At 46.6% G+C, this 70721-nt stretch overlaps 2 protein-coding genes across 5 annotated transcripts in view; one reads left to right on the top strand and one right to left on the bottom strand.

The window, feature by feature from the left end:
• The first annotated feature begins 15138 nt into the window (after positions 1 to 15138).
• SGPL1 (sphingosine-1-phosphate lyase 1) lies at positions 15139 to 67692 on the top strand. Of its 2 annotated transcripts, XM_080822671.1 has the most exons (15): positions 15139 to 15144; positions 15917 to 15978; positions 36633 to 36798; positions 42464 to 42531; positions 45566 to 45713; positions 48213 to 48289; positions 49711 to 49839; positions 57080 to 57168; positions 58564 to 58669; positions 60058 to 60156; positions 60694 to 60843; positions 62072 to 62310; positions 63424 to 63570; positions 64494 to 64614; positions 65113 to 67692. In XM_080822671.1, exons 2-15 carry the CDS (start codon positions 15952 to 15954, stop codon positions 65251 to 65253), a joined length of 1707 nt encoding a protein of 568 aa, XP_080678797.1. In that variant the 5' UTR covers positions 15139 to 15144; positions 15917 to 15951; the 3' UTR covers positions 65254 to 67692. The 2 variants fall into 2 exon arrangements, with proteins under 2 accessions (XP_080678797.1, XP_080678798.1); XM_080822672.1 differs by lacking the exon at positions 15139 to 15144 and having other exon boundaries at positions 15860 to 15978; positions 36636 to 36798.
• Positions 67693 to 69833: 2141 nt separating this feature from the next.
• PCBD1 (pterin-4 alpha-carbinolamine dehydratase 1) overlaps positions 69834 to 70721 on the bottom strand; it is a 4488-nt gene continuing 3600 nt past the window's right edge. For all 3 annotated transcript variants that reach the window (XM_080822709.1, XM_080822710.1, XM_080822711.1), the window contains exon 4: positions 69834 to 70377. In XM_080822709.1, coding sequence (XP_080678835.1) covers positions 70279 to 70377 — 99 coding nt within the window. In that variant the 3' untranslated portion in view covers positions 69834 to 70278. The remainder of the gene's footprint in view (positions 70378 to 70721) is intronic.

The raw sequence follows: 70721 nt of genomic DNA, 5'->3' as shown, positions 1-70721 counted from the left end.
ACTCACCGAGGCGAGTGCCTGCTACGGTCCGTGTATGAGACGTCCCCGCTGCCTGAGCAGAAAGGAGCGAGAGGACACATCAATAGGCAGGCGGGCTCGCTGGTTCTGTGGGCAAGCCTGTCGGCTTTGTGACCACGTAAGCCACTGGTTGCTAGGCTACCGCTGCCCCACAACTCCAGAACCACTCCCTAGCACCCCTCTCCTCACCACCACCCCCCAGCTCCTCTGACCCCTCCAGGTTCCTTCCAAGTTCCCTCTCCACCTGGCACTCGGCATTTTCAGTGGGGGCCGAGGGAGACAATGAGAGTCGGGGCCCGGTTTCAGCCAGCAAGCGGCAGACAGAGAGAGAAACTGGCAAAGAAGGTTGGTGGAGCTTGGTCCCAGCTTTGCCAGCCCGACCAGGCTTGATGCCACTCTAGAGAGCTCTGCTTCCCACACATCCTGTTTCTGGGGGTTGATTGGCAAGACAGCTGTCTCTTAGCTGGAGAGAAGGAGGCTGCCCAAGTGACCCAGAGCCTCCCTCCAGCCCTCCTCCAGGCAGGATAACAGGGTGGGAAGACTCTGGTTTTTAGCTGGGCAGGGGTTTCAATCTGACTGGGACACTTCCTAGATGTGGCACCTTGGGGAAGTCACCTGTGCTGCCAGAAACATGGAATAGTAGTAAGAAGGCTTGGTTTGAACACCAGTTCTGCTACTTGCGAGCTGTGTGACCTCAGACAGATTACCTGATGTCTCTGAACTTCAGTTATCACATCTCAGAAATGAACATGCTCATGGGATTGTTGGGAAGACAGAGTGACTTCATGCACATTGAAGTGTTTAGAACAATGCCAGACACTCAGTATGATCTCCTACCGTTATTGCCTTCTCTGAGCCTGTCTGACGGGGCAGCCTCCTCTACCCCTGGTGTTCTTGTGAAGGACGAATGAGCTCAGGGAATTCAGCTACCTAATCTTTTACCTGGCACACACGAGATGCTCAAAAATGGTAATAACAATGCTCATTAGTATAGGTATGTGGATGGAGGTAGGATTTTATACTATATATAGGCATATGGGTGGGATGAGTCCTAGTCTGAGAACTCCCTTGGGTAATTCACTTGATTGCTCGGAGGCTCAACTTGGGACACCTGTAAAATGAAGTGGGTCTCCTTTTGTCCACAGGGTACGATGAGATCAGGCACTGTGAGGGGTGCCAACTGGTTCTATGAACTAAGGGAGTGTGCTTGATGCTGTGTCTTCAGCTAGGAAGGAAGGAAAGGAAGAAGGAAAGCTAGAGGCAAACCCAATTCCTTCAGGAGTTCTGCTCATCCCAGCAGAGGGTGGGGATTCCAACAATGGTGGAGACCCACTGTGGGGTAGTGCCTGATCTTGGCCTGGCCCCCAATGCTCCTTCATCCAGATAGGTCAGCATGGTCCCCATGTAAGTGTAGCTTTCCCCGGGCCTGTCTCTGGGGGAATAAGGGGACCCCTTTGAACCCATTCTGCAAAATCCTTCTTCTATGCTTCTGGGGTTCTGGCTACCATTAGGATAAACAGTACTGTGTTTGAAAGAAGAGAAAGCTTTCCTCCTTCCTGCCCAGTCCCTCCCTGTTGCTTTCAACCCACTTTGGGGGGTTTCCCACCAGGTGAGTTGAGGCAGCTGAAACTAAAGCCCACCTTCCCTTTCCGATTGTACATCTTATGCTTCCATTGTATTCTTCAGAACCCAACAGCGGGGTCTGCATGTAGATTGAGCTGCGGGGGTGAAGGGAGTACCTTAGGGAATGCCTTCAACACTGGTTTGTAAGGCTGATAACATAATTGTTAAGCAAACCCTCCTGACATCTTCTTTATGCAGCATCCAAGGCAGGAGGGTCAGTCTGCCTGGAAATGCTCTGCAGCTTGGTCCTTCTGCTCGGACGTCTCAGTTATGAGAGGAGAAGCATTACATTTTATGGAGCACTTTCTATGTGCCAGGCACTGTGCTAATCCTTTTAGACCTCTTATCTCATAACCCTAGAGTTGAGGAGATTAATGATCAGAGAAATCCTGGGTTACAGGCGTTGCAATTATTTCTAAAATTTCCATTTGGTTCGTTATAGCTTCTATTACTTCGCTAAAACTTTCTATTTTCTTTTCCATCACTTATCTCCAGTGTGTTTCTCATTGCTCATTAGAACATTTTTTTAAAATCATGGCTTCTGTAAAATCTTCCTCAGATAATTCTAACATCACTGTCCTTTTGGCATTGGCATCATTGGGTATTTTGAAGAATTTCTCCAGAACATCAACATTTTCAATTGTATCGCATAGGTCATATCTTTGTATTGTTTCTAGGAACTATAGTGATACCCATAGTTTCATTCCAGACACTGGACTGGATTTGATCTCTCTCTCTCTCTCTCTTCCTTGATAAATCCTGCCAAAGATTATTCCTTTTTTTTTTTTTTATCATTTTTTTCCCCTCAAAGAACCAATGTTTAGGTTTTCGGTCCTCTTTATTTAATTTCTTCTACTTTCTTGGGGTCTACTTTGTGTTCTTTTTATAATTTCTTGATAGGGATACTTAGCTCATTGACTTTCTGCTTTCTTCTTTTCAAATATAGTCTACATTTAAGGCCATCATAGCTGCATCCCACGTAGCCTTCCAGTTTGTAGGGGATCAATGCCACTTTAATTTGCATTTCTTCAGTCAGATTGAGCATCTTTTTTCCTATGCTTAAGAACTACTTGTGTATATTTCTTGCTATTCCCGTTCATACCTCTTACCCACTTTTTCTATTTGTTTGTTGTCCTTCTTACATGAATATATGTATATTAGAGTCATTATCCCTTTGTAACATGAGTCAGAAGACATTTTTTCTTGTTCATTATTTTTCTTTGACTTTGCATATGCTGTGAACTCAGTTTGAGATCCCCTCTCCGGCTCAATGGCCAGTCTGCTGAGGGCTTACTCAACTACTTTTGGAGTTCACACAGGAGAGCCCATTTTGACCCGTTCTGCTTTGGTGGGCTTTCATTTATCCCCACAAAAGGTCAACAGAACGGAGGCCAGAAGCACAGGCTCTGGAGACCCTTGGGCCTGCCATTCCCTACCTATTTGATCTCAGATAAGTTTTGACAATTTCTGGGCCTCTGTTTCCTCTTCTGTAAAGCAAGGATAATAATTCTGCCCCTATGGGGCTGTTTGATGCTTAGGGAAGATAATGTGTATATAATCACCCCAGCACAGTGCCTGGCCCATAGCAAAGGCTTTGAGGCATGGCATTTTTCTTTTATTATTACCATTGTTTACCCAAATCATGCAAACATTTCGTGAATAGCTGCGTGTTATCCTAGTGCTGTCCCCCATCAGGGCAGGAGAAAGTCCTGTGATCACATGCCTCTTGGCTCACCTGCTATGTCTTTTCTGCTTTGGACACGGAGTTCTGGATTGTGGCCAGTACCACTGGTGCTTTGATGGCTGTTCTGAAAGTGGAGAGTCTGCCAGGCTCTGGGGGTTCACCCACCATGGGATTGCTGGTACCTCTATTGTCCCAAACTCGGTGTGACTAGCCTTCTGGTGGTCTTTTAGAGACAAGGGAAGGAAAGAAATGGCATGACTAAAGACCACACGTGGCTCCCCTGAAATGATCAAAGTTACTGGGTTACCTGTCAGCTGAGCAGAACTCACAGTTCTGGAACTGACATGACAGGCAGAGACTGGTCTAAGCCAGCCTTCAGGGAGGTTGCCCAACTGGAAGAGCAGGCATCACAGAAGAGAGAAGAATCCTGAGTTCTCTAGAAAGATCTAAGGTCATGGAATCCCACAAGCTTCCTATAGTCATCCTTGTTCAAGTTTAATATCTCTCTGGCTCCCACCCCTAGTCGTCCCCTCACACGATTGTGTGTATCTCTTCTGCAAACCTAGAAGCTCCAACAGCTCCAAATCTGCCTCATGCATCAGCCAGCATACGCCCTTGCTTTGCCTGGTGGTTACATGGGTGTGTCCGCACTGTGCTAATTCATTGAGCTTCTGGTGCAATGCCGGGTGCTCAGTAAATATTCATTGAATGAATGAATGGATGAATCACGGAGTATAAGGTAGTGTATCCAGGCCATTCACCCACTACATGCCCTAATCCTTCCCTCAAAATTCCTACTATAGGCTAGTATTTGTCAACAAAACAGCCCTAGTGGCAGGGAGCTCTCTACTGTTCAAAGCTGCCTACTGGTTTTGTGTAGTCCTGCTGGCTAGAAAGTTCTTCTTAATATTGAGCTGAAATATATCTCCTTGAGGCTTCCCGTTAGTATTCTTGTTCTTCCCTTGTGGTCTCATAAGTCAAGTTTAGGTCCTCTTTGTGATCCCAGCCCTTTAGATGACGGAAGCTAGTGGACACAGCTACCTCTTCTACTCTCCAGGCTTCTTCAAACTACCTTCAAACTACCTTCCTCTAACTCACAGGCTAATTGCAAAATCATTGATTACACACGTGTTGAGTACCTACAACATGGAATAGACTAGAGAACACAATGATGAAAAGATACAATACCTGTCCTCAAGAGGTTACAGGTCTTGTGGGGAGCCAGGGAAATGGAGACAGAATGTGGTATATGCTGGGGACAGTGAAGACACAGGGGAAGGAGAGCCCAAGCCCACCTATGAGTCTGGAGGAAGGCTCCACGGAAGAGTGGACTATAGAATGTGCTCCAAGTAGACCAGAAGAGGAGAGCAAAAGTCTGGGGATTCAAGAGCCCATGACATGTTATGGGAGCTCTAAGTAGCTCCACATGGCTAAGGAGACCAGAAGTCCCAGATTGGGTAAAACAGTCCTGGTTACACCTTTTGTCCCGGGAAACTGAAAAGGTCTGTCTCAAAAGCATCTCATTTTGGATGATAAACTATATGGTCGCTCTATGCCTGGGAAATAAGGTCTAGGTGTGAGATAGACATGTGGGAGGTGAAGGCAGAGAGAGGCAGAAGCTAATCAGAAGGGGCCTGTGGGCCAAGTTCAAGAAGAGCCTTCTGTTAACTGAACTTTGTATGGTGTCTTCCCTTGGAGGTCATCCTCTCCAGAAGTAATCTAATTCACAGATAGATCAGCACATCTACTGTAAGATGATTATTGCTGTGGGTTGCCATTTATGGACAAGTTAACCAGGTAAGTGCTTTCTACATAGTCTGCGGTATGGCCCAGACTACCTCTGCTGACCCTTGTTCATGCATATTCTATAACCGATTCTCAGCCAGTAGACCTCAGTGTTGACTTGTTTTTATGGTTGTGAGGTTGTGTCCTGAGACAACATTGGGCAATCCCCACAGGGCCTTCTGTTCCCAACTAGAAACTTTATAAGGCTTCCCTGGAGGGGGCTAGCCCGGGTGGGGAGTAGGCCTATTAGCTATAAACAACTTGCTTTAAAGGAGGGGAGTGATTTGTGTATTGGAGAGGCTTGTAAGAATCTTCAAACGAAATGAGTTTAATTGGGTCTATAATGATGCAATAACCAGGGAGCCTTGAGTTAGATGTTTGAATGGGAAGCCAATGGAAAGAGTTTACATATTTGCAATTCTTGAAATACATGAAAAATGAATGGTAAGGGAGGGCATTTGAACTATGTCTGGGTGAGTGGTTTCTTTGGCAGTGGTTCCTGCAGCATTCCAAGGTGGCAGGTCCAAAACTAAATGTAGTGGTCACCTCAAGGATTAGCTTCAGGATTAGCCCTGGTCCCCGGGGTGCTGGGGGCTCTCGCACTCCAGTCATTGCTCGGACACCTGGCTCAAGGGGACACGAGGCTCCTCGGAATGGACAGTTCACCCTGCCTCTCCCATTCCTCCTGTGTCAACCTACTGAAGGTTGGAATGAGTTTGGGAATCTCAACATATGAATTTACCAGAGCTGTTGTAAGAAAGGGCCATAAACTGGGTGGCTTCAACAACAGAAATGTATTATCTCACAGTTTTGGAGACTAGAAACCTGAGATCAAGCTGTCAGTGGGACTGATTCCTTCTGAGTGCCGTGAGGGAGAACCTGTCCCACGTCTGTCCCCTAGAGGCCATCTTTGGTGTTCTTTGGCTTGGAAAAGCATCATCTCAACTTCTGTCTTTATCTTCTCAGGGCACTCTCCCTGTGTGCATGTCCATGTGCAAATCTCCCCTTTCTGAAGGACCTCGGTTATATTGGCTGAGGGGCGCACCCTACTCCAGAATGACCTCATCTGTCCAGGTATGAGTCTTCCCAGCTGATGCCATTGATCTTTCCTAGAACCAGCACTCTCCACTTTTCACCTAGAGGAGTGCAAAAGCCTTGTAGCTAGTCTGCATCTAGCCACTCTCCTTAGTAGCAGGGGGAGTGTTTGAAGACCCAAATATGGTACAATTAAAATGACTTCAATGGCTGCTGGCTGATATTTGGATTAAGATAAAAATATTATATCCTACAGGGCCCTGTGGTCTCAGACAGGAAGCTTAACATTTGCAGCCAGTCTCAGTTGCTTTAATTAAAAAAAAAAAACAAACACAAAACTGAATTGGCAATCCTTCCTTCTTCCTTCCTTCCCCCATTCCTTTCTTCCCCTTCCTTTCTCTCTCTCTCTCTCTCTTTCCTTCTTTCCTTCCTTCTTTCTTTCAAAAGATTTTATTTTTAAATAATCTGCACACCCAGCTTGGGGCTCAAACTCACAACCCTGAGATCAAGAGTCACATACTCCACCAGCTGAGCCAGCCCAGCACCCAGAAATGCTCTGTGTTTTTTTTTTTAATTTATTTGACAGAGAAAAAGAGATCACAAGTAAGCAGAGAGGCAGGCAGAGAGAGAGGAGGGGAAGCAGGCTCCCTGCTGAGCAGACAACCTGATGCGGGGCTTGATCCCAGGACCCTGAGATCATGACCCGAGCTGAAGGCAGAGGCTTAACCCACTGAGCCACCCAGGTGCCCCTGCTTGTGTTTTGATATGGGTGGTAAACACTGATGTTCACTCCCTGAAGATTCATCAACCTTAGTCTTCAATTTGTGGACTTACCTGTACATAGGGTATATTTCAATTGAGAGACAAAACTTCAAAACAATTGAGTAAGTTGCCCAAAGCTCTGGGATTTCTTTGGTCGCATTCCCCTTTATGACCTTTTCAATCTCTTGACAGTCACCATACAACTATAGATTTTTTTTTTCTCTCTCTCTTGGGGGTAAGGGGGGGAGATGGAATGAACAAACAGGGGCAATTCAGTAAGTTACATCATGGTCACAAGATGAATTATGGAAATTGTGACAAGAAAACAACATAGTCCTACAACATTTTTGAGCTCTTTTTGTCCAGAATTCGTGCTGGCTTGCTGTTTCCTGTTGCTAAGAATAAAGAGTGATCTGTATGTTCCATCTGTCTCCCAGCGCCCAGAGGAGATCAGGAGTGTGTTTGCCTGTCAGTATAGAACATTGTTCGCCTCTGGAGGGACCGTCTGCCCAACAGAGCTGGGGCAAGAGGCTGGCTGTGGGCAGCTCCTCTGTGTCTGCCCCAAGAAAAAGGGAGTTCAGAATAGCTTGGGCATCTGAAAAAAAGGAAAAGCTTTCCACACATGGCTGAAAGCATCACTGGTGGTCTCTGGATGTCACTGCTTTGGGGCAGTGACAAGCTCTTTGAGTGGGATCTGTCTCTTGGGGTGCTGAGCCTGTTGGCATTGTTCGACACAAAGCACTAAAGTAGTCCTAGCCAAGAGAAGAGCACAATCGCTGATGTCAGCAGGCTTCTAGGACATCGCAATGTTAACACTGAGAGATTTTACCAAAAAGTCTGGATTTATAACTTTCCTTGTGAAATTGAAATGTTGGGCCTACTCTACCATTCTGTTTGCAATTATGGCACTCAGGACACCCTGCCCTGAGCCCCACACTTTCTATTTCCCATAATCAAAGTTTTTTTTCCCATAGTCCTTGGCACTTTCTGGACTACCATATAGTTTACTTATTGTGTTTATTTGTCTGACTCTTTCCACTAGAGTACAAGTTGTACTGGAGAAGGGTTTTTGTTTTGGTCAATGATCCACCCCTTGCCTGGGATACTGCCACTTAGCATTCAATGAATGAATGAATGAATTAATGAGCCCGAGGCAGTCACGTCACCTGCTTGGGCTCCTGAAGGCATGTGCCCTGCACAACTATCCCTACTGACCTACACTGCTTTCTGCACCTGCCGCTGGGCCTTGGCACATACAGCGCCCTCAGCCAGAACATTCTGCCTGCCCCTCTCTGTTTGCTTAACTCCTGTTCATCCTCTGCGCTCAGCTCAAGCTGTCCTTGATCCCTCAGCCGGGTCAACTCTCCTGACATGGGAATGACTGTCCTTAGTTTTTATAAAACCTACTAGAGAAAATTACTTTAACTCAATTTTTAAAGACCAAGGTTTTCAGTTGCTTGTGCAGATGGATGCTCTCTCCTCCTCCCCTGACCCCTGAGCTCAGGATACATCTAAAACTCACCTGAGTGAGTCAGTCTGGGAACTGGTTCTGCAGGACCAGGCAAGGAGTAACCACAGGCCAAGGTTCATAATTACCCCCTTGGTCCTCTGTTTACACAGGACTTATATTACCCAGGCTTCTTCATTGCATCCCATCTGTGTCCACACTGGTGGGGGAGGAGAAGGGGGGCCTGGCTTCCCTGGGCATTTGGGCCATGCCACTCACCCTCAGAACAGGACTGGAACAAACACCTTCCCTAATCAAGTAACTTTGTGATTTAGGGCCTTTCCCGGGAACCTGGGGACAGGGAAGTGGAGTTTCCAAACAGAGGCTTTGGGGAAGTGTTAACCCAAGTGAGGTATCGAGAATTCTAGACTGATAGAATTGGAGAGCTGCTTCCTCTCTCTATCCAATTTTGAGATGAGGAAATTGAGACCCAGAGAGGGTCAATGGTTCACCCAAGGCCACACAGCATGTGAATCCCAAAGCTGGCATAAGAACCCACAGATTTCACTACAGTTCCTGAACCTGGGCTTCTGGAGCTGGAATGTCAAGAATTCTTGGTTTCATCTCCACTAGCTGTGGGACCAAGGCATAGAAACTGATGAGAATGGATAGAACTTAGCAGCTTTTACCTGGGTGTGCCCAAAATACAGATGTCTGGGGCCCACCCCTCATCCATTGGGTCTGCAAGGAAAGCCCTGACATGCAGATTTTGAAAACGTTCTTGGAAATTCTGACACTTGATGATACCTCGGAAGTTTGGGCCTGGTCGGTGCTCAGGTCCCTTCTAGCTTGACAGGTACTCAGCTGTAGATACTAAAGTGAGGCTCATGCTCAAGTACATTCCTGTTATCCAGCCATGGTGACAGGCCTCAGTGGGACGGCTCCGAGCCTGAGGAGGCATCCTGAAAATTTAAAAAGTTGCCATTGTCACGTGATGAGGTTGGTTCCCTGGCATTCGGTGATCTTGCCCTGCAGACTGTGAGGACAGCTCCTCACAGTGAAGAATTGCCCCTGAGTCCTGCACACCTTTTTAAAAAAATTAATTAATTAATTAATTTGACAAAGAGAGAGAGGGAGATCACAAGTAGGCAGGGAGGCAGGCAGAGAGAGGGGGAAGCAGGCTACCCGCTGAGCAGAGAACCCGATGCGGGGCTCAATCCCAGGACCCTGAGATCATGACCTGAGCTGAAGGCAGAGGCTTAACCTACTGAGCCACCCAGGTGCCCCCTGCACACCTTTTAATAACATCTTACCAGAACATTCATGTAGGTAAAAAACCAGATCATAGTCACATGAACCAAAAATTTGACTTTCTTAAAAAAAAAAATTTATTTATTATTTTGGGGGGGGAAGGGGGAGCAGAGAGAGGGTAGGGGTAGGGCAGAGGGAGAGACAATCTGAGGCAGACTCCACAGTGAGCGTGGAGCCCGCTGTGTGGGGCTGGATCTCACAACGCTGAGATCCCGACCTGAGCCGAAGCCAAGAGTCAGATGCTTAACCAACCGTGCCACCCAGGCGTCCCCCAATTTGACTTTCATGCAAAAAGTGCATTTTTTTAAAAACATGGTTTTACTATATGCACTGCCTGGAGGGGAATTATTATGCAGAGAATTGCACGTAAGTTGCCTCACCTTGTTTGAAACTTGGCAACTCTTAATCCAACAACCTTTCAGAAAAATCACATCACCTAGGACGACGCGGTTTACACAGCCAATGAGTCACCAGACGATACCTCCACACTGGTCTGCAGCTGTAGCTTTCCAGTTCATAACGATTGTACATCATTATAGCAAGATCCAAATTTGGCCTTTTTTTCAATTGTCAATTATAAAGGACAAAGGGACAACCACACTCAAATAATAATTGTTTTCTCTTAAAAACGTAGTTCACCCATTGTAAGTTCACGCATGTGCCAACTTCATGTGTGATTTTATTACCCTGGCTTTCACTTTTAAAGTTAGGACAGTGTTCTGCTCTGTAAGAATTCTACGTAGAGGCAGCTACACCCTCTGTTTATAACAGATTTTGTAACTCATATAAACAGAGTGTTGGGTCTGGTTGGTCTGAAACACACCCATCGATAAACAAAACCTGTAGGAAGACTATAGAGAGATCTGAGGCTTTTGGACAGGCCTTGAAAAGGCCCTGGGTTCCCTCTGCGGCCAAGGTCAGGTTGGAAAGACTGACCGACTGTCAGGATCAGGTCCTGACGGGGAATGAAGCCAGACCTGGAGGTCTGGTCAAGGTCAGGGGGCGGGGCTTGGTTTAGCCGGTCCCAGAGCACAGCCTGGAATCCTACCTGAACTCCTAGACACCCGTGGAGTGGATCTGACTAATGCTCTGGAGGGGCCTGGCCCATGGCTGCATACATGTGTCTGTCTCCTGAGGTGCCGCCACCGCCCTTGGTAGAGGCTATTAACCTTTGTTCTACAACCGAGGAAGCCCAGGCTCAGACCATGAGACCCACTTGTCCGAGGCCAATGCAGTGATCTCTGGGGAGAGGCCAATGTGCTTGCCTTCAAAGCAGTTCTGTCACCACAGGCCCCAGCTGGTTTCCTTCTGCCCAAGGAAGGGTGTATTTATTTGGCTTCTGATAAGCAGTCACTTGGGGTGTGAGGCTTTGCTAGAAGTGATCCCGTAGCCCAGACAGCGATGGGTGGCTTCCTCAGGAAAAGCCGGCTTCCTTGGGAAATGACTTATTTCTTGGGGGGTTTTGGCCATTCTGACTTTTGGCTGAACTGGCACCTGGGACATGGAGCTCAGTGACCCAGTGGACCTTCCTGTCTATCCCAGGATGGCACAATCTGGGCACCTGCTCCCTATGTCAGTTGCCCCCTGTGTCTGGCCGGCCCTTAGCTTACCTTCTCAAGGCCGGTCTTGTTGTGTCATTCCAACCTGCTGCTGGTGGCTGGTTTCCCACCTCTCCATGGGGAGGGCATTTTAGGCTCCGTGATCAGAGGTCCTGCATGGGGGCTTTCCTGCAGGCCACTCCTTTCCAGGAGGGGTTCAGAAGCTGCAAGGACATCTGCCCATAGCCCTATCTTGAGGTGAGCTTCCACAGAAGGCCCCCAGTTGGGTGGGGAGGTGTCAGGGACAAGAACGGAGGTGTGGGTAGTATGTTCCTGCTTTTTAGAGTGGGGCGTGTGTGCTCCTGAATGGGGGGAGGGGTGTCACTAACTTGGCCATGGAGAGCTGCCATTTTAAGCAAAGCCCAATTTGCTGGCACGAATTGTTTTAAAAGAAGCCATGTAGGCGGGGCACCTGGGTGGCTCAGTGGGTTAAAGCCTCTGCCTTCGGCTCAGGTCATGGTCCCAGGGTCCTGGGATGGATCCGCGTATCCGTATCCGGCTGTCTGCTCAGCAGGGACCCTGCTTCCTCCTCTCTCTCTCTGGCTTTCTGCCTGCTTGTGATCTCTGTCTGTTAAATAAAAATAAAATCTTGAAAAAAAAATTAAAAAAATAAAAAAGACGACGACGCCATGTAGGGAAAAAAAAAAAATCCCAGACTATATTTCTTCTCATTGTGGCCCCTGCTACCCCAAGCCCTCTGTCATCAGCACAAATTCCAGTCCCTCACTGGTTCCCCATGGGTATTTCCAATCGCTCCCAGTACTTTTGTTATCCGGGAAGGCACCATGATGCCACCGACGGCTGACTTGGGAGCATTAGTTCCCCTTGCCCCCCAAATATTCATCGATCTCCCCACACCATCCCAAACAAACACTGTGTTTCCTCTGCAAGCAGGGTGTCCAGGAAATACCTGTCAGACTTTAGGGTGCATGTCTGTTACCCTGGGGGGCTTGTTGAAATGTAGATTCAGATTCATCATCTGGAGTGGGGCTCCAAGAACCTGCATTTCTAGCAAGCGTCCCAGTGACGCCAGTGGTGCTCCTGGGGAAACCACACTCTGGGTTCGGAAGCTCCAGGGAACTCCACCTCTGCCTCCCACCAGCCAGCTCAACCCGTGCTTCTGAAGCCCCCACTGTGAGAGAGTCTGATGGGGGGAGAGGGGAAGGAGATTTGCTTGTATCCTCTCCTTAGCCAATGCTTCTTGCTTTTCCATATCCCTCTTCCCTCTGCACTGCATTATAATTCTCTCTTTTCTATCTCCTTTGTTCTCTCTCTAGCTTTCTCCCAAGGGCCCACTGATATAGCTAGGACACATAAGACCGAGAGGCTGTGGGGATTTTGTTCTGTTTTAGTATAATGTGATTCCCCTGTGAAAGCTGAAATTATCTCCCTTAATCCCCATGCTCCTTTTATCCCTGGCCACTGTCTACTTGATGCTTCTCATGTAATCCCTGATGTTATTCTGTTGTTAGGGGGCGAGGGAACGTGGGGCAGAGGAGCCGGGGGCCTTGAGTGTCTCTCTGTCTCTGTCTCTGAATCTCTCTCCCTGTCTCTCTCTCATGCACACACACACATACACACAAACTCTGGGCTCTGCCAGGAACAGCCAAGAGTCATGTTCCTTTCTGGGCCTTGGTTTACTCACACATCTGCAGTGGGGTTGAGCTGGCCAAGAGTGGAAGTTTCCTCCACCTCAAACCTTTGAATTTAATAAATCAACCAGCATATTTTAGGCTCTCCCTCCAAAATCTAAAGCCTTAGCTTTCTATCCAAAAACTCTATCCCCTTCTTCTGTGTGTCTTTGGAGTGATCATTCACCTTCTCTGGGCCTTGGTGTCCTAATCTGCAAGTTGGGAGGTAATGAGAGTCAGCTGATCTGGGCAAGTCAGGACCTAAAGAGAGTCTTGGTTGTAAAGGTACCTAGTTTAGTTCTTGGCAAAGTTAGTTACTTAGTCAGCTCGGGCTGTCACAACAAAATATAAGATAAAGGTGTTGGCAGGTTTGGGTTTCGGTGAGGATCCTCTTTTCTGTCCTGCAAAGGGCCACTTCATTGCGCGTGCTCACATGACTTCCTTTTTGTGCGTGACTGGAGAGAGAGAGCCAGAGAGGGCTTCGGCCTCTTCCTTTTCTGGTACGGACACTAATCCTATTATGGGAGCTCTGCCCTCAGGATCTCATCAAAACCCAATGACTTTCCAGAGACCCCACCACCACATTGGGGGTTAGGGCTTCAACATATGAATTCTGGGTGGGGGGGGAGGGGCGGGAAGGGGCAGAGACAAACTTTTACTCCACTGCAATAAGGATTAGTCAATAATGTTGAATTGGTTGGTTCATCTGGGAAGAATGACAGGACGGCCTGCTGCATTTTAAGGAACAGCGAAATTGTACTGCAGAAGTGTAGGGAGGGATCAGAGATAGACCCCGGTCCTTCAGTCAGCTGGCATAGAGATTTTAGATGAAAGGATGAGAGGTAGCAGCTAAGAAGGAGGTGAGGGAGAGCAGATCCTAGGATCGAAGAAGAAATAAAGGAGAGGGGTGGAAGTGGGGAGTGGGGAGTGGGGAGATCATGCCTGGAGTCGCAAAGTGACTCTTGATGATTTGACATTGGCTGAAGGGCCCAGAACATTTTCTGGCCCTTCCACACTGAGAATGGATGTCTGCGGGGAGATAGCAGCAAGGGAGTAAGGGTTTGGGAGTGTCAGTGACTGATTCAGAAGCTCTGAATGGCAGAGACGTCTGGGATTTCCGATGGGGTGGGGCTGACGGTGAAGAAGTGCAGAGATAACCCGCCTGACCCTTTCAGAGTTTTCACCACTCTGGCGGCGAGGTTGGGAAGTGCTGAGAGGGTGTGCAGAGGAGGCCAGCTGTTCTAACAAGGGATTCCATCCCGAGAGCCCTGGTTGAGGGTACCAGGGGCAGCGGTGACACTCTGGGTTAGTGTCCTGACAACATTTGCCAGGGGTTGGAATTGGGTACCCTCATTCATGTCATTTTTGTTAAGATTTCAAGATTCCATCTAGGTGTCATTTTTTAAATCTGTTGAAAAAAATACCGCATGCTGATCACTGGTCAGTTACCTGAGACTACCCTATCTTTGCTCCTGCTGAGTTAGTGTCCTGGGCAAGTCATGAAAAACATATTTGAGATAGAGCTATTTCATCTGGAAATGAAGAGTGACGTTTGTGGTCCTGGTGGGCACTCTCACTTCAGTATTAGACGCTTCCCAACATTGCTCATGAAAATAAAGTAATATTGGTAACGTATTTTTGCCCAGTACCTGGTCTCTGTTCTTCATGTTTATGGGGGGAGGGGAGCATGGGGAGGGTAATTCCTTTTAGGGAGTTTTCATGTAGCTTTTCTTCAGGCATTATTGACCTCAAGGAAATCTCCTGGAAGGAAAGGGTGCAAACCTCTGAGACACCTATTAAAATTCCAAAGGTCTTTCTAGGGACTCATTTTGAGCGGTTGCTTTGGGTCAGTTGGTGCAGTGCTCGGCAAGCTGACTCTCTCAAGGGCTTCAAGTGACCAAATGTGACCAGTAAGTTGGTTTTTACAAAAGGCGACCTGAGGGAGAAGCTGGTGATGGTCTGTCGCCAGGTTCCATCGTCCCTCAGGGCCCGCCGAGATGCCGGTCCCTGCCTGGCCAGCAGGCGGCGCGCACGCACCGTCAGGCCCGGAGGGGAGGCGGGCCTCGCCCCCACCCCCTGTCCCCAGGCCGGAACGTGCGCGCGCCCGATGCCAGGGTCGCGCACGCCGGGACTGGGGAGCCATTTCCGGGCGGGGAGGGGCGGGTCCGCCGGCGGTCGGCCCTCCAATCTCGGCGGCGGCGGCGGCTGCAGGGGGAGCCCGCGCTCCGCCGCCGGCAAGTCGGTCGCGTGGTGAGGAGGAGCAGGGCGGGCGGGAGGGAGCGGCTGAGGGAAGGAGCGGGGCGGCGGACTCCGGGCAGGGGAGTGCAGGGGGCCGCTGCGGCTCCGGAAAAGGGAGGGTCGAGCTGGGGCGGAGGGCTCCAGGGTGGGCGGGCAGGGGCGTGAAGAGGAGGAAGGAGGGCCCGGCTGACCGAGGGGCGCGGGCTGAGTGTGGGCGTGCCGAGCCCCTAGTTCTGAGGGAGCTGGGAGTGGGGGGGGCGAGAGGGAGCCCCCGTCCCGCGGAGGTGGGAGCGGACCGGGGCCGCCGAGATCTGCCGATCCTTCCTTAGAGAGGAAGGGCTCCGGGCTGGGAGCGATGGAGTCGGCGGCGAGGCCAGCGGGACTCCCGAGGCTGGACGCTGGGCTGGGCTGAGCTGAGCTGGGCTGAGCTGAGCTGCCCGCGGCGTCCGACCCTCCTCCCAGCTGCGCTGGTGGGCTGGGCTCCCGGGCCCCGGGGCCGGGTCGGGGGCGGGCTGGGCGTTTCCCCGGGTGTCTACCTGGGGGGCTTGCTGGGTGGGAGGCTGGGTCTGGATTCGTTCGGTCAGCTGTGGGAGGGAAGCACAGTGCCAGCAGGGTTGTGATTCGCTGGCTTGGGTGCTGGGGGGGTGGAGTGTCCTAGCTACGAGTGAAATCGGAGCTCTCAAAGGAGGGAGAGAACCATTTCTTGACTGCTCCTGCGACTCGAGGCGGGCCGAGGCGACAGTTTAAAGCTTGAGAAGTAAACAAACCTGGTTCCCTTTTGCAGAGGGGAGGCGCCGAGAGGAGGGCTGGGGGAGGAAGATGCCGAGTACGGACCTTCTGATGTTGGTGAGTCTTTCCCAAACATCCTCCTTGTTATAAGGCACTTGTCCCTTAAGTTTTATTTTTAGTCGAAAGGATCTGAGTGTGTGGATCTCGCTTCTGGTGCTTGCTTTTGGTAGCTGAGCATTTCTGCTCCCCTTTTAGTTCGGGTGTGCTGGTTGGGATGGATAAATGCCTGAGTTACATATACGAATATGTTTGTATTTAATGATACGAAGACTCTTTTACAGAATTCTTGTAGTTGATTTTAATCTCTCCCTTCCCATACTCCCAGAACGGTTTTAAAACTTGTATTCAGTTTTGCCTGCGTCTGCCGTGTACTCGTTGATAAGCGTTTGTCTCTCAGACTAGACTTAAGATTCCTCAGAAAACAGATAATCATGTCTTACATGTTTAAAGATGAATAAACAGCTGTCATAGTGCTCTGTCTATACTAAGTGCTTAACACATGCTTGTCGAGTTAACTAATTTGAATTTAAGTTTTTCTGTTGGGCTGAGGAATATCCCTGCTTTGGTAGAGTCTGTTTTTTCCTCTGGAGATTTCTGTGCCTCTTTCTCCCCCACCCCACCCCCACCCCCCAGCAGGGAGAATAGCATTGCAAAACGAGTGTTTCCCAAAATGGGCTTTTATTCTTGGGACATTTATGATTCCATAGAGGCTCTTTTTTGGGGGTATTGTGGGGAGCCTGTGGCTTTCTAATAGCTATCTTGAAAAACAGCATTTTGTTTTTAATAAGCTACTTCTCTGAGTCTGATGTGTCTTTGTGCAAAAACACTGATTTCAGAATTCATCTCCCTCTGTTTATCTCACTATCCCAGAGAGCTGGTAGCTCTCACTGGGAAATTGGCAAAAAAAAAAAAACAACAACAACAACCTAGCAGTGAGGTTTTTTTGTTTTTGTTTTTTAAATACCCAGTGCTGACTTTCTGTAGTGGCAAAACCTATAAGGTCTGTGGGAGGGATAAAGAAGGAAATTAAGTGCTGATTAGTGCTGGTTTGAGGCAGAGACCAAGGATGGTTTTAGAGACCGAGGTAAGTACTTGGCTTATTCAAAGATCCTGATAAAGAGTTCACTTAAAGTAGCTTCTTGCTTTAAATTTCATGGATTGTCAGTAGATAATCCTTATTTACTATGCGATTTTAAATTCTTATTGCAGGAGCCATGTATTAGAAAAATTGGGAGCTATACATAAGCAAAAGGAATCAACCCCCCAGTGATTACACTACAGAAATAAACACCTTAGAGGGTTAATGCAGAATGATTTGTAACGATTGGCAGTTTGTTTTTCCTCTTACAGACAGATAAGTATGTTGATGGAAATTAAGATTTCCTTGTGTAAGTAGGCTGCACCTTCATGGCCAGAGATGAGCTTGTGACTTCTTGGGCCCATGTGCTCTCTTGAAAGGTGTGGCCAGTCAGGGCTTCTTTATTCAGGATGTTAACTTGGGCATCCGTTTTGTTTTGAAGCATTACTCTGGCCATGACCATTAGTTTTCATTTCCTCATTTGCTAAGCTAGAGTATTGAGGATGTTCATTTGCTTGTTGGTGTAAGGAATACATTCACACGGACAGTGACTGGCTCTTGAGAATCCTAACTCTCTGAGGATACTGTACATGTTCCTTGAGGTGCTTTCTCTGGGAAAGCTGTCATTCCTCCTTTGCCTGTGCTGTGTTCTTGAGGCCAAATGGTAAAGCACCAGTGGCCAGGGCCGGGTTCTTGATGAGGGCAGTAAACGGTCATTATCTGCATTCTTTAGCTACTTTGTGTGAAGTGGAAGACATGTTCTGGGCCCTCTAACTGGGAAGAAAGGACCCTAGGTAATAAAAAAAAAATAGCCTCCATGCCAAGCAGCATGTTGTAGAGCCACAGAAGTAGAAGCAATCTTGGAGACCGTGTGATGCAACTTTTCACTTAGATTGTATGTGAATCCTTTTTAGAGCATCTCTGATGAATGGATAGCCCGTCATCCATCCTTTCTGCTGGGGGAATAAGATGGGCATAAGCGGGTTCGCAATCCAAGGTGGACCCAGGAATAATAATGTACTGCTGGTAGCTAACATTTATTGAGCACGTCTTACATATTAGGTGCGGAAACAGATACTCTCCATGTTCATTGAATTTTCACAAAAACCCTTTGAAAAATATGCCGGCATCCTTCTCTTGTAGGTGAAAAACCAGGGACGGTACTGCCGCCATGAGCTGGCGGAGCCCCATTTGAACTCCAGCTAGTCTGATGTCAAATCCTTCCTTCTGTTCTGCCTTTTTTTTTTTTTTTAAGATTTTATTTATTTATTTGATTTATTTGACAGAGATCACAAGTAGACAGAGGAAGGGAAGCAGGCTCCCTGCTGAGCAGACAGCCTGATGTGGGGCTTGATCCCAGGACCCTGGGATCATGACCTGAGCCAAAGGCAGAGGCTTTAACCCACTGAGCCACCCAGGCGCCCCAAGATTTTATTTATTTATTTGACAGAAGACACAGCAAGAGAGGGAGCACAAACAGAGGGAGTGGGAGAGGGAGAAGCAGGCTTCCCGCCGAGCAGGGAGCCCGAAGTGGGGCTGGATCCCAGGACCCTGGGATCATGACCTGAGCCAAAGGCAGAGACACCTAACCACTGAGCCACCCAGGCGCCCCCTGTTCTGCTTTGTGATGCTGCCTCGGACCACACTGCGCACGTGGACAGAGGTTGCTGAGCTCTTTGAGTGACGGGACAGGGGTTCGTGTGGGGCAAGGGGGCAGCATAGCTCCATCCTCTGAGGGGGGCACTTTGGAAACCCATGTGGGGGTGCTTTTGTTTTCTAGTATGGTCCTGTCTGGAAATACATGATACGTTAAACAGATCTTCTGATTTATTTTCTCCTACCTTAGCAGTTAGGGCATTATGCCGAGATTTTTAAAAGTTACGTTCGCACAGGTAGTCTTTGAATTTCGTTTCAGAACCATAAAAGGGGCATACGAAATATTTGTTCTAACAAGAGGGCGGCAGGTTTGATAGTGTTGGAAACTGCTTATGTGAACAGTATCCTGTGGCACGAAAGCATGAGGATGAACCAGAGTCCGGAGCTGATAAGCCTTGTCCTGCTCCATACCGCAGGGCTGCGGCCGTCCATCTGCCGTGCCTTCCTGCCCTACACTTTGCCCTCGTTTGATAAGGATGGTTTGCCTGAGTTTTTCCGTTTGCTCACTTATGTCATGAACTGTAGTACTTTCCACCTGTGTCTCGAAGAGAATGAAAGGGGTAAGGGTATTCATCTGAGACCTGCGATGCTTTCAGAAGGATTTCAAATCCGGATTTTTTTTTTTTTTTTTTAGCAGTTTCTCTCCACTTTGCCCACATTCTTTTCACCCACATTCTCCTCCTCCCTGGTGCTAGGGTATGGTGTCACTTTGTAAGTTGTCAAATACTTAGAGCTTTTAAGAAAAGAGTAAGTCTGCTCCTTTGGGTGGCTTTTCTCTTTTCTCATCCGGTGACTGACTCATGCCATGGCAGTGCTGGGCGGAGGTGGAGTGCTAGTTTATCTGGGGCCAAGGTTCTCGGCTGTGATTTTGCTCCCCAGGAACGTTTGGCAATGTCTGGAGGCATTTTTGGTTGTCCTACTGAGTGCTAGAGGTCAGGAATGCAACTATAGGCCCTACTATGCACACAGCACTCCACCACCAAGAACTATGCGGCCTAAAATGTCGGTAACGCTTGGGTTGAGAAACCCTGGTCTAGGGTTCCTTAACACAGGTAATAGCGTCTGTGTAGCCCTGGCATTCATGTGGGTGAGAGATGGGGCCTTTTCTTAAGAGTTCAGTGGGTCTGTTCCAGTGCTCGTTCGGGTTATTCTGTCCATGGACCAAGTCCTGCTTTGGAATGTGTGTATTTGACTGTATACAGCACAGTCTTCTGTAATACAGTAAAATCTTGAGAAATGCTTTCCTTCACAACATTTCTGAAGCACTCTTGATTTGGAAACAGTAAACCTGTCTTGGTTTTGTTTTTTGGGTTCAAAATGGAATCTTTCCACATCGCAGAGCTTTTATCTTTTGAGCCTTGAAGCTCTCTCAGGCATGCTTTCTTTCTGAATGTCAGGTCGGATTTGAGCCATAAGCCAAAAGATCGACTTTGAATCTGGTGTCTTGTTTGTAGGATTGTCTAGGAAAAAAAGGGAAAATTCATTAGGGCTGGTAGGACCTTTAAAATTTTGTTGACCATTTGAATGGCCCTTGTAAGATGAGCACCGTGTTTGGCATTGTTCCAGTCTTACTGGTAAAGCAAAACTATAATAACAAGTTCGATAATTCCTCCAGCCATTGGTCTAAAGGAAGGAGGGGTGATGATAAATAATAGATAAATGCCAAATCCCAGTATTTGGCTTGGCTTTGCAGTCTGTGTGTCAGGAATTTTTAGTGCTGTTTGCTTTCTTAATTAGGCTCTGCCCAAACATACAGTTTGTACACATTGGTGGCAAACCTGGGAATCATTTTGGGATTAAGAATTTTCCATAGGGAATTGATTTAGAGTGACTCAGTCTGTATGTGGAAACGTATAGAACGCAACTACTGAGAGGAAAACCATGTTGGGGGTAAGGGGAAACAGGCATCTGGGAAGATGGAATGGTGCAGGCTGAAGAAGGGTTGGATATATCTGCTATCTCCTGGCACCCTCCGATAGTGTGATTGAGGAGAAGAAAGGACTGTTTACAAAGCTGGGCAGAGTTAAGGAGACCCATAGGGGTTGGTGAAACGCCTCAGGATTAAGAGTCATCATCATTCTTAGGCCTGAGTGGGCAAAGAGAGAGTAGCTTTTGGAACCTTGAAAGTTTAGCTGGAGGAGAGGGTAACCTGTAGGAATGCTGCCATTGCCAACCGGTACTGTAGCAGGAAGGGAATTGGGGGAATACATACCTCAGACCCTTCCTTTGCGCACCCTCTGATCTCACGATGGAGCCTTTCCTCGGCCAAACCCAGCTGGAAACCAGAGGATAAGGAAAGGAGCCTGGGAGGTTTAATTCATAGAGGGCGGTCCTGTGAGGCACAGGGAGGTGGAGAAGGTTGGATAGAGAGATCTGGAGGAGCCAGGGGAGGATAGCCAGCATGCTCAAGTTGAGGTCAAGTTCATTCTGAGAGGCACAAGCGAGAAGATAGCTTGTTAGCAGTCTTGAAGAAGGGATAGAACACAGAATGTTACAGAAAAGGAATGTTCTCACTGATAAGAGAAGGATAGATTCAGAGGCAAAATGTTGCCGCAGCTTTGGCAAGGCGGGAGCTGCTTTTTTCCAGGAGTAGCCTTAGAATCTTAATTGCCTGAAGGGCATTGAGAAATCCTGCAGTCCAGCTTCCCTTGCTGTGTGGAAATCCTTTCCATGGTGCCCTGCCAGGGGTGCGTGCAGAGTGCTTTCTCATGGAGTTCTTTCCATTGTTGGACAGCTTTAATTGTAGAAAGCATTCCCTTTGTCCAGATCACTGACATATCCGGGAGGGTTAGGTTTGGCTGCCTATAAAAGAACAACTAAAGTAATAGAGATTTTTAAAGGTGGAAATGAATTTCTCTAAAGTAAGAGAAAGCCAGAGTAGACCCTTCTTGGCTGCTCTGGCCGTTCCTAGGTCTTTGAGGAGGTTCTACCAAACATGGTGTGTCCCCTCCTGGTCCAGGATAGCTGCCCTGAGCTTGAGCTGTTACGTTCATGTTTTATTTGGTAGGGACAGCAAAGGCAAGGAGAAGGGCTTGCCCTCCTTTTTAATTAAAAATGTTTTCATATGAAATTTGTTAGACATATAGAGAGCTATATAAACACATATCTGTATTTTAAAGAATAAAGATAAAACAGTCATACAGCTATCCCCAGGTTAAGAAATAAGAGTATTTACTCCCAGTCCCATGTGCCTCACCCTGATTATAGCTCCTTTCCTCCCCTCTAGGGATAACTATCCTGATTTTTGTAATAATTAATCTCTTGCTGTGTTACCAAAAAAAAAAGTTACCACTTACATATATGTCCCTGAGTTTAGTTTTGTTTATTTTTTAACTTGCTGTAAATCTGTGTATATGTATTTTTTGGTGATTTCCTTATGTTGCTGAGTATTTGTGAGACTCATCTGTGTTGTTACATGTAGTTATTGGAGTTTCTAGTTCATTCATTTTCATTGTTGCCCAGCGCCTCACTGTACGACTACCACGGTTTATCCAGTGCATGATGGTGGGCACTTAGGTGGTTTCCAGTTTGGGGCTCTTTTGAACGTAGTGAACTTTTTGTACATGACAAAGTTTTTCTGGGATTTCCTCCTGGGAGTAGAATGGCTGCATTGTACCTTCACTTGATAACGCCAAACTTTGCAGAAGAAGGGGATGCAGTTTATACTCCTAGCAACAGTGTATGAGAGTTCTTGTTTCTATGCAGTTTGACAGACTTGGTACTTACAAAGCTTTTTATACTTTTTGCCATTCTGGGAGGGTAAAATCTAATTGATTCCCATATGCATTTCCCTGATTACTCCTGAGGGTAAGTGTCCTTCTCATTGTATATGGAGTGTTTTGTCGGGTGCCTCTTCCCATCTTAAACACTTTCTCAATTATTTATTTCTCCTTGTAGTTCTAGTAGACTTTGTTGTATGTATTTTGAGATTTTGTTACTAGGTGCATGCAGATTTAAAATGATCACATCTTACCTAGTAAGTTGCACTTTTAACCCAATAGTGCGTTTTGACTTGATATAATACAGCTGCATGAGCTTTTTGTCGTGAAATGGGGAAACTGTCAATGTTTGATGAAATTGAATGAGTATCTTGCCGGTTGTATAGGCAGGAACTGCAGAACAGTCTTTATCCTGGTTCGTTTTTCTGGCATACTGCTGTTTATATGGCCTGTTATTGCTGGCAGTGGATAAATCACTTTTGAATTAAAAAAAAAAAAAGGTAGTTTTCTTTTTTGAGAAGGAACTTGCGTACAGTAGAGGCAGGAATCTTAATTATACAGCTCAGTAATATTTGCATGTGGTTACGCTGTGCTCGCTGCCCAGATACTAAGAATGTCCAGCCTCGCAGCAAGTTCTTCCTTCCCTCCCATTTGGACCCACCAGGGTTATCCTTCTCACTTTAGCTTCGTTTTGCTGATTTTTGAACCTCATATAAATGGAAACATACAATATGTTGTATTTCGAGTGTCCTTTTTGCCGAATCTGTGAGATTCAGCCATGCTATTATGTAGCAAAAGTTTTAAAAATCATAGCTGTGTGGTTTTACATGTATAAAATACCGCAGTTAAAAAAAAATACCGCAGTTTGTTCCTTCTATAGTTGATGAACATTTGTGTTTCTAGTTGTTGGCTGTTTTCAGTGACACTGCTACGTTCTTGAATATGTCTTTGGGTAAACATAGCATTGCCAGGTCGTGAGGCCTGCTGCCAGATGGGTTTCCCAAGTGGTTGTACCAATTTATACTCCCACAGGGTTTTCTTAATGTGTAACTTGTGCTTTTAGCTTTTGAGCAGCGAATCTTAGATTTCTGTTACCTGCACATTAGATGTAGGAAGACAGCATTGAGAACTCTGTCCTGAAGTAGGGTAGGCACTTTTAAAGTGTGAAATGTCCTTCCCTTTCTGTAATTTCCCCGGAGAGTAAAAGCCTACTGTGTTCTTATTTATCTCGTCTCTAACTATTAATAAACATTTGATGGAAAGAGAGCAACCTAGGTTCTCTGTTCAGAAGCAGCTGTTGTAGTATATTTACACTTTGTGCTCTGTCCTGGGGAGACTTTTTTTTTTCTGAAAGCATTTAAATGTATTCCTTTGAAATGCATTTTGGCAGAGAGGACTGATGTATTCTCTTTTGAAACCACCGTGAGTTCTAGTCTTACTGGTACTGAAACAATTGAGGCAAATAGAAAATTCTGTTTTCATACTCTAGTAGGAAGGACTCTAGAAGCCAAAAATAAGAATGCTGCCAGGGGCCTGCTCCCTGTCTAGCCGCATTGCAGCCAGGGTGGACGAAGGCCTAGGAGTAAGCTACCCAGCCCTTTTTGATAAACTTGTGATTTCAAGTGCTTTCCCAAGAGTCATAACAATAGTAATCAACAACAATCTATCCTGATGCCTGAAATCAGGCTTGTGATCTGTAAACAGGAGTAGGTAACCAATATAATCCTGTTTTGTAGGTGAGAGGGTGCTTGCAACCTTCTGATTGAGTTAGATAGTTGGAGGCTGAGAGTTGACTTACCTCTGTCTTATTAAACATCGGCATCTGTAAGATAGTACTTAAGATAGTACACGTAGGCAGGGGAAGCAAACCACTTAGAGCCTCTCCCAGCTCTGCCTGTGGGACTTCACTTGGGACATGACGAAGCTCACTTTGCCTTGCTGCTCACTGAGCAGGAAAGGAAAACGTTTATCATCAGAGATTCAGGTTCATCAAATATTTAGTAAGTGTTCATTATCTGCAGTCAGTCTCTTACCCGCTGACTGCACTGAACAGTCACAGCCACCCTGTGAGTAGCTACGTGAGGTGTCTGTTTGTCTTGTGAACTTTTTGTCGAATGACAACAATGGCATCTGTTTTTGCAGATCAGCAAAATCCAGCTGCGTAGAGGCTCAGTCATATGCCAGAGGTTGCACAGAGCTCACATTAGAGTAGAAGCCTCTGCTCACCAGTACAGACTTTCCAGGGCACCGCAGCTGTCTGTAGGACACGAGTAACAGACGTTCAGTGAGTCTCCAGGAGTGGTGATGAGTGTCGGCTCAGAACAGCACCCAGAACCGGCTGTCCTTTCCTCATATCCTTGGTAGTGGCTGGAGCACCGGTTTATGAGCTGCCAGGGGAGAAAGTGGTTTTTTGTTTGTTTGTTTGTTTGTTTGTTTTTTAATTTCATCCTTTTAGCAGTTAGTAGTTCTGTTTATGGACTCTTAAAAAATACATACCTTTAGGCAATAATGACCTGCTTTGTCATTTGTTTATACATAATTGCTCTATGGATTTCTGTGTTATCTTCAGATACTCAGGATTGCTTTCATTTGGAGTCCAAAGCTTTGCTCTCTGTTTCTGGAACTGCAGAGTTTCTGCTGTTTTTGGCCCATACGGCAACTTTTTTTCAGAAAGGCCTTTAGGCTTTTTTGTTTTTTGTTTTTTTGTTTTTTGGGTTTTTTTTTGCTTTTTTCTGTTTTTTAAAGAAAGCCTGTGAATCTTAGGTGGTTGGTCTTAGCTGAGAGAACAGTGGTGAGCGTAAATGGAACTGCTGGGTCATAATGCCTTTTTTTGTTTCTTTTTTTAAAGCATCCAGTTCATCGGTTTTCACTGTGTTCACAGAGTTGTGCAACTATCACAATTTCAGAACATTTTCAGAAGAGACCCCTTGTCTCTGCAGTCACTTCCTTATGTCCTCCTAGTCCCCCAGCCCTAGGTGACCCCCAAACTGCTTTTTGGTCTGTAGATTTTCTTATTCAGAACACTTCATGTAAATGGAATCCTGTAGTGTCTGGTCTTTTGTGATTAGTTTTATTCCTTTAGCATGATGTTTTGAAGGTTTATCCATATTGTGTAGCTTGGATCAGAATTTCATTCCATTTTGTTATAATCATAAGGCTTTTCCCAATTTTCAGTAATGGATAATAGTTCTCACCTCCAGGCAACATAGGGGACTTGGGTTTACTCTACATATAATAGGATACTTTGTCATATTAAAGCTATTGCTGTGATTCATTTTGAAGAAGGGTTTATTAACCCGGGGAATACAGACCCCAATGACTGGCCTTCAGGATGTTCTGAACCCTTTGTAATTATTTACAGGTTTCATGTTCCCAGATATTTTTTGGTGGGGGGTGTTTGGGGAGATATGGGTTTTAGCCTTTGTTGAAAGATAATTTTCAAAAAAAAGTAAAATCGTGACACTGATAGAAATATAAAACAAACACACATTGAAAATTTTATTTTGCTTATAATGAGGAAACCTGGCAGATGTTATAACCGTTTCAGAGGAAAGGTCCAAAGGACAGACACATTTATAGGTCACAGATATTAAAATGAATATGTAAACAGCACCCAAACTGGTTTCTTCCCTAGTGAAGAGGGAAGTCACGTGAACCATTACCAGACCTGGCAGATTTTACATGTTTATAGATAAAGAATAGTTTAAATTGCTGTACTTATATACAACTTAAAGGGTTGTACTATAACTTCCTTACAGTCAAAATCAGGTAACCTAAGGGAGGTCCTAGATAATGTATAATTTTCCATTGGAAGCACACATCATCTTCTGCACTTTCAACAGGTTATCAGAAAAGTCAGAAACTTTTCCCAGTGTTACCATTAAACTTGGACCTTTCTTCACTTTTAAAAAGTAGCTCCTTTGTGACTAGGTTTTGAAAGCAGATTTTCCAGTGGGTGTTTATATTCCCTTAATGGCTGGTTAGAGACCCAGGGACAGGTCTTTGATTTGTGCTTTTGAATAAGGTTACACGTTAGGAATCTCCAGAGAAGGAGCCTTTGTGGCTTAACTTAGGTTAAGCTTCCCGGCACAGATTCAGTGTTTCTTATCTCTCATAGCAGCATGACGATGGAAATGGAGATTTCTGAACTATAATATGGAAAGGGTAGGCATCTGAGCTCAGTGACAAAGGTAAAAATCCTATCAGTAAATAAGGACGGGAAGGGAGAGGCCATGTGACTCCTTCCCCAGCTGCGATATGTGCAGGGAAGTCAAGACTTCCCCTTAATGTGTGAAGAATATGGGATTATTTCTGCTGCTCCTTATTTGTAATCCAAGGAGTTCCCATTAATTGACCAGAGGATAGTGAACTCCTTTTGTACTTGGAAAGGTAGCTTATATGTATGTGCACAGTCATTTAGCTACTATGGTAAGAGGCTCTGGGAGTTCATAGCTGTCAAGTTTGAACAGACCTCACCCCACCCCCACCATCTTCCCTCCTTGTGTTTGGGTGAGAATGTATTCAGCAAGGCTCTTACCTCAGCATACCTCAGCCTGTTCCCTGGCTTACTGAACTTGGTTTCCTGCATGTTAGCTTTCTCCTGGTTGAAGCTCGCAGGGTGCCTTACCTGGTGCATCACAGAAGAGATGGGCTCTAAGTCTTCAGTGACAGAATTTGCATCAGTCTTCACTCAATGTCTTTACCCCCAACACAAGTAAATAAATGCAGAATTTACGCACCCGTTTTTCAGCTTTTAGGGCTGTCGTCAGTGTTTATGAGCTCAGAAGCTTTGATCTTCCATGAGTACACTTCTAGCACTGCATGTCTGTCCCCTTTCTGAGGCCAGAATTATGTCTCAGTGATGGTCAGGGGCTTGTCTGAATTCTCTGGTGCTTCTCCGGTGCTAGGTGCAGAGCAGTTAGACGTGGTAAGTGTTACGGAGCAGTACTGAGCTGTACCTCTGACCCTTGAGGCATGGCTGGCAGGGCAAACACGGACCGTTAAGCTCGTTGGGATGACCTCCACTCGCATAGTGGAATTTTGGAGGAAGTATATGGTTTGCTCTTTACCACCTAAGAAATGATGATTCAGTCACTTCAAAAAGTTCTGTAATGCAGTCAGACAACTGTTTGGTTTTGTTGCTCAGTTCTTACTTCTTTAATGAACCAAGGGAGTTTTTCCTTTGGGCTTGTGATCTGGTTTTGCTGATAAACTTTAATGCCCTTTAAGGTTCCAAAAACAATAGTGTTTTCTTACCTGTTTATTTTGCACTTTGAAGTTCTGTGGAATGTGATATGAAAGGGAACCAGATTTAATTTGCTTTGTTTTCTGTGTTTTTAGGGCAGAAGTGGAGTAAGAATGACTACATTAACTCTTCGGTGTCTTCTGTGTCTTAGCTCTACTCCTTGACCTGAGTCCTAGGCTTTAAGTACCCTATGATCTTGAGACATTAAGGCGATGGGTGAACTTGGTAGGACAGGTCTTTTCCTCAGCAGCCCATTCCTGCTTTAAAGCTCGGATTTCTGGCTCTTCGGGAAAAACTGTAGAGTGGTGAGTTGTGTAGTTGTATCGGGTATAAAGAAAGTGGAAGGAAGAAGAAAACCAGTCGCTTTTTGTCTGCAGCATTGCAGGGTGGGAGATTTTGATTCCCATTAGTATTTGGCTTAAGGATAAAAGCTAGGAGCAGTGTGTGGTCTTGTGCACTGATGTGGCCAGGCCCTCACTGACACTTCCAGGAACACTTGGCGATGTTAAGCAGTCATCTGAAAGACGGATAGCCACAAAGTGTGGCGACTGAGTCTCAGTCATTATTCTTTTACCACAGCAGGGGATGGGGAAGTCATATGAGCTTCGGGCCTCAGTGTGTTCATCTCTGAGGGACGGAGAACTGCCCTGTGCTAGTCTTGAACCTCCCTGCTACCTCCAGGGGCCAATGACGTGAGGTGCATTGTGAGTTCATCTGAACGGTGCTGGTGTGTGCGGGCTGGTTACAGATACCTGCCCTTGTCCTCCTCGGGTTTGAGCCCCTGCCACCAGGAGAGGTGTGGGAGAGGCGAGACAGGATCTTCCCTAGTACCGTACAGAGCAGTCCTAGTGGATGCAGTATTAGAATTATTTCACTTTAGTTGAACCAATAAATCTTGCGTTTCCACCGGGTTGAAGGTGTTGTAGGAGATATAAAAATTATGTCTTCGCTGTTGTTTGTATTCTTATCAGCACTTGGTGTCGTAAGAGAGGTCAGGTCTGAAAACAGTTACCTGGTCGTTCTCCCCCACCAGGGCTGAGGGCTCTGCCTCTGGGACGCGTTAACTCACAGTGCAATTGGCTAATGCCTCTTGGCGCTGATTGACTCTTGAGAAATAACCCGAGCTGAGGCACACGGAAATGCAGAGCAGTCACCGTGCTGGGATAGGGAGGTGAAGCTTTTGTAGCAAAGCAACTTTCCCAGAATCCCAGTTTCACAGTGACTCTGCAGTGATATTGCTAGGAATCACTGTTCTGAATTTTCCCTCCTGCAAGTGAGACTTACACTCGAACCCGGGTCTTTGTTGTGGCCAGCGGCCCTCATTTGGATGAGCAAGCATTTGGAGGAGCCCAAGTTGTGACGGGAACCGAAGAAAACTAGGGAAACTAGTTTGTGGGCACTTTAGCTTTGACCCGAAAAACCTTCGTAGACTTTGTGCTGGGTAATAATCAACTGAGCAAAATTGCTACATTTTCTTTGGCGAGGAATCTATGTCTCTGTCAGAAATTATTAGTAGAGTCAATCATTCTGACAGTGGGAATGTTTTTCTCTGATATTTAGCCTGATTTTCTTTGATGTGGGAGGATCAGGAAGGAGAACATATGTTGGGATAACTTGCTGGTTCCTCTGCCTAGCCTCACAGCATTTTGGTTTCCTTGAGTTCTCTTCTTTTAGGTCCTGCTCCTCCAGTTAACATTTAGTTACATATGGTGTCGAGGAGCCCTGGGAGAGGGTTCAGGACGTCTCAGAATTCAACTCTAAGTGTGTGAAGTCCTGTGTTTTAGTCCTCACTTTGCTCCTTATTACTTGCTATAGAGCAAATTTACCTTATCTTGATTTCACTTTTTGCCACCTATGAAGTGAAACCGTTCATTCTTTTTTTTTGTCAAATCATTTATTCTTATTTATTTATTTATTAGAGAGTGAGAGAGTGCAAGAGCGCACAAGTTGAGGGGGTGTTGAGGGAGAAGCAGACTTCCAGCTGAGCAGGGAGCCTGACGGGGGGCTCGATCCCAGGACCCCGGGATCATGACCCATGCCGAAGGCAGATGCCTAACTGACTGAGCCACCCTGGCACCTGTGAAACATTCATTCTTTTTTTTTTTTTTTTTTTAAAGACTTTATTTATTTATTTGAGAGAGAGAGAGTGTATGAGAAAGGGGAGGGTCAGAGGGAGAAGCAGACTTCCTGCCAAGCAGGGAGCCCGATGTGGGACTTGATCCTGGGACTCCAGGATCACGACCTGAGCCGAAGGCAGTCGCTTAACCAACTGAGCCACCCAGGCGCCCCGAAACATTCATTCTTAATCTGAGAACCTCATGAGGCTGTAAAGTACACATAAAATAACATGAAAGCTGGTTAAAAATTTAAGTTATATAAGTATCACTGGGTATTCTTTACAAATGAGTTAATGCTTTTAAGTGCTTCACCCTTTCCTGTGCGTGTTTATCATGGCCCCTGGCGCCTTCCCCATCTTCATTCTAGTCCCTCTGTGATCAGGGGGTCTCTAGTCTTGGAGTTTTGAAGGGAAGAGAAAGTTACAAGTGAAAACAAACTGGTGATCTCTGATCCCTATAAGATAACGCTACGGGGGTAGTAGGTGCTCAGGCAGTAATTGTCCTGTGGCGGAAAACGTGGAGAGCAGTAGGCATGTGTGTAGTGCAGGCAGCGTAGCCCCGAGATCTGCTCGTAAAGTGTGGGAGGCAGCGCAGGGAGCCGCCTGAGCTGAGATGCCCAAGCTCTTGAACGAAGCGAGTACAGATGGCTCACCCTGCAATACGACGGAGACAGGATTGTTGTTATTTGTATTAGCTCCGAGGAAGGAAGCGCCGTCTGCCAGATGGATTTTCTCTTTCAGTCCTATCCATTCTTAGAGTGTTTGTTCTAGTATGCATTGGTCAAAATCGCTGGGGAAGAAATATCACTGCCTAATTGGCAGTTGGCCAAGTGCAGTTCTAGTTCTCAAAGAGGGTTTTTTGGGGGAAGGGTGTGGATAGTGCCACTGAGGGAAGTTTGCCTGTGGAGTCTTCTCTCCCGGAGGGAAGTGGGGACTGAAAGAGTTAGTGGTCATTGGGAGTAGCTGTGGGCTGGGGCCAGTAGGGGAGGAACCTGTGATGGAAGGATTCAGCATCTCTTCGACTGACCATTAGCTCATGACGTCATAATGCCGGACTCACAAACATGTGCAGAGAATAAATCTTAAGTGCAAAAACCACTGAGAATGTGTGGAGTGTAATATACTTCCACGTTAACACCCACGGCTGGGTTACACAAGTGCATTCTCTATTCGGAGAAGCCAGGAGTAGACTCACAGTAAGGCCCTGCTTTTAAAACTGAAGGCTGTGATCCATTCAGAGGGATGCAGAATCAAGTTAGTGGTTTGAACATTTGAAAAGAGAAGAAAGAAGAGAAAAAAATGTACCTGCAGCACAAGTAACAGGTGTTAGGTTTTATTTTGGAAACCTTTGTTTTGGTTTCCTACCGTTCTGTTGCTGTGTGTGCTAGGTGTTTGTAAAATACACTTTGCAGGTCTGGAGTGGAAAAGTATGGATTTGGTGGTGCCTGGGCAGCTCAGTCAGCTAAGCCTCTGCCTTTAGCTCAGGATGGAGCCCTGCATCAGGCTCCCTGCTCAGCAGGGAGTCTGTTCTCCCTCTCCCTCTGCCCCTCCCCCTGCTCTGCTCCCCCCCCCCAATAAATAAATAAAATCCTGAAAAAAAAAAAAGGAAAAGTATGAAATCCTGTGGTCTAAAAATTAACATGCAGGGGCATCTGGGTGGCTCAGTCAGTTAAGCATCTGACTCTTGATTTTGGCTCTAGTCATGACCTCAAGATCATGGGATCGAGGCCCCTGTCGGGCTCCAAGCTGGGCGTGGAGCCTGCTCGAGAGTCTCTCTCTCTCCCTCTGCCCCTTCCCATCTCCTCCTTTCTCTCTCTCAAAAAAAAAAAAAAAAATAAAAATAAAAAGGCACATGTCTCAAATTTACTGAATTTGTAGACTTTCACTATTGTATTATTTTTATATGAAAGTGTCTTGCTCCTTTGAAGTGATTTGGGGGTTGGAAGAGTGCAGTATGATTGGGACTAAGAGGGCACTAAGTTCCCATAAATCCTAGCTGCCGTTTTTTGTCTGATAATGATTAGGATTATTGAGTACTATTTTGATGGCTTGTGGGCATCAGCTAAAACTTAATCATTAGATGGGAAATTGGAAAGAATTAAGAAGAGAAGGGCCAGTTATTTTATTCATCTTTGATAGTAGCTCCTTAAAGTAGTTACTCTTTTGAATCTTTATATTACTGAGGTTTATCTTTCTATTTTAATATTGCATTTTAAAAAAGATTTACAGTATTCTTTGTCATCATTTTAAATATGCTAGTGAGCAAAGTGTTTTATTTTGGTTTTCTCCAGGGGAATACATTCCCAATCTGATAACAAACTGCGGAGGAAGGAATGCTTCCCTCATAGAAATTTTACCAAAACTGCTCTGTTCAGGGTTTGAGGTACATGCCCACATGTACCCCCCCCCCCCCACACAGATGCACATCTACACAGACACCAAATCTTTCTTGTGTGACTGTTATCCTGTGTCCCTTCCTCTAGGTGAAGGGCGGACGCACATATTGGTGAAATACTTACCTGGAGGGCACGACAAGCCAGTGGCCTTCACAGATGTCCACTTGTGGTTCTTGTGTTTCCAGAGACAATGTGTGGATTAGGTTGAAATAAAAGCCCAAATATTGACTACTAACACATATGCAGGTGTATATTGACCCCCAAAAATGTATTTCTGTAAACAGGAAGACATGGTGGGAAGTAGTAATTGTAATGATATTATGTTCTTGTGCTGTTTCTGTCCAAGTATGTTTATATCTGTAGTCATGACCTACTTCTGCAGTTTTAGTTTGTTCTGAACTGTACATATATCCAGGGTAGGTTCTGCCAAAAACATAACTTGTGAGAAGGAAGCTCTTAGGATGCCACTGGATGGTAATGTGTTAATTGACCCTCTGCTTATGGACACTTAGAATGAAGAAGGGTGGAAAGAACCCCGATCCCTGAGCCGGAGGCCCGGGCTTGGACACAGCCTCTGTGGCTAGGCTTAGCATGGCTGTCTCACCGTGGGGCTTCTGTTTGTGCACTGCAAATGTGGGCTTGATCTCTAGGGTTCCCTTCAGCATTGGGATTGTATGCTTCTCTAGGGCTGCCGTGTTGCATCAGGCCCCGGCCTGGGGTTTGTGCCGCATGCAAGGCCCCAAGGAGCTGCCTCATCCTTTTTTCCAAGGAGATGGTGTGCATTAGCCCCAGAGCCCTATAAAGCCATGAGCTCTTAGTGCCAGGAGGTGTTTATTCACTGGGGATGGAACCTAGGTTGTTTGTGGTAACCAGAAGGACCTTGGGCTGAGGCCAGGACGTGATTTCTGTGACCATCTAGTTGTCTACTCAGACAGCTTACTAGGACCTTTCCAAGACCAGCAGCATTCTGTCTTTGGAGAAGGAGAATATAGAAACAGATCTCTTCCTAAGGAGATATATTTAAGGACTTGGAATTTAAGGACTCCCATTATCCTCTTAGAGCAATTACCGAGAAAATATGTTCTCACTGAATGTAATTTTATAAATGTTAGAAAGGAATGCGTTCATATCTTAATAGGCTTTGTAAAACTTAACACAGATTACATTTGCTGATTCTTTGCTCTCTGCCTGATACTAGTTATGTTACTTTCTGTTACGTGCTGTGAAAAATTGATATCTACAGGCACCTTTTGACCTAGGTAAGCTCTATTTTCTGGGTAAATTAGGAACTAGGATCACCGGAGGAAAAGCTGATCTGCATGATTATTTCTTCTGTCATTCCATTTGTATACATTATTCATTTCATGTATTTATTATTATTTAAAGTAGTCTCCATACCCAGCATGGGGTTTGAACTCATGACCCTGAGATCAGAGTCGCATGCTCTGCTGACCGAGCCAAACAGATACCCCATATATACTATTTAACCATTTGGTTTGGTCCTAGCCTTAACACTAGAAGATTTCTTCATAATGATGGAAATAAGGACACACCTCTGATGATGGGTAGGCTCCTCTGGTCTTCCCCAGGTCCTGACCGACACTGTCACTGCTGGGTAGGATTGAGGCTGTTGATAGCAACAGTGGACTCTGGGGAGTGGCCAAGAACTATGAGGGAGGTTGCAGATCAGCTGGGTTTCCATGGCTAGCCCTCTAGGGAACATAGCACTTGCCCGATGTTAATGACCTTACACTGCAGCCTAATTGCTAAGGATAGAAATGTTTTCAATAAACATTTGTTGAGTATCTGTCCTCCTCGGCTTTCATGCTTCTACTAGAACACTGCAGGTAGATATCCAACAGGAACATAACGCAAACCAGTATCATCTTTATTGCAAAATCTCCTTTACCTTCTTTAGTTTCCCTTTCTCTTCTAGTCTGCTGGGCTTAGTACTGACACCACTCACCTGCTCTCTCAGACTTAAACTTGAACATTTGGAATTTCGTGTACTCTTCCCACTCCATACTTCCTGTATCTGTGAAGGTAGCAAACCCTGTTTGTGCCACCTCCAAAAGGGGTTTTTAATCTGTGCTGCTTTTCAGCCCCAGTGTCATACTGCTTAAGATCAAACCTAGTTCGTTTCTCCCCTGAACTGTTTCAGCAGTCCTCTTAACTGGGATTTGTGTTTCTGACCTCTGTCCTCTCCTTCATCTCCCATCAAGTTATCTTAAAAAAAAAAAAAAAAAAAAGTACTCTCCTGATTAACAACCTTTTGTTTGCTCTTGTGGTTCTGCAATTTTTTTTTTACACTCAACATTATGTTCTAGAAATTTTTCTATGTAGTTCATTTAGAGCTTTCTTTTAAACGCTGCATAGTATGAATTCATTTGGTATGTATTATAGATTGTTTAACCATTCGTTCTCGAATGGACATTCGTGGTATTTATATTTCACTGTTACAGAGAAGCCTGAAATGACTATCCTTGAACCTGTCTCTGTATACACTGAAAAGCATTGTAGATACCAAAAAGTAGAATATCTGGGTCAAAATGAATGTACATTGAAAACATCAATAGACACTAACAAATTGCTTTATAAAAAGTGCCTATCGAATTATATTCCCACTCTCCATGTTTTTTTTTAAGACCATTTCTAATCTGGACCTAGTGTACTTCTGCCAGCCTCTGTTCTCTGACTGACGTGTTGACACGCATGCTGGGTTGCCGACGGCCACCATCCAAGTGTTCGTGGAGCACGTGCTGTGTGCTGGGGGCCTAGCACTGATGACACATGTAGCTCCCTGCCTTCACCGCTGCCTGCACTATGCAGAACTTTTTTGCCGTTCCTAGACTTTCCTTATGCATTTGCAGTTCCTCTTCTCTCTTCCCGGTTATGACTTTTTTTCTTTTAACTTTTCTGCCAAGAGAATTTTCTTTGGTAGTTCTTTTACCCTTTTAATAATATCTTCCCTATCTCCTGTTAGGTAGAGTTAGACAGGCCTTTTTTCTTAGTGGTCTCTTTTAGCAGTTTACTTCAGTACTTTAAAAAAAATATTTCTTTTATTTAGGAGAGAGAGAGCGTGCGCGAGCGAGCATTGGGGGGGAGGGGCAAACAGAGGGAGAGGGAGAAACATGGTCTCCCCTGAGCAGGGAGCTGGATGTGGGGCTGGATCCCAGGACCCTGGGGTCATGACCTGAGCCGAAGGCAGATGCTTAACTGACTGAGCCACCCAGGCGCCCCCTCAAATACTTTTTATCCTGAAGAGTTTACATGTATATGTCTGCCAGTGTATGTTTTCATGTGTATGCCTGTGTGGGTGCACACACGCTCACGCACACACACATACACACCCCTTTCCCGTTAGACTGTAAGCTCAGTGAGGGCAAAAACTTGTGGTGTTTACCTTAAGGCTCCAACACTGGGGATGCTTAGTAAACATGGAATAAGCCAGTGAGGAACAAACATCAGATGAACCAGTTTTGTACTGGCCGCCCTGGGGGCCTGGGGAGATGACACATATCTGATGGGCGTTGAAGGACTCAGGCCTCAGGCAGAGTGAGGAAGATAAAAACAGAGGAGTATGCCGAGTGCAGGCCACCTGGAGCTAGGCTCTGTGGGGCGGCATAAGGGGAGACTTGAGGAGAGTTGAGTGGGAGAGATTCATTCTCGTGAGTGGGGTAGTCTGGTAGCTGATCAGGGCAGAGGACTTTTTTCTCCCTCATACTGGCTGTTGCGAGGGCCACACGTAGCAGTAAGCTTCCGTCTCTGCTCTAAGAGTGTGTTAGCCAAGCTGGATGTGAGAATGGAGGTTGGCGGCATCTGCTACCTCTTTCTGTACAGCCCATGAGCTAAGCATGGTATTTTACATTGTGAAAATGGTTTTTATAAAAAGAATATTTTGTGATACGGGCAATTCTGTGCAATGCAGATTTGAGCATCTATAATGAACTTGTTGGAACACGGCTATGGTCATTGGCTTCCCGCTGTCTGGGGTGCTGTCAGGGGCTGCTGCCACAGCAGCAGAGCCGAGTCCTTGTGACAGAGACCAGCCGGCCTGGGATGCCTGAGACCTTTCCGCTCTGGCCTTTTCAGAAACAATCTGCTGACCCCTGGGTTAGAGGATGGGAAAGATCCAAATAAAGCAGAGCAGGAGGGGAAGACGGACTTGGTGGAGCTAGGAGAGTGGGACGATGGATACTGTAGTCACAATGAAGCTTCAAGATGGAGATGATGATCCAGCAGAACCTTCTGTTTTATAGACTAGGCAGAGGATCAAAAACCTTGTCAAAGTCCACCTGACTCGTGAGGGGCAGTGTACGCTGGAGCGCCTGGAGCAGAAGCCTGGAGGACCGCGGAGGAAGATAAGATTATTGCTGGGGTGGGGCCAGATCCTGAATGGCCTTGCCCTTGAAAACTGAGAGCTGAGGAACAGATGAAGAACAGACTTTCTCTTTCTGAATGTCATGTTTCTTTTTTTTTTTTCTTCTTTTTGTATTTCTAGAAGGCTTTTGAGCCCTACTTTGAGATTTTGGAAGTCTATTGCACAAAGGCCAAGAATTATGTAAACGGACATTGCACCAAGTATGAGCCCTGGCAGCTCATTGCCTGGAGTGTCCTGTGCACCCTGCTCGTAGTCTGGGCCTACGATTTTGTCTTCCAGCCAGAAAGTAAGTACACTGCCCCCTCTCCTGGAAAGGTACAGTGGAGTCTCACCAGCCTTAGAACTCATGGCTGATGGATTGGATGAATTTCTTGCCTTCTGATTTGGTTCTGATTTTTAAAACCTATTTAAATGGGAAGTGGGACATTATCTTCTGACCATAAAGCTATAGTAGGACTCCATACATGAAGTTATAATAGCTACTCTCATGTGTCTGTTACAGCTTTTGTTGATCCTTCTGGATTTGCAGCTTGCACAAAAACTCCTGAGAAAGTAGTTACTGTAAGGATCCACAGGTATCTCAGAGCATGGCTTAAATTAACTTTCTCATTTTTAGTTTCTTGCCTAGAACATAATTGCATACCCTGCAGTTCCCCAAGCAGGAATTTATTGCGTTCATTTTAGGACACCTTTTCAGTATAGAGTACAGGAAATTGAAAACAACACTCCTGCAGTGACCCTAAGAGTATGTGCTGTGTGCCAGGCACTGTGCTGGGCTCTGGGAATGTCTGCACAAGTCATACAGTGTCCCTGTCCTCTTGGAGTTAAACACGGATGTCAGGGGACAGTGTACTTTGAACTTTCTGGGTAGTGACTCAGGGAGCCAAATTGACATGGGGAAACAGAGGCCACTTCTCAGGGAGTGCAGAGGAAGGTGAGAAGTCTATCAGTGATGAGTTTGTAAGTCCTCCATCCTTCCCAAGGTCCTGCGCACACTTCCTCCCCTGCCAAACCTGGTTGTGTGTTCCCTCCTTGTGAATCGTTTCCCCTTGCAGATTGTGCTTAACGAGTAAAATAGGAGTGGCGCTGGGTGTTATAGACCTCTCCTCTGCACCCCTTCCCCACCCTTAGTAGAGTGCACCTGAGTTAACTTCCTTGGGGTGAAAAACCAACACCACTGAAGAGAATTGCGTGTCATATCTCATTTGTTTAAAATGTCCATGACTGTTCGCTTCCCTAATAACATCTGTTTGAAGGGGCTCTTAAACTATACTTTTTCTGCTTTTCTTCTCTCCCCCAGGAAGGTTAACTTAGAAGCCAGTTTCTTTTTTACTTGTTTACCCTGCAGATAGCCACTGAGCCGTTCTAGTAACTGTTGCTGTTAAGGTGCAGTAAACATTGCGCTTAATGAAGGTGGAAATGAGACCTGCTTGCCCTGTCTACATTTTAGTCCATTCCAGCTGTAAAAACCCTGTCCTCAGTTTCTGCTCCTAGTCCTTGCAGTTTCCTCATAAACTCCCATGACTAACCCTTCTGCCTCATCTGCTCTGTGGTTGGGAAATGGACACAACCTGTATCTTTCTACTCGGGGAAGCCCACCATCTTGTCCTTCCACAGAACTTCCACACAACTTATTCCAGAGGACTCTTAAGGAGTACCAATAAATAGACTTTTCTTCCTTTCTTTTTTATTGTGATAAAATATTTGTACGTAACATTTATTTTTTTATCCGTTTTTAAGTACATTCTCAATGTTGCATTGCCATCGCTACCGTCCATCTCTAGAACTTTCTCAGCATCCCACACTGAAACCCTGTACCCACAGAATGATAACTCCCTGTGACCCCCTCCCCCCAGCTCCTGCTGGCCATCAGTCTGTGTACCTTTCCTTTTAAGGCCGTGCATTTGTTAAAACCAACATAAGGTTACAGATCTTGAATTTATATTTCTTTGCTATGATTAGTGTTCGCTTTAGGTATTGACTTCTGTTTTTAGTTCTGCAGGCCACGGTGCCTGTGTGCATTTTGCCCAGAGCCACCTTAGACCCTGGTACTTACGTACCTGCCTTGTTCCAAACAGAATGAATATACTGGCCTCCATGCATTCCGTGAGAAAATTACCAGTAGCAGGGTATTGATGGTATGTGCAATGGAAATCTTTGTAAGCCCAACTCCGAGCTATTTAAGTCCTTTTAAATACATTTTTTCTTATTACAAAAGTAGTACAGGTTCATTGCTGAAAATTAGGCAATGCCAACAATCCATAAGAACTAAATGAAAATCTTGCTACCTAGAGCCAACCACTGTTTACACACAGGTATCTTTTCTCTGTATCTGAATCCAGTCGAACCAGACATACAAAATGTTGCATTTTTGAATATCAGCAATTTCCTATAGTTTAACACATATACACACCCTACACTTTTTATTTTGTAACTTCTAACTTGAATTTTAGACATCGATCAAAATGTCTTCCCTCTAGAGATTGGAGATAACATTGGTGGCATTGCCATTTTTTCAGTACCTTGCTGGTGGAGAGGCATTGTCCTTATCACTGAACAATTGAGTTATTTTCAGCCCATTGCCCCAGAGGAGTCTTAAAGTCTAGACTAGTGATAAATTTTGCTGATTTTCAAACTCTGAATACACGTCTAAGTGGAGAGGATAATTCTGGAACACAGGATGGACACTGGGGCAGATAAGAACTAGAAGTGGCAAGAGGATGGGGGTGAGAGCGTGGGCAGGGTCAGCCGCTCTCAGGCGTGTTATCTCATCCCTGATTCTGCTCTGCGATATCAGCGCATATCATTATTCTTTGACGTTGATTTAACTGTGGGATCGTCCATAGTTCGTGAACAGAAATCGGAGTTATGTGGCGGGAGGAGGTGATACACTCTGCCAGTTTCTAGCCGTGGCGCCTTGAGCAACGCCCTTAAGCTCTCTTAGCCTGTTTCCTCATAGTAAAATGGGCCCAAGTGTCACCCGCCTTACTTACTCATAGGGTAATGTCAGTATTGAGGAGGCCTCGTTTGTGTGAAAGGAATTTGTCACCTGTAAAGAGCCATGCTTTGGTGTCCTTACACTGCATTTCCTATTTTATTACCTTAAAACACTACAATAAACACTGTAATTACTTTTCTTTCCGTACTTCTGGGGACTTCTGAGATCATCTTTTTATGTTATGATCACATGATCTCTTCATTTCTAATTTCTCTGTCTCTGATCTTATATTCTCTTCTTTTTACCTGTCCTGTTTAATCTCACAGCTTGCACACAGTCAGTCTGTTCTCGCCGCCTTCACCTAGCCACATGACTACTTCTGGACAAGTGACTCCCATTTACTGAGTTTTTTACCTCTGTCTTCCTCATTAGTTAATTACTTCATCTATTAAATAAGGAAGTTGTTATGAATCTTTACAACTTCAACATTGTTAGAAATGGTCAGATAACAAGCAGCTTAGATATCCAATGCTAAGTTATACTCATTTGATGGCCTACTATGGTAATATTTTAAAAAACTCTGTTTAGGAAGAATCTTTAATGTAGAAAATGCTGTGACAAGAGGACACGGGGTTGTACATACTGTAAGATTGCAGCTGTATGTAGAACATAGGCCTGAAAGGAAATACTCCAAAATTTAAACAAAAAAGTAACCTACAAAGAAGTGATTTCAATCCCTTTTTCTTCTTATTCAGTGTCGGTCTCAGTTCCCTGGTTTTGTCCCAGATGTTATGAAGTGTTGATGCTGGTGTTAGGCACTGTGGGCAAGGGGGAAAGGCAGGGTTGCAGCGCACATAAAAACAAGCAGTAAAGATGCAAGGTGTCATGTAATCAGTACCAATGAGGCACAGACAGTCCGTGCTTGTTGGAGAGTGCTCCACTGGCCAGGGAAGTTGGAGTGTCTCCATCTCCTAGAAATGTAGTAAAAGGTCATATTCATTTCCTGCCTACACAGAAGCTAGGTCTAGATTCCTTATGGACTCATGCGGGATAACTGAGAATTTCTGTTCTGTGTTTGAAGCAGCGTAGAGTACTAGGGTTCTAGGGCTAGAAAAATTAAGGCTTCAGTTAAATCCCTGCTGCATCACTGTTGTGACCTGTGGCCTTCAGCAAATTATTAATGCTTGATCCTTAGGTGCCTCCTATATTGAATGTGAATTTATTAAAAGTAATGATGGTCTCTTTGGATGTCATATATTTATAATTCTTGCATTGGATAGGATCAGAATTCCATATTTGTCCTATGTACTGCCTGACAGAAGGGAGTCTGATTGGTGTCTGTGATACTGAAGGCCTGTTTAAGTCCGTAAGTGTTGAAAAGTTGTCAGGGGGTATGTTGAAGAGAGACTAGAGCATAGATCCTGAAGAAAAGCATGGCTTGGTCATTTGTGTTCATGGAGGGAAGAGAGGTGTTGGGCATCTGGAACTTTGGGAAGGTCAACAGCTCTGCAATATGTATGTCATTTGACCCAGTGTTCTGTTCCTGGGAATTGGTGCTGTAGGCATGCCGTCAGGAGTGTGGTACCTGCTGCAAGGTTATTGTTCCACTGTTGTTGGTAATAGGAAGTACTAGAAATAACCTAAGTGTCCATCAGGAAGGGGCTGGTTAAATTAGTTATGATACATCCATATCATGGATTACTTTAGAGCTAAAAAGGGGAATGCGGGGGTGCCTGGGTGGCTCAGTTGGTTAAATGTCTGCCTTCAGCTCAGGTCATGATCCCAGGGTCCTGGAATCGAGCCCTGTGTCTGGCTTCCTGCTTAGCAGCGAGTCTGCTTCTCTTTCTCCCTCTGTCCTTCCCCCTCTTGTGCTCTCTCTGTCTCTCAAATAAATAAAATCTTTTTTTTTTAAAGATTTTATTTATTTATTTGACAGAGATCACAAGTAGGCGGAAAGGCAGGCAGAGAGAGAGAGAGGGAAGCAGGCTCCCTGCTGAGCAGAGAGCCTGATGCGGGGCTCGATCCCAGGACCCTGAGATCATGACCTGAGCTGAGGGCAGAGGTTTAACCCACTGAGCCACCCAGGTGCCCCTCAAATAAATAAAATCTTAAAAAAAAAAAAATACAGATGAATGAGGAAGCACTGAGCTTTCAGAGAATATGCCTAAATAGAAAATCAAGGTCTAGTATAGTGCTATCGTATGCTACCTTTTGTTTAAAAGGTGGGGCAAATAAGATTTTATCTTTATTATTGCCTGTATATGCATAAAGAAATTCTAGATAGCTATTCTAGAAGTGAAGAGTAGTAGTGTTTACCTGAGGGTAGGATGAAAGTCTGGGGAATCAATGAGAGAAAAACTTTTTTTTTTTTTTTAAAAGATGGTATTTATTTATTTGATAGAGACACAGCAAGAGAGGGAACACAACAGGGGGAGTGGGAGAGAGAGACTCAGGCTTTCTGTTGAGCAGGGAGCCCGATGTGGGGCTCGATCCCAGGACCCTGGAATCATGACCGGAGCCACAGGCAGCTGCTTAATGATTGAGCCAGCCAGGCGTCCAAGAGAGAAACTTTTAACTCTGTGTGTATTTATTCAAAAATTTTTTTAAGATTTTATTTATTACATATTTGAGAGAGAAAAAAAGAGAAAGAGAGTGCACGTGTACACATGAGCAGGGGGAGAAGCAGAGGAGGAGGGGGAGAGAATCTGAAGCAGACCCTGTACTCAGTGTGGAGTCCAACTCCAGACTTGATCCCAGGACCCTGAGATGGTGACCGGAGCCAAAACCAGGAGTTGGACGCTTAACTTGACTGGGCCACCCAGGTGCCCCAATTTTTTAAAATTCTGAACCATGTAAATATATTACTTGTGACAGTTTAAATTTCAAGGTTTTTTAAAACAGAGAGACTACCTTTGTGATCAGTAGGTAGGTGAGGTTGCAGGAGGCACATTGAGGAGTTCATACCTTATCCGTGGGAATTTATTTGGGTAATGGAACTCTCTGTTTCTTTTAGGTTTATGGTCAAGGTTCAAAAAGAAATGTTTTAAGCTCGTCAGGAAGATGCCTATTATTGGTCGCAAGGTAAGTGGAATCTGTGTAGATCTCCCTGCCCTCCCACCACTCCCATGATCATGATGTCTTCTTTCTGTTTACTGAACCTAGTGTGAATTCCCCAGGGCGAGGGGTGATTTTTGTCCCCCTCCCCACCGGGGATGCCTTTGGTTGTCACAACTGGAGTGGGGTGCTGTTGGCTTTCAGTGGAACACAGCCAGGGGTGCTGCTAAAATCCTGCAGGGCCCAGCAGACAATTACCTGGCTCAGAATGTTGGAAGTGCCAAGATTAAGAAACCCAACTGAACCCTCTCTCCAACCTATTTGACCAAAGGAGACAGGTGACGTCTGTTGAGGCAGAATTTGCAATTAGGAAAGCTGACCAAAGTGGCATGATGCTTTTGAGCAGTGTTTGGCTATGCTAACTTGAGATGTGTGTCTGGGGTCGGGTACTTCCATGCTTAGGGGAGGGTTGACAGACTTTCTCCGTGAAGGACCAGATAGGAAACATTCTAGGCTTTGCAGGCTATACCATATCTGTCAGAAGTGTTCGCTTCTGCCCCTGGAGCAGGAAAGCAGCACAGGGCCATGAGTAGGTAAAGGGATGAGCCTGGCTGTGTTTCCCTGAACAGCCAGGGGCCAGATCCCAGCTGTGATCCGTGGGTCCCAGGTCTTGAACTTAGAGAGCTCTGTTCTCTTGCTCTTTGTATCCGTCTGTAGCACAGTATGTTCTCTTCCCTGTGTCCTCTGTCCCCTCACCCATGCTGAGGATGAGACCGTCACCTCTGTACCCTTCCCACCGGCTCTTTATCGCAGAAGATAAATAGGGCAGGCCCCATGCGAGCCCTAAGGAAGGCACACGGGCCCTGATGTCTTTGTCTCCCTACGTGCCCTGCCTGTCCCTCTTTCACTTTTGGCTTTCAGTTCCCTTTCTCTTTTCCCCTTTCCTGGCCGAATCAGAAGAGATGTCAGTCATCTTTAGCCGTTGACCAAAATCCATTCAGACCCCTGCGCTAACTCACTCTCCAGTAACTGTGTATTTATTTTCAGGTTCACTTCCTGATAGGGAAGCGGAAATAGTCATTGGGATAGAAAAGGGGAATGGGAATAGATAGGCTTTTATTTGATCCTCAATCTTCTTAAGCCCTAAAATGAAATCTCCTTGAGTTGTTCTAGAGTTAAAGGATAGGGAGAGGGCGACTGTAGAGAGTGGACTGGATTTCAAAGGATACTAGCATTTCCCTTTTCCATTCCCCGTATTTTTTTGCTCTTTTTCTTCACACATTTCTCCTTCAGTTTCAGATTTTGGGACAAATAAATGCTAGGGTTCCAGAACCCGTTCTTAAATTTATAAAATAACAGAATTGGAAGGCACCTAGAAACTTTTTTAGAAGCAGATTTTGAGGCTCAGAGATAGTTCTTTGTTTTGAGCGAGTGTGCATGATGTGTCCCTGTCTCGTTGATTTCGCTACATTCACTTACTCAGCTGACGGTTTGTGGGCCCGTGCTCAGCATCGGGTACTGCTCTGGGTGCTGGGGACTAAGTCCCCAATCTGTGCAGCTTGCATTTTCCTGGGAAAAGGCACAGATACATGAACAAATACACAAGAATTTCATTTTGAAATAAATGCAGTAAGGAAATTAGGATGTGATTGAGGCTCTGAGGCAGGCACTGGGGGAAAGTTATGTGCCATGCTTTCTAATACGATCATCATCGTTTTGTGTCTCTTCTTTTTTATTATAGCAGCAGTCTAGGTGTGGAAGCTCGGCTCCCATGGCTTGGTCCTGCTGTGTGCTCGCCATTTAGGCAGTACAGTCCACATACAACTTTAAAAATACTTTCATGCCCATCACATGCCTCCCCGATACCCTGGGCGTGGCCTCCGCTGCCTGCTGCTGCTTGCCTGCTAGCCTGGTGGGTGTGGTTCCCAGGCGAGGCTTTCCCTGCTGTTTCTCTGGGGGCCGCATCTAGGAGGCGCCTCTCCTGTTCTAATCCTCTACAGCTAAAGATGGGAAAGTCGCAACATTTGGGGTCAGATCTTGGCCCTCAGACATTCACAAACAGGTCGCTGAAATGGTCTCGCTGTAATGCTCACAGATCGTGGCTTATAGCCGCAATTCCAGGCCTGACCCTCAGGGGTCCCTTAGCTCAGATAGCAGGCCCTGCTGGCTTGGGTGTGTTTTTAAAACTTGCTCTGTCCTCCCCCAGCACTTTCCACCACCTGACTTTTCACTCTGTGTCTGCTGCTACAGGGAAGCATCGTGAGAACAGAAATAGTTCTCACTTGTACTGCCTAGTGTGTTCTGGTCACTGTGTCTCCCGGGCCCAGAGGGGTCGTTGGGCAACGGGGAAGGGAAAGCATGGGCTGTTGCAGTGAGGATGAGGGCCAAGGAGAATCAGCCTTAGCTGATGAACCACACGGAAAGGACCACCACTCCCCTAGCACCGAAGCCTCAGGGAGTACAGGCGGCAGACAGCCCGAGGAGATTGAATGCGCTCTCCCCGCACCCCCGGGGGTCGTGTGTACACGTGTGGGGAGTTGCACAGGGCCTCCGCGTTCTGGGTGTGCTCCGTACGTGTCTGGTGACGGAGCCCATCACCGGCACGAGCACCAGCATCCCTTCTGCACGTGGCCTATTTTCTGGCTGCCGTTCGTGGCTCCACCTTTGTTTCTTTAGCACACACACTGGCTGCTGCCAGGACGCGGATATGGTCCAGATACCATGCTCAGAGGTGCCGGCACTGGCTCGTGTGAACCCAGTAAAGCAGGGCTGATGTCGAGCATGGCAGAGGTAGTGGGCGGGGGAGGGAAACTGAACGCATCTTTGACTTACAGAAAGAAAGTTGACTTTTCAGACTCCTAAGAGCCTGTCTCACATGCCAGCAAAGAGCTGAAGAGCCAGCATGTCCCCGTATCTGTTGAAAAAAAATACCATCCCTGTTCTGTCGCACCGGTGTGGCGCCCAGCCCAGAGCAGTTGACTCGGAGTCATAACTGGTTCTTCTGCTCCCTGGCCTGTATTTTTCCATATCCTTCTTAACTTTGCCTTTCTTCTCTTTGGAGATCCAAGAGAAGGTGAACAAGACCAAGGATGATATAAGCAAGAACATGTCATTCCTGAAAGTGGACAAAGAGTATGTAAGAGCTCTGCCCTCACAAGGTCTGAGTGCGGCCGCGGTCCTGGAGAAGCTCAAGGAGTACAGCTCTATGGGTATGATTCTGGTCAAACGCACGCTACTTGCTTTCTTGGCGTGGCCGGTTTGGTCCTTGTTTAATGTCGTAGGTTAAGAATGCTTCATCCCGGGAACTTACATGTTCATCCTGTCTCAGAGGCTGAATTTCTTATTACAAAAATTATGCTTAAATTCATCCTTCATCCATAAACCAAACAAATCTCAGCGACAGTGGAACTGGAACTTGGTCCCATTTCCTTTTGTGAGCCTGAATAAAACAGATAGCTTGTTTCGAAAGAGAGAATATATATGCAATAAAAATAAAATGCAGATTCATTACAGAAATTGTGAAATCTGTACAAAGGCACAAAAGAAAATCCCATCATCACAAGATAAACACAGATGAGATACACAGACACACACACGTGTGTGTGTATATATATGTATGTGTATATATATGAATTTTAATAGTGTTTTTGTGTAATAAACATACACACACAGATAGATACATATATATGCATGCATGTAAAGGAAGGATAAATATACCAAGTAGCTTAATGTTCTTAATGTTTAAGAGTGTAGCCCTGGCTGGCTGAGTGGAAGGAGCATGTGACTCTTGATCTCTGGGTTGTGAATTCAAATCCCACCTTGGATATGGAGATTACTTTAAAAAAATGCAAAGGTCTTTTAAAACAGAATGTCGCCCATGGAATCAGCCTGGATTCACATCATGGTTGGGCCACTTAAGGTGTGACTTTGGGTGAATTACTTAACCTATGTCATGGTCTCTGTCTTTCTATGATGGGGATTACTTGAAAAGATGATTACAGAGATTAAATGAAATCGTACATATAAATATAATACTTGACATATAGTAAGTGCTCAATAAATGTTGACTCTTTTTTAAAAAAATTTTTATTTGAGAGAGAGAGAGAGATAAAGCACTAGCAAGGGGGAGAGGAAGAAGCAGACTCCCCACTGAGCAGGGAGCCAGATGCGGGGCTTAATACCAGAACCCTGAGATCATGACCTGAGCCGAAGATAGATGCTTAACTGGCTGAGCCACTCAGGTGCCCCAAAATATTGACTATTAACACAAACGCAGGTTTGTTATAGAGTAAGATCATATTGCAAGTACTTTTAGAAAACAGGCTTTTTAGTTTGTCATAATTTTAGATTTGTAGAGAATTTGCAAATTCATACAGAGATTTCCCATACACCTGGCTTCTCCTGAAGTTAACATCTAAAGTGACCGTGATTCATTTGTCAAAATAGTAGTTGACTAAACTGCAAATTGTATTCCTATTTTGCTAGTTTTTCCACTAATGTCCTTTTTAACGTTCTAGGCTCCAATCCAGGATACCACATTGTATTTCAGCAAATACGCTTAAAAATTTCTAATTGACATGTGCTGAGATTTTGACATTGGATAGTGTAAAATTAGCTGCAGTCTAGGATTTATAGGTGATAGAAAGCGGGGATCAGCCAGCTGAGACCTGGATATTAAAGATTTCTATGATCTTGAGGGCACATTCCTGTCACCATATTGCCTTGCCTTCCCTTTTCTGAGTCATTGTCAGTAGCACCGGTAAAATAACAGGAAACGAAACCACATATTCTATTTTTGAAGGGCTGGTGGCCCCTGGTCTGAAGACATGCATGGGACAGTCCAGTGTCCTCTAAGGAAAGAGGGAAAGCCCTATGGAATCAAGCCAGAGCTGGCAGATTGCCTAAAGATGAGGGGTCTGTCTGGATGTTCGCTACTCATTCTTTTGCTCTCTTGATGGAGCTGAAGAGCATGGCTTTGTAGGGCCTGTGGTGACAGTTTTCAGTTAGTGTGTCTCTGGTAGCTTTGTCACTGCCCACTCTCAGGAGGGCACAACTGTGTTGTATTAGAGGTACCTGCTACCCACATCAGCAGAATCGTTGATACAACGTAGACTGTCTTTGGAGAAGCACCTCAGACTGGAGGTGGAATTGTGGGTGGGTTTGGGGCTCGTGTGAGGCCGGGGCCGCTGAGACCAGGGTGCTGACGGTGTGTTCATCATTGTGGTTTGTCTGGTCAGGGATTCAGTTCCCTGGTTCCAACTTTGATGATAGCGTACCGAAATTTCACACTTTGCCTTGCATTCCTGCCAACTCTGCTCATCACAGTTCTCATACTTCCTTTGATTAGATAGGAAGGGGAGAAAAAAGTCAAGTTAGCCATACAGAGACCAGAAAATGAGTATAGATAAAGGAACAATTTGGTACTGGTAGAAGGCCACTGGGGATGATGACAACATCATTATTGGACTGTATTATACCTGGATGCTCCTACTGTCTTTTTCACACTGTTGTTGGTAGTTTCACACTTTCATCTTTATTTTGCTATGATAATAAGTCTTTATTGAATTCTTTTTCTTGATTTAACATAAGAACACCTTTGGGTTTCTACTCAAAAGTTGTTTTTTTTTTTTCTTTTGTACCCAGAGGTGTTTCTTTGTATTTTGAGAGGTTCCTGCTCATTGACCCAGTGGTCTTACCTTTCTCTACAGACATCTTCTGGCAGGAAGGGAAAGCCTCCGGAGCAGTGTACAGCGGGGCAGAGGAGCTCACCGAACTCCTGGTGAAGGTGAATGCCGGCACCCAAGGGAGCGTGTGTGGTCTGTGGCCTTCATACTACCTCAGTTTTTCTCTTTCCTTTTGTAATAAGAAAAAAAAAATTACTTAAGGATAGTTGAAAAGTTTCTCTTTACTCACACATAGGTGAATATGGATAATATTGTCAGAGACATCTTCAGTCCATAAAAAAGGACAATATTACTTATGTTTCCATGCTTTATCGGTGCCCCATGTAGAAGGCAGATTACTGGGGAAGGTAGTCTGTTTCCCCATCACTTGGGGTTATTAATGACAAGACATACTTTGATGAGAAGAGAGGAGGAACAGACACTTGTCCATCATTCCCTGTACCACCTGAGTCTCAGATCAAATGATTTGAGAATAAGCAGTAGGCTCACTCATAATTGAAATAATTCTCATTTATTTGGTTGACTTTAGGGTTGCCTATAGTTTCTTCCTCTCCTAATCCAGTTTATTTCCTAAACCCCATTTTGGCATTGTCATTGGTCTTGGACTCAACAGTGTTTAAGGTCTTTGTGTTTCATTATGGTAACTATGAAACCGCTCCTACCTTACTAAATACTTTAAGTTTGCCTCGGCTATACCTTGACATAATGCTCTGAGCTTACTTCTTAGCTTAAAAATCTTTCCACTGAAAGATAGCTTCCCGCTATCTATGGGATAAAACCCAAGCTGCTTATGTAGCAGAAAATGCAAGCCCGGCCTCAGCCGGCTCCCACCTGTGTTTTTCAACTACCTCTGTTACTTTCCCATGTAAATATGAACTTCCGCCTTTCCTCTTCACTGAGTGTACCTTGCTCTTATCATGTTTTCCTCCCCTCCTTCATTCCACCTGTTCAAAATGACGAATTCCTATTGATCTGTCAAGGTTCTGCCTGTACAGACACCTTGGACCCCTCGGGCTGTTTGTTATTCCCTCCTTAGGGCTCCTTCCATCACTTGCATACTTCTGCTATCACACACCTGGCTGCTTTTTGCCAGATGCTCTCCTAAGGGCTTTGCATACCTAATGTTATTTACTTAGCTAGAATCCTATCAGGTAGGGACCATGATTATCTCCTTGAGCGCATGAGGGCACTGAACCTCAGAGAGGTGTTTTGACCTCAGATGACATACAGCAAGAAATAATAGGCAAAGCTAAGATTGCAAACTGGGTCTGTTTGGTGTTTCAGTATGTGCTTTGAGCCACATTCACATCTCCTCTCTCACCACATTGTAAAATAACTTATTTGCAAGTCTGTCTCCTCCACTGTATTTTGAGCTTCTTTGGAGGGCAACACATATCTTCCCGTTTTTCCAGTTTTCTAGGGTTGTGCCTGGCGCCTAGAAACCTTTGTCTAGTGCATGATTTCCTGTCCCATACCGTGTATTTATCCCTCCTGCTTCTTATCCACGTGCATCGGTTTGCAGGCTTACGGAGATTTTGCATGGAGTAATCCACTACATCCAGACATCTTCCCGGGACTGCGCAAGATCGAGGCCGAGATTGTGAGGATAGCTTGTTCCCTGTTCAATGGGGGGCCGGATTCCTGTGGCTGTGTGAGTATATGCAGGTGGCCTCCAATAACCTTATGTTTTTATCCTAAAATAGAAGAGTTTGTTGGAAACATTTTGTTACACAAGTAATGTGATTATTGGTAGGAAGATCAGATTAACAGCAATGTAAAAATGCTAACTTTTGGAATTTTTAGAGCATCAGCATTTTATTGTATATTTTTTAAGATTTTTTTTCCCTTCAGTTTTGTATTTTGAAAAATTTTAAACCTGAAGTTACTAGAATAGAGAGCACCGTGGATTCCGTTACTGTAAATATTTTGCACATCTGCTGTGTCTGCTCCTTTCTTTCTCCCCCTCCCTCTTTGACCCATCCAGTATACTCTCAGCACGTAGGCCTTCTCCTGTGCCATCGACTCTCTGAACTCTGAAGAGACCATCAGTTAAGCAAGCCCAAAACAGTTTGGCCTCATCTGAAGAAGTGGAAGAAACATGTATCTCATGACCCTGAAATTTCATACTTAGGGCACATACCCCCGGAAAACTGGCACATGTGTGTCAGGATAGATGGATATTCCTAGCAGCATTGTCCGTGATGTTGGAAACTGGAAGTAATTCAAATGTCAGTCAGCAGTGGGGGAAATTACAGACTGCTCCCTGTGCTTCAGTCCGTCGGAGCTGCTGCTCTGAGTGATGCTCAGATTAGCCCATTTTGACCAGTGGGAGCCTCTTAATTTTGGCCTCTGGGTCCTTTTGTATGAATCAAGTGGTCTTTGAAAGCTTCCTTTCTTTCCTTCTTTTTTTGACAAAATATTTTTATTTGCTGAAATGTTCCAAGGTTGCTTTATGCGTTTCCAGACACCAAGCCAGCCATTTGTCCAAAGAGCCCTGTTTTGTTCAGAATGGTGTAAAATACTTACACGGCTCCTGACCCAATTTATAGAATAAGACTTATACAAAATTAGCCGGAAAAACATCCAGAGGGACAAACAGCACAAAGGAGGTTGGAGAGACATGAGGGCTGGAGCAAGAAGGGCTGCCACGCACCTGGTTGGGGTGTAATTAGTGTTGAAAGAGCAGGTGTTATCAGCCGCAGTGGCGGGGGCGTTTGCAGGTGGAGGAAAGACAGGCTGTGAGGTGCTCATTGTTGGAGCCTGGAGATGAGTACAGGGGTTTCATGGATTCCCTCTTCAGCCATGTCTCCTCTGCATTTGAGTTCTCCTATTGAGTTTTTTTTTTTTTTTTAAGACTTTATTTATTTATTTGACAGACAGCGATCACTAGTAGGCAGAGAGACAGGCAGGGAGAGAGAGAGGAGGAAGCGGGCTCCCTGCTGAGCAGCGAGCCCGATGCGGACCTTGATCCCAGGACCCTCAAATCATGACCTGAGCCGAAGGCAGAGACTTAACCCACTGAGACACCCAGGTGCCCTTGTTTTTCTTTTTGCTCAGTTTATTTATTTATTTATTTGTTTGTTTCTGTTATTATTTAAGTGTTACGCCTTATGTGGGGCTCGAACTCACAACACTGAGGTCAAGTGTTGCAACCTCTGCTGACTGAGCCAGCCAGGTGTCCCTGCACGGTGGTTCTTTATCGTTTCTTTCCTTGGCTTATGTTTTGTTCATTTAAATACGTTGCATGTAAGTATTTTATATTCTGCGTCTGATAGAATTATCAGACAGGATTGTTACTCATGAGTCTTAACTCTCTGTTTCTGCTGGTTTCACTCATAATCATCTTGTATCCTTATATTTGTGACTTTTTTTTTAAACATCTTCCTGGGAACTTCAGTCTCCAGATTGAAGTGAAGTTCTCACAGGGAAGATGTGTAGTTACTTCTGGCAGTTGCTGGGGATCTTGCTGGGAGGTGCTGTCGCATGGGAACCCATTTGAGTCTGATGCTCAGGGTGCATTCTCATCCTCCAGAGGGCGCTTGAGTTCACTCTGCAGACCCACGTGAGAGCTGTCTTGTGAGTCCTTGAGAGAGAGCCTTATTTTTCTTTACCAGAGCATCGGGTCGGGGAGAAAGCAGTTTTTCGCGCTGTCTTCTTCTGCACCAGTGGGGTTTTAATTTCTTGTTCCCCTGAGATGTGGGTGTAAGTCCCAGGTTGTCCAGCTGTCTGCTGTTAGACTCTCGACCTTGGACAGGCCCGAAGTTTACTTCCTGTTCGTTTGTCATGGTGGGGGTCAGGGGTCTCAGAGGGTGGTAGCAGCCGTCAAAGTTGAAGTCAGCTTTGGCACTCACTTATCTGCTAGGATTCTTGATTTTGCTCTGTTTGAGTTCAGTATATTTCTTTATGTTATAAGCTCAGTGGTGGATGTAAAATAAATTATGAGGCTTTTTAGTTGTTTCCTTTGGGGCTGCCCAAGATGGCTGATCTATAGTGCTGGAAATAGGACTTCCGTGATTGTTGTTGTTTTCCTCCATGTGATCTTTGTACACTTTACAGCCTTCTCCCTCTGGATCTGTTCTTCTCCACTTTCTTCCTAGGCTGCTCAGCTATTCTTAGAGAATACGATTTCACAGATTGGCGACCATGCCCGTGTTTCTTCTCCAAACACCTTTTGGTTATGTGTGTCCAGCCAGAGGGATACAAGTGTGGAGAGGCAGTGATCTTTCAGTCTTTTTTTTTTTTTTTTTTAAATCTGGGTTCACTAAACTTGCCTTAAACCTTTCCTCCAAGCCCTGATCTTTATTCTCAGCAGTGTTTATTCTGTTCCTCGTGTCCTTACTACTCCTGTATCGGGGTCATTTGGTACTCTGTGTTTTAGATCTGCGATCTCATTCTCTTGTTTTGGTGTCCAGTCTTGCAGCTCTTACTTCCTTGAATTCATCGTCTTGTCTTGTTGTCCAACAGTGAGAAATAGTGGTGAGGAATTCCCTTCTCCTCCTCAGACTGTTATCTTTTGAGTTAGTTACCATGCCATTTTCTTCCACTGTGGCTCATGCTGATCAGAATATTCTATTTTGTTTTGACACATGCTGACTGATTTCTCATCGGAGAGAGCTTTAGGTTGAGGGCCTCTTGTATTAGAATATCAGGCCACACCTGTGTTAGAATACCTGGGTCTCTTCTGAGATTTTGTTAAAAGTTACCTGTTAGAGTTCACTCTGCCTAGTTGCAAGAAAGTAATACCCTGTGGGCTTTGATTATTTCTTTAACCCATTCTGTATCCCTGAAGCTGTGACTTTGAGGGGTTGGTCCCAGTGTTCTCTTTCCCCATTTTGCCCGTTTCTCCCTAGCTGCCTTGTCTACCACTCACAGAGCAGAAGATAAGGAACCCCCGTCCACTTGCTTCTCTGAAGATTTGGAGGGGTATTAATGAGAATCCTCAGGAGTTTGCTGGCTCGCTGGACAATTTTCAGGGCTTCGAAGAGGGATTAGGAACTGTGTTTTGCTCTCTGCTGTGCTTTAGTAACTTGTCTGTCTTTTTCATTGCCAGTATTTGAAGTTTATTGCATTATATTCTCTCTCTTTTCTTTGGTGGTTGCGATTATAGCTTTCTGCAGCCGGTTTTTCCCTACTTTTAGGTGCCAGGAGAGAGGAAATAGCTGTGAGGTAGGTTCAGTGTTTCATCTTAATGCCCGAGTCCAACCCCAGGGGCATTTTTGCATTGCTGTGGTATCGGGGCTCGGGAGAAGGATGGAGTCCGAAATCCCCTAGTCTTTTCTAATACTTAGACTTTTATAAGAGAATTAACTAACTCTGGGGTACTTTGAGTTTCTCTGTTTCTCTCACTCTTCTCAGTCTCTGTCTCCATCTCTTTGTCTCTCTCGTGATGAGTTGCTTTCGGTGAAAAAAGTTCAGAGGTGGGAACTAAGACAGAGCCTCATGGCCAAGCTCTTAAGCTCTTTTCAGGTTCTTTGTTCTTCAGTCTAAACCATCTTTCCTGTTACTCACTTCATTTGGCTCAGTTAGTAATGGATGAGAAGTGATTTCATATACCGAAAGAACTTCTGTTGGCCTGGGGAACACTCTTGGCTTGTGCAAAGGCCTCTGGGTCCAAACAGCATCTGAAAGAAAATTCTCTCAACAGGCCATGTTCTCTTATTCTCTGACATACTTCTCTTACATTACAGCGAGAGTTTTTCTAAATGTTGGAAGAAGCTGACTAACATTAATAGTTATTGAAGCTTTCATCTTCTGTTTACACAATTTCCATTTTTATTTGGGCACAGAGGGTCGAAGGCAGTGGGAGGTTAATAGCATGTTTAGACACAGAATTTGGGGATCAGAAATAAAAATTAGAAGTAGAATTTAGGTATTCCTGCTTTTACAGTCAGAAGTACACTGCTGTTTGCCCAACAAATAATGATGTTGATCTGATTAGTTATTGGACTAAAAATAGGGTGTGTGTGCTGGGTGACTAGGGGTTTGGAAATCCTTTTGCGTAGGTCATTACTGAACCTTAGTAAGAGGCTGACACACTGGAGACTTGGACGTTGCCGGTCCTTTCCTGACTTGCTTCACAGCTCGTTTGGGTCCTCATGTGACAGTCTGAGGTTTTGTGCTAGACCACAGGGCAAGCTGCTGATTTGCAGAGCTGACCTCCACTATAAGCATTTTCATCTCCTCTGGCAGAAAAGTGCAGAGGCTACAAACAGGCGGGCGTTCTGTGCCCAAGTTCAGTGCATTACTTCGTGGGTGATGGGCACGTGTTTGGTGAAAACTTCCTGAATCACAGTATGACTAACTTCTCTCAGCTAATCTTCCATGTAACTCCTGACCGCTAGGGTTTTGTAGCCAATGGTGTTTTTGTCCTCTCTGGGGCTATTATATGAAATTCCAGAAATCTCCCTCTCTTATTCCATCTCATATTAAGCTTTACCAAATGAACAAATGTAGAAAGTTTTCCTTTTTAAAAAAAATTTAAATTCAGTTAATTAACATAAAATGTATTATTTGTTTCAGGGGTACAGGTCTGTGATTCATCAGTCTTGCACAATTCACAGCACTCCCCATAGCACATACCCTCCCCAGTGTCCATCACCCAGCCACCCCATCCCTCCCTCTCCCCCAACTCCAGCAGCCCTCAGTTTGTTTCCTGAGATTAAGAGTCTCTTATGGTTTGTCTCCCTCTCTGGTTTCATCTTGTTTCATTTTTCCCTCCCTTCCCCTATGATCCTCTGTCTTATTTCTCAAATTCCTCATATCAGAGAGATCATAGGATAATTGCCTTTGTCTGATTGACTTATTTTGCTTAGCATAATACCCTCTAGTTCCATCCGTGTCGTTGCAAATGACAAGAGTTTGAGAGTTTTGATGACTGCATAGTATTCCAATGTATATGTGTGTGTGTGTGTGTGTATCTATCTCACATCTTCTTTACCCATTCATCTGTTGATGGACATCTAGGCTCTTTCCATAGTTTGGTTATTGTGGACATTGCTGCTATAAACATTGGGGTGCATGTGCCCCTTTGGATCACTACATTTGTATCTTTAGGGTAAATACCCAGTAGTGCGATTGCTGGGTCATAGGGTAGCTCTATTTTCAACTTTCTGAGGAACCTTCATGCTGTTTTCCAGAGTGGCTGTACCAGCTTGCATTCCCACCAACAGTGTAAGAGGGTTCCCCTTTCTTCGCATCCTCACCAGCATCTGTCATTTCCTGACTTGTTAATTTTAGCCATTCTGACTGGTGTGAGGTAGTATCTCACTGTGGTTTTGATTTGTATTTCCCTGATGCCGAGTGATGTTGAGCACTTTTTCATGTGTCTGTTGGCCATCTGGATGTCTTCTTTGCAGAAATGTCTGTTCATGTCTTTTGCCCATTTCTTGATTGAATTATTTGTTCTTTGGGTGTTGAGTTTGTTAAGTTCTTTATAGAGTTTGGATACTAGCCCTTTATTTGATATGTCATTGGCAAATATCTTCTCCCATTCTGTGGGTTGTCTTTCAGTTTTATTGACTGCTTCCTTTGGTGTGCAAAGTTTTTTTTTATCTTGATGAAGTCCCAATAGTTCATTTTTGCCCTTGCTTCCCTTGCCTTTAAGACATGTCTAGCAAGAAGGTGCTGCAGCAAAGTTTTACTTTTTATCAACTGATGCTAATAGATGGCATTGGGTGGATTATTTTAGTCTTCGCAGGGCTCAGTTTTCTCACCCGTACAATGAAAAAGTTATCTAAGCTTGTATGAATTTTTGAACTTTTGGAGATGAGAAATCTAAGAAAATAGCCACCTAGCTCAGTGCTGTGGCTTTTTTTGTTATTTGTTTTTTGTTTTAAGTGATTTTTTTTTTAAGATTTAGTTATTCATTTTTGAGAGAAAGAAGAGGTCGGGGAGAGGGGCAGAGGGTGAGAGAGGGAGACCTCCACTGAGCTTGGAGCCTGATGTGGGGCTTGATCTCATAACCCTAAGATCCTGATCTGAGCTGAAATCAAGAGTTGGATGCTTAACCAGCTGAGCCACCCTGACTCCCCTGAAATGATTCATTCTTAGATGTCATCAAAAGCTAACCTGATGGGTATGGTGTGCCTGTGTTGGTCATGGTTTACTGAGTGTCGGATCAGGCTTTGAGAAATGTTAGGTGAGGTTCTGTTAGGTGTCAGACTTTAGGCTAGGTGCTTGGAATATTGTCACGAGCAGATTGGTCCCCACCTTCATGAGTTTATGATCTCATGAGGGAAATTCGACACATGACATGACCTTTGAATATTTACGTTTCAACTCTGACAAAGCAATTCGCCAATAACAGAGGGCTAGGCCTAGCTTCAGGAAAACATTTTACTTTGTTTAAAAACACTAAGATTTTTGTTTTGATTTCAGGTAAGTGAGATAACCAACTTCTAAGTAGAGGCTTCTGCTTTTCTTTTTCAAAGAGAAACCACAGTTCACTTCGGAATGTCTAAACTTTTCTTGATCTGCTAAGATATCACGTAGTTTAGTGGACCTTGTGACTGAAGTGTATTCGCACTGGAAATACAGATCAGAGTCTGTAATCCTGACGCTTTTGAGTGGTATAAAATGTGCTGTCTTGTCCGCAGCTGGACCAGTAGCAGAAGTATAAACAGCCCATGTGCTTCCGACGTCTGGGGAGCTGGTGCATTTTTCCATACAGTGCAGAGATTCTTATTTCATAGGTTTTTACTCTTCTGAACCAAGATTGGGCTTAGCTGATAAAGGCACATTTCCTTCCAGAAGACACAGCAGCGTCCACTCTGCAGAGTGCATGCCAGACCTGACCTGCTCCTACATCAGACACCACCAAGATAGGGTGGGACATGCATGCCGACAGCTGTCCTTCACTGCACTCCGAGGATGACATCTCTTCTTTATTACAGGTGACCTCTGGGGGGACAGAAAGCATACTGATGGCCTGCAAAGCTTACCGGGACCTGGCCTTTGAGAACGGGATCAAAACTCCAGAAATGTATGTATGCGTGGCTTTGGGATTTATCTGTTTGGAGTACTGCGGTTGGAAAGAACCTGACCATCCGTTTTCTCCTTCTCTTCCCTCTTCCTCTGACAGTTCCAGTCCTCTTTAATCCTGTCCCGCACCCTCGACCCTTATCCCCTCACATTCCACAGAATCCTGCATGGATCAGCCAGTTAATTTTAAAGGTCATTCATTTCCCAACCCCCAAGTTTATACATGGTAAATACTGAAAGCAAGAATGAAATCCTTTTTCTAAAAGTGACCGAGTAACAGGACTACATCTTTGAATTCTGCAGTATTTATTATAAATAATCTGGAGCCTGAGGAAGAATTCTCTACTTCCCTTAAGTTCAGTGCTAGTTACTTAAGTATAATAGGCTGTCTCAGGGTGCTCCCTAAGAAAATCAGCCTGCAGGCTATTTTCTGGGAGGGAGAAGAACTTTTCAGAATCTTTTTGAAATTTATCCATAATGCCATCCCATGGGCATAACTTTGGTATTTGGCTGCATTTTTTTCTCTAGACCCTCTCTTTGCCCAGAGGTTTATGCTACATCCTGTGGGTTTCCGTTTCCCCACAAGTATCAGTGACCCGAGGGTTGCACGTGGTCTCATGCTGTGCTTCATCCTTGGCCTGAGAGAATACATCAGGCTGCCATCTTCCTCCATATGTAAATCTTGGTGCTTGGTACTCAGTAATAGAGTCTTTCCTTCCATAAAGGGAATGATTGATTTTGAGAGTGCAGTAATTGAGAGAAGTCTGAAAGCAAATACTTAACCATGACTCAGTCTCCTTTTCAGTGCGATTTGTCTTTTTTTTTTTTTTTTTTTTTTTTTTTAAGTAGCTCTGTGCCCAGCATGGGCCTTGTACTCAGGACCCCAAGATCAAGAGTTGCAGGCTCTGCTGATCGAGCCGCCAGGCACCCCCATTTCAGTACTGTTGGAAGTGCTGCTTCCAAGTGTGTAGGAACAATGGGAATTATAGTTTCTCACAGGCTCATGGGCTCTCGGAGCTGGAAGGAACCACTGACTTCATAGAAGCAGTCTTGGGTTCTTGCTTGGCTGTGTGTCGTGTTGGCGTGACCCCACCACCCCCCACGGCTTCCTGGCTTTGGATGGCCGACGCAAGAAGGCTTTGCCGGATGCCGATCTGCTCCAAATTCCCAGGCCCTCGTCTTCTCCCTGTCAGTCCTAATTTATGCTTTGGATTTCCTAAACCATAGGGAGAAGATTTCTATAGAAAATCAGTTGACCTCTTTATCTTTGTGCTTGAAAGGGTAAAACGGTATAAACACTTGTAAAAATGTGAGGAAGAATAACCAGCTGCTAACTCGGCTCTCTCTTGAGCCCTGTTTCTATCTAAATTTCATTACTTTCTTCTCTCTCATTTAGTGTGGCCCCCCAAAGTGCCCATGCCGCATTTGACAAAGCAGCCAATTATTTTGGGATGAAGATTATACGGGTTCCACTGAACAAAATGATGGAGGTGGATGTTCGGGTGAGTTCCCCTGAAGGGCCCGTGTCGTGCCATGGACTATGAGGAGCAGGGACACACCCGACTGACAGACGTTCTTCAGTGTTGGGTGCAGAGAGGCTCCAGTGGCCTCTGACTTGGCAAGGTCAAGCTGCCACCGGCTGTGGGGACGGAGTGCAGCTCGGGGTTTGCATAAAGGCGTGAGCTCTGAGAAAGCAGGATGATCCAGTCCCTGAGTTGAGACTTGGCAGACCTGGGCTTCACTTCTGCAACTTCACTTTCTCCTCTCTCTAAGATGAGCACAGACTGACTTGGCCCAGGACTCTCCCTGTGGTTTTCAGGAGCCTGAATCCATATCCTCGTCAATAAAATAGGAACTGTATCTTTTCAGAACTAAACTGCCCAGTTTCGTAGCACTAGCATTATTTCTGCCTGCCATCTTTATTGATATGTTGACTGACTAATTAATTAATTGACAGATGAAAATTGTGCGTATCTAAGGTGCTGGCTGGATGTTCCGCTGACGCGTGTCCACATACCAGCTCCTTGCTACAGCCCCACTGTGGAGCGTATCCCATCTCAGATAGTTACCATCATCCTTCTTTTCCCTTGTTTCTGGGTTAGAATATACAGGGCTGCTTTCTGGACCGCTAGCTGGTTTCAGGCACGCAGTGCAGTATTGTGCAGCCTGGCCACACGGCCATCTGCGAGTGGTCCAGAACGTCTGGACAGGCAACACTGAAACTTGGTGCCCCTCATCCTCCAGCCCCTGGCAGCCGCCATCCTGCTCTCTGCTTCCGAGTTTGCCTGTCATGGGCGCCATGTATGTGAGGTCACACAGCCTTTGTCTCTCTGTCCGTGGCTTACTTCACTCAGCAGAGTGTCCTCCAGGTTCATCCATGTCGTCACAGATGGCAGGCTTGCTTTTTTTAAGACCCTGTAGTAGTCTTTTAGTCACTGTGTCTATGCTGTGCCATGTGGAGAACTCTCTAGTGCCTGGGTGCTGTAAGAATTGTATCCGAGTCTTGTGACAGCCCGGGGGTGCTGTAGAAACTGTCTGTCCTTTCACAGTGCAAAGGTGAGGAAACAGTTTGTATGGAGTTAAGTCGTTTGCCCTAGGGTTCCACACTAGTGAGTGGGGCTGGGACTCGCACAGGCTTCTCTGCCTCTCGGCCCGATGCCCTTTTTCCTGCCAAGTTGTGGCCTCAGACTTTTCCCCAGATGGAGCCCTCTGGCCGCGTTTGTGTGCTGCCACTGTGGCGGGGGACTGTCCTCTCCCGGGTTGGAGAGGCGGAGGAGGCAGGCTAGAGGAGCGCAGACCCTGAGCCGGTGGCCTGGAGTACTCTTGGCAGCAGCACAGAGGAGGGATTCTGACGTGGCTTCTCATTTTCCTTTCAACTTTAAACCCCTAGGCAATGAGGAGAGCCATCTCCAGGAACACAGCCATGCTTGTCTGTTCTACACCCCAGTTTCCTCATGGTATCATTGATCCTGTCCCTGAAGTGGCCAAGGTACGTGGGAGAAATGGGCTGCCAGGCACTCGGGCTGAGATTTGAGAATAGAATGTAATGGTGTAGTACTTGGCAGGGGGAAGCAAGTCTCAACTTAGACACGTGCACACATTTCCTGAGCCCTGTAGGAAGCCCTGCTGCTCTGTTTGGAGCCTCAGAAAGTTACTGGCTTCTGCTGTGGGAAGAAGACTGTTGAAGCTGGATATTCTGGGAGAGTACTGGCATTTTGATTCAGCCAGGAAGATGAGCTGCATTTGTAGTCTGCTGCCCGAAGGTGCCGTCCAGCAGCGACCCCGCCTGTCACCCTTCCTCCCCACCCAGCAGTTACTACAGCAGTTACCCAGCATCAGAGGGCTGCTCCTGTCCTGCTTGATTTTAGAGTGAGGTTGAGGCCCTATGTATTAATATTTTTTAAAGCCTGAAAGATGCGGTATATAGTGGCCTGTGGTCACAGCACACCTTTCTACCTGTGTCTTGCAAGTTTTTGTTATATGGCTATAATGAAATTCTCTTGTGGTCTTTGTCTTTTGGAACTAGCTGGCTGTCAAATACAAAATACCTCTTCATGTAGACGCTTGTCTGGGGGGCTTCCTCATTGTCTTCATGGAGAAGGCAGGATACCCCCTGGAGCAGCCTTTTGATTTCCGGGTGAAAGGTGTGACCAGCATTTCAGCGGATACCCACAAGGTAAGACAGGGAAGCGACCAAATGCTAATCAAAGTAGGTGGTTGATTACCTCCACTACTGTCAACAAAATAAATTGGTTAAAGCATTAACTTCCACTCAAAATGTAAAATTAAATCTGGCTCTTTGATTTCCCCCGCGTAGCTAGTTCAGGTGACAAAGTATGGTGCTAGAAGTGACTGGTAATCGTGAAAAGGGACCTGTTATCTTTGTGGCATATGGCTAAGAGAAGTTGTGCATCCACCGGCTGTATGTAGTTGGGACATGCCAGGACAGAGGCCCATAGAACAATGTTCCCGAAGCGCTGAGATTCCGTGGGGTGGAGGGGAGTGATGAAGCTGATAGTGGAATTCCTGAGAGGGTGGATGTTGGTGCTGTAGCTCCCACGCAGCCGGGGCTGCTGTCCGGAGTGACAGGAGCCAGCTAAGGGAAGCCTTTTGGCAAAAGGGAAGAACTGTGTGCTCAAGAATGTTTGGACACCGCCCGCGCCCCGCCCCCCCCAGTGGCCTGGAACAAGGTCTAAGTTGGTCAGGAATGCTCTGAAGCTACATGGGGCTGTGGGGGAAGTCGGAGCCCCCTCAGGAATGTGCGCTCACTCGTGGAGCTTGTTTTCATCCCAAGTATGGTGGAGACCTGTGTTTCAAATCCTGCATGATGCACGCGGATCTCCCGTCAGGACCTGATTTGGGGTGGCCTCAGCCCCGAGGCCACCCCTTGTGCCCTTGTCCTCACGGTCTCTTGCCGTGTGGGTCAGGGAGCCAAGCAGCGTCCGGGCTCGCTGCAGTGGGAGCTCACTAGGAGGGCACGTTGCTGTAAGGAAACCAAGTAGTAGGTTGTTTTTTTAAAGGGGATTCAGTAGCTTCAAGATTCTAAACACCCTGATGTTCCTAAAAAGGAAGTATAACACTGAGTGAGAGGGATGGGAAGGAGTCAGCGGGATTTTAGTTGCTTCATGTGAATTCCACCCTTTTCCCCAGTTTCCAGTGGGAGCTTGTCTTTGCTTCCATCCTGACGCCCTGCCCTGGGTCCTGTTTACAGAAGAGAAGCCATGTGCTGGTGGGGGAGCTCGGCCTCTCAGTAGCACCGGCCCTGCGTGCCCTCCATCCTTCACGTCTGAGTGCGAATTCTCCGAGTTCCCCCGTGCGGGTGGGCCCTCGAGAAGAGGCACAGGAGGAGAAGTGCAGGAGGAGCTCATGGGGCGGGCACTCACCTGTGCGCTTCTCCCCCTCAGTATGGCTACGCCCCCAAAGGCTCTTCTGTGCTGCTCTACAGTGACAAGAAGTACAGGAGCCATCAGTTCTTCGTGGCAACAGACTGGCAGGGCGGCATCTACGCGTCCCCGACCATCGCGGGCTCCCGGCCCGGAGGCATTAGCGCGGCCTGTTGGGCTGCCTTGATGCACTTCGGTGAGAGCGGCTATGTTGAGGCCACCAAACAGATCATCAAAACCACTCGCTTCCTCAAGTCAGAGTATGTGTGTTAGATTGGGCTTCTGCCTCGTCTCTTGCTTTGTCTGCTTCTAGGCTCGAGGCATGTGCTGTGCCCAGCACCTGTGCCCCCAGCCCAGTCAGCATCCTTTAAAGCGGCCAGGGGTTTAGGACAGCAGCTTAGGGGTATGGTGCTGGCCTGGGAGGAGGAGAAGCCCCCTGGCGCTGCTGGGACTTGGAGGGTCCGATCCAGGCTTCATGTGTAGGCCCTTGTGTCTCAGAGGATGTCTTCACGACTGGCCGCTCTTACCCAGTGCCCAGACGCTGTGCGCCGTGAATGCTGCAGACTGTAGTTCTCACACGTGACCGTGCGTCGTCATCATCGGGAGGGCCAGTCATGACACATGTTGCTGGGCCCCCCCAGGCTTCTCATTCCGTCCATTTGGAATGGGAGTCTGCGGACCGGCATTTCTGGGATGCTCTCAGTGGCTACGGAAGCTGCGGGACTAGAGTCACTGGTAGATGAGGCAGAGGGAGTGGGGGAAGGGTGGGCTGGGAAACCCAGGGTGGGGATGAAGCTAGAATGAGGCAGCGCATTTGTCTGACACACCTGTTCGTGTATATCTGCCCCCCCACCCCCATCTCTGTGGCTCATCTGCCCTAGGGAAGCTTTTTCAGAATCTGGAGGGTGAGTGAAAGTGGCCAGGAGGCATGTCTCCTTTGAACAAAGCCTGCATGTACGCAGCCAGTACACCCATCTGTTTGTGAACTGCTCTGCCATTTCTTGCTTTAGGAATTACATACATGATTTTTTAAATTGCAGACACGGAGGGGTTATTTTCCAGGATTATTTTCTTAAGTGTGTCTTTTATGCCTCGTACGCCCCTGGGCACATCATAATTTGGGAGTTGGGCAGACAGGGTAGGAGCCAGTGACTCTGACTCATCCGAGCTCAGTGGGGTTTGGGCCTTTGAATGTTTGTAATGTTTGGGAACCACTGATCTCAGTCTTGCCACCTGATTTTAGAAGGTGAGCGAGCTGAAGCCCTAAAAGATGAGATTGTGTTATAGGGGAAATGTTGCATGATGAGAGATGATGGCCCAAGCAGTATATGTGGCTGAAATTTCCTTTCTGTTCCTTTTTTTGTTTGTTTAAGACTGGAAAATGTCAAAGGCATCTTTGTTTTTGGGAATCCCCAGTTGTCAGTCATTGCTCTGGGCTCCCGAGATTTTGACATCTACCGGCTGTTCAACCTGATGACTGCTAAGGGCTGGAACCTGAACCAGCTGCAGTTCCCGCCCAGGTAAGCCCCGGGGAGCTTCCCGCCCTCGCTGTGCTCTGTGACTTCCCAGCAGCTTGGGTAGTGGGGTCACCCGAAACCTAGAGACTGACAGCAAGGCCAGCGCCCTGGGGCCAACAAACTGTGTGATTTCATCTCACCACCTGGCATTACTCAAACTCTGGGGACCATTGGTTGGTCAGGAACCCCTTTACAGCAGACCCTACCCTCTTCCTGGGCTGTGTACTCTGTGCCCCATCTCGTAACCACCATCAGATTGTCCTTGGACACACTCATGACCTGAGTCATACTTAGCTCAGAACCTTCCACAGGCTTCTCATCGTTCAGGCCCACTGCCGTGTCCTATAATATGCTTCTGTCATCTCATCCCCATGATGCCTGTAAATAAACACCGCTCCCCGAGGGCAGAACCCCCCCACCCCCAGGTGTCCTCGGTGCACGCTGATCCTTTCACCTGGTGGTGCCCTTGCCAGTCCCACCTGGACTCAGCTTCTTCCTCTTCATGATCCCTGTGGACCTCAGTCTCCCTCCAGGGGGTGTGAGCATTTCTTCTGTGCTTTGAAGTCCTTCAAGACCCATGGCCCAGAGCTTGTGGGGGGGTTATCATCTGCGAGGAGAGCATCCCCTTGGTGGCCCCGTGGCTCAAGGCATAGCAGTTGGTAGTTTCTGAGGGGAGAGGTGGGACAGAACAGGCAGCCTGTACTCCCTTTTGTTGGGATGTTGCTCACGTGGGGGTGTGACACCCTCGTGCCGGCCCAGGCTTGACAGCCCGTGTATTTGAGAGCCCCGAGTCCCAGGACTGGAAACACTTGTCACAAATAACATGAAGAAGCGAGTGATAAATTCCAGTCTGTGGGGCTGCTTTATTTTAGAACTTGGTTTTCTTTCCCCAAGGTTCATCTCCGCCTGTCTCTCTTCTCCCACAGTATTCATTTCTGCATCACGCTAGTACACACCCGGAAGCGCGTAGCCGTACAGTTTCTAAGGGACATCCGGGAATCTGTCACTCAAATCATGAAGAATCCTAAAGCAAAGACCACAGGAATGGTAGGGACACTGGGGACTTTTATCTTCCTGTGGAAGTTTGGGTGTCGGGGGGGGCGGTTTTGGAAGAACCAGGTGACCTCAAGTCTCTTCCTGCCTCTGTTCTGTCTCTGCAACCCTTATTCCTTGGAGCTCATGACCTCTGTCTCACCCGTTCCCAGGCTCTTTGGTCTCAAGTGAGACGTGCCGTAGGTAACGCACCTTATATATTTGAACATGTCCTGCAGAGGCAGGTGGTGGTCGTGTCCCTTTGAATGGAAAATTTTGACACAGGAAAGACAATAAGCATGTTTTCTCTGGAATTTTCTTTGACAAATCCCATGGGTCAGTGCCTTTGGGCAGAAAGGCAGACCAGCAAGTACCTGTGAAGAGCTGCCTGGGTGGGTGTGAAGCCAGGGTGGGGAGTGGACGTGGAAGGTGGGGACTCGGGGGGGATTGGAGCCGCAGCTTCGTCTCCACCCCCATACGCCATCGCCACTAACACTCTGACTGGATTTGTAGGGTGCGATCTACGGCATGGCCCAGACGACCGTTGACAGGAACCTGGTTGCAGAATTGTCCTCAGTCTTCTTGGACAGCCTTTTCAGCACTGACACTGTAACTCAGAGCAGCCAGATGAATGGTTCTCCGAAGCCGCGCTGAGCCTGGACCCTCTGGCCCCGAGGAGCTCCTGACCTCCAGACGGTGCTCGGGCTGTGGAATGGGCCGTGTGCAGGGTCAGCATCTGGTCTTGCTTCGTGGAGCACGACGAGACAGACCACGAGACGGCTTGATCCTCAGGATTCTTGTTCCTCCTCTTGTCATCCTCCTGTGGTCTTTATGTGGAGACCCGGAAGGAGTCTATTACATAATTATTTTGCCCTTGTGTTCTCAGATGTTGCCCTAGGAATTGTTTTAGCCATTTCCCTCTCTAACCTTCTAGCTTTCAACTTCACTTAATCATTGTGCAGCAGCTCTGACCTGAGTCCTTACAGAGGCTGGGGTGGTTTATGTGATAAAGAAGCTTCTCTGTCCTCTCAGGCAGACTGGCGAGGCAGATCGGAAGATGTGTTCCTGGGTGGGAGTTAGGTGCCCTCTAAGCGTGAGGCCTTCTCCGCCTCCTCTCTGGGTAGTGAGTTGTCTGTCTCGTAGAGTCACTGGTAGTGCGGCTCAGTTTCTTTTCCCAGGACACAGATGGATAGGCCACGGCTTCTGTTTTGTGGGATTAGAGTGGCCGAGCTTATCTGCTCAGTCTGTCAAGGCAGGCTGTGGAGTGGCCTTCTGCTATCCCCATTTGATACTTGGTGGCCCCATCTGTGGAGATTTGTGCTTGAAATTGGGCTCCCATTGGTTTGTTGTTGCTGCCTGGATTAGGAAGAGATCACGGTTTCCAGAGAGCCCAGGCCTTTCTGGCCCTGGTGCTGCCTGTCTGCATGGGTAGTGTTCAGAGCACACCTGGACCCTCTCCTGGGTAGCTAAGGGTCGGAAACCAGAGCCTTTTCTCAGGTTCTCTGTCACCTTCAAATACATGTCCCAGAGTTGATGGTGGTCCTCTCCTCCCCTGCTGCTGTAAGCCATCTCATCTTCGAGTATGTTTGCTTGAAGGAACAGCTCAGAGCATCTTCACAAGTTGCCTTGACTTACCCTAGATGGGTGCAAGGGGGCATGAGAGAGCCTCCAAGGCAAGGAAACTTCTCCCCATTCGTGTGTCCCTCCTGCCTCTTTCTGTCTCTTTGGCTCCCGAGGTACTATGGCAGTTTAGCCTCAGGTACTGGACACTTCTCAGCCCCAGCTAACTCTAGACTAGGGAAGCATGATGGCAACTGTCAGTTGGGGCCTGGGGCCTGGGATTCCTTCCTAAGACTAGTTGCTCAGGGTGGTGCAGGGACAGGACCAAACCCTGCGCCCGCTCCCTGCCCTCTTCACCCCTGCACAGGGCCCTGACCTAGGTGGAGCCACAGTCTTTCTCTGAAGACGACCTACTGTGTGCCTTTTTCCTCAGCACTGAGCGGCGAGGGGCTACTCCTGTCCCAGGCCGTAGGGGAAATGGGTCAGTCTTCGAGCTTTTATTTGGGTGGGGGAGGACTTGAGGATAAAGTCAGGAGAAAATGTCCTCTGTTCATTCCCCTTCTCAGGGACCCCTGAACCATTCAGTCTCTGCAGGCTGCTGCCCTCTGGCCGCCCTCACTGGGAATGTTGGCCTGGAGAGCCAGGATGACCAGGCATTCCCCGGGACTCCATAGCACATGTGTCTGAAGTGGCCTTTGGCATTGTGCTTCCGCCACAATAACTGTGACTAGCTGGCCGTGTCTTTGCCGGGCTGGAGTGTGTGTGTTCCTCCTGTGCCTTGTGGGTTCCAGGAGTGGGTGTGTGTGTGTGTGTCTGTGTGTGTGCATCCGTGCACGTGCATTAGAGGGAGAGGCTAAGATCTTTTGGACATGGTAGCTGAGTTCCTTCCTGTCGCTGAACTGCGGGGCACCTCCCGAGAGTTGCTGTGGCCAGAGTTGTGCACCGTGCTCCTGGGTCTCTGGCGCGTTCATGGTGTCGGAGGAGGACCTGGGACCCAGAACCACCCCGGCACCACTCTGGTTTGTCGGCGGCAAAAGTGGAGAAGCCTGTGCCAGATAGAGCGATGGGCATGCTGTTGCTTCCGGTGTCTGCGGGCCCTTCCTCTGCTGTGACAGCACTGCTGCCCCGGAGGCAGTGGTGTTTTTTCAAAGGGACCTACAGTAGCTACTTTATATCACGAGCCTTAGTTTGACTGACACTTGCGGGCTTTCCATTCTATGCATACCTGCGCGCCAAGAGCACCTAGTCTGGCAGAGGCAGGCAGAATGTCTTCAGATGTCGTGTTGCTAGCAGATGTCACATTGGCCTCTGCAGAAACCGTAGTGTCTGGGTTCTATACGGAGGGAGCAGTCGCCAGACTATATACTGCCATGTCACTTTTAATATTACTGGTTTTATACTTGCAAAATGGTACTTGCCTCTTTTAAATTTTTTCTGTATTTAACCTCCTTCTTCCCAGCTCAGTGCTCCCTTCCTGATTGCAGCAATAATATCTTAAAGAGCAATTCAGTAATTAAATGACCGAAATTGTCACCGATGTGGTTGCATTCATTTGCTTCTGGAGGGGCAGGCGGGAGATCCCCGGTGGGGTGGTGGCTGCTGGAGACCTGGCTGCTGGTGGGAGCTCGCCCCCTTGTGGTGAAATGGTTGTGTGTGGCCACGCAGATTCAGGGTGGTGCTTCACCAGGAAGGTCTGGAACTCAGGCCTTCAGTTCCCCAGGGCCCTGGGCCCGCCTTGGGTTTTCTGTCCTCTTCACCATCTACTTCTGCCTATACCTTAATGATGGATGGAGCCTCCCGGGGTGGGCTCCAGCCAGCTGGGCACTGGCTTCAAGCCCTGCATCTGGTTTGGGAGACGATGGAACCTCTCAGAAAATATTTGCACATGTAACCGCTGGGCCTCTTGTTCCATTACAAGTAAGAAGTGAGAAGTCCTTCCACAGGTTCTGGAGGCTGTCAGTAGCTAACCAGCGTTTCAGCCCATTTGGACTTTGTCAGAATCAAGCCAAGAAATGCTTGTCTTTGCTAGTTTTCTGCTAAATGACTTGGTTTCTTGAGCACCTGCTTGCTTTGGGGTTAATCCTAGAGGATGAGGCCTGCCCTCCCCCCCAACCAATCCAAGAATTGGTGTTTGGATGCTTATACATGCTACTTAGTGCTGTGAACCCCTTTGCCTTCTCTGAGGGTTCTTGGTTGCAATGAACCACCTGTAGCCAGACCCAGCAGTGGAGACGTCATTACGTCTCCTCAGAGGCCTGACTTGACAGCTGCCACCTACAGCCTGGGTCTGAGCCTTTTCTCAAGTTGGGAGTCTTAATTGCTATTCTTTTCCTTGGGCTTTTTTTTTTTTCCCCCATAATCTCTCCTTAACATCTTCCCCTGTAACTTCAGTTATTTGCACGAATTGTAGAATAAACATTTGTTTCTGAAAAAGTATCGTTTATGCCTTTGTCCCACAGCAAAGTCTTTCACAGAACTGTAGTGTCCTCTAGGTTGGCATCTTTCAGCCCCTGATCCCTGGGTGGGCAGAGGCAGGAAGGTGACATAACACGTGCTCCATACCTCCGTGTCTGGTGGCTTCTGTCCCCTAAGCCAAAGTCATCAGATTGAAGCACACTTAGGAAAAGGGAATTTAGAAGTGGAGCCGATGGGGGCCACCATCAGAATAAGTTTTCTGAGACCCTGCCATTTATGTAGGTGTTGTCAGTCCTCAGATCTGCCGGTACCTCTCACAACAACATGCTTCTTTATCAGACACCGACCTCTGCCTCTTTTCTGGCCTCGGTTATGGGACCAACTCATCCAGGGTGATTGGGTTGTGATTGCTAAATGTTTGCCCCAAGGAACCCTGGCATTTTCAAGTCAGCTTAGAATGCAGAAGCTGCCTGCATCCAGCTAGGGGATCTTAGATGAGAACCCATCAGGAGAAGGGCTTCCCATAGTCCTGTGTCATGGCGTACATGGACTGCTATGCACATCGCATGCACTGGGGGGAGAGGAGACCGTGCTCTGTGCCTCACCACCTCTCCCAGTCACAGCGCATTAGTGGGAACACTATTCCTAGAGTCACTAGGTTGGAGGACTTATCTGTAGGGATCCAGTCCTTAACTGCTTGGATGGAAAGTAGCCCAGCACCTCCTAAGCTAGAATTTCTGCCCTCTCCCTCACACAGTAAAAACGCACAAGCTTGGAGATGGGCTAAGTCTCTAAGAAACTGCAAGAACTACCAGGATTAGCAGTCTCCCTGCTCTGGGACGCTGTAGGCTGGGATGCGACAACAGCCGCAGACTGCCTTCCTCGTTCCAGATGCCACCACGTGCAAGTACAGGTGTCCTGCATACCTTTACGTGTTAGTCATGGTACCCCTTTGGCCACCCCTGCCTCAAGAATCCCTTTCAGGTTTTTAAGGCACAAGTCAGTGAAGCCTTCAGACTCACCCTTGTCAATCACTTCATGTTCCCTTAACTCATTTCTTTACCCTTGCCGCTAGCGTTCATCCATCCTGCCTCGTGGTAGTGAACTGCTTCCTGCTTAATTCCGCTACATGAAGACAAGAGTGGTCTGGTCCCCTGACCCCAGGGCCTTGAATAGGGCTTCCCACAGAGTGCTTATTTAAATGCCTGTTGACTCCAATTTGGATTGACCTGTGGAAAGAAAGTTTTTAGAGCCTGAGACAGAGTGAAACACTAGTTTTATTTGAGACATAAAAGCACAGGTGTCTGTGTTACATATGATGAGGTTGACTTTAGGGTCCTGGTTTCTGAGATTAAGACTTCGTACCTCTTTGTCACAGCCTCCTGGGAAATGGATTAGAAAGGGGGCAGGACGCAGCCTGGCAAAAAGACCAATACTGTTGCTGGGAAGTCTTCCAGAAAGGGAAGATTGGACTCAATTAGTGTACGTGTAACAGAGCGCCAAGGATGAAGAGGGGTTTGGGGAAGAAAGGTCGGCGGTGATGCTGGCATCTCCTTCCATAGCAAGGACTCTCCCCTAGCTGGTGGCAGCACAGTCCACTTGGCCCTTCTGGCTGCAGCAACATCTTGGCTCCCCGGATCCCCCACCGGATTCCTGATTCAGTCACCCCCTTCCCCTGAAGAATTTGCAGAGGAAGGGCAGGGCCTAGGTCATGGACACTGCTACTTGTTCGATGAAGCTGGCCAGGTTTATGTCCCGTTCCGAAAGGCCGGCACACTCATGGGTGCTCAAGGTGATGTGGACCTGGAACAAAACCAGAGGTTCGGGCCCAGAGCGGGGGAGGGTCAGGGCCGTGTGGCTCGGCGACACGGAGCGCTCCAGGGTGGTAGCTGGTCACCACGCTCCCGCCTGGGGCCGGCCTTCCTGACCGTCTCCAGCAACACTGCTAACCCTCCTGCGTGGCCTGTGGCAGGGGTCTCACGACCGCCCTCCGATGGCCTGCGGTCCGACCTGTCTGCTGTGCTCGTGTGTTCTCAGCTCCGGTGACTACTTTTTCATCCCTCCACACCACACCTCCAGGAGGATTTGGGCCACAGAGCTATGAGCCATGAATACGGCCAGTGCCTGCGGCCCGGCCTTCTGTGGTT

This window comes from Martes martes, assembly GCF_963455335.1.
Source record: "Martes martes genome assembly, chromosome: 14".
Lineage (NCBI taxonomy): Eukaryota > Metazoa > Chordata > Mammalia > Carnivora > Mustelidae > Martes > Martes martes.
This window is presented reverse-complemented; position numbering and strand designations above follow the sequence as displayed.

Excerpts from the sequence above, each read along its gene's own strand:
- SGPL1 (XM_080822671.1), top strand. The coding sequence starts at position 15,952 with ATGCCGAGTACGGACCTTCTGATGTTG. Across the intron at positions 62,311-63,423 it reads ACTCGCTTCCTCAAGTCAGA|ACTGGAAAATGTCAAAGGCA; the intron begins GTATGTGTGTTA and ends TGTTTGTTTAAG. Across the intron at positions 64,615-65,112 it reads AAGCAAAGACCACAGGAATG|GGTGCGATCTACGGCATGGC; the intron begins GTAGGGACACTG and ends CTGGATTTGTAG.